Genomic DNA, 72,089 nt, shown 5'->3' with positions numbered 1-72,089 from the left:
ACACCGTGGCCCCTTTCTTTGAGATAACTCTGCACTATTGCGCGCTGCAAATGCCACTTCCAGCTTAGCTGTGCAGAAGAAGAACAACAAGAAGAAGAAATATCTCGAAATATGTCCGTCAGGCCCCTTCCCTTGAGATAAATCTGCAAATATCTCGGAAACGAATCGAGCTATGGCAAAATGTTAACAGACCTTTTTTGTAGAGAATAATGTTTCCTACAATTTACGTTCTATGATATTTTTTGATCAGAAGCGTAGTTTTCGAGATATATCGAAATATTTAAAAGTTCCGAAGCCGCACCAACATAATAGAGATACAGAAACACCGTGGCTCCTTTCGTTGAGATAACTCTGCACTAGTGCGAGCCGCAAATGCCACTTCCAGCTTAGCTGTGCAGAAGAAGAACAACAAGAAGAAGAAATATCTCGAAATATGTCCGTCAGGCCCCTTCCCTTGAGATAAATCTGCAAATATCTCGGAAACGAAGCGAGCTATGGGAAAATGTTAAGAGACCTTTTTTGTAGAGAATTAAGTTTCCTACTTTTCATGTTCTATGATATTTTTTGATCAGATGCGTAGTTCTCGAGATATATCAAGATATTTAAAAGTTCCGAAGCAGCAGCAACATAATAGAGATACAGAAACACCGTGGCCCCTTTCTTTGAGATAACTCTGCACTATTGCGAGCTGTAAATGCCACTTCCAGCTTAGCTGTGCAGAAGAAGAACAACAAGAAGAAGAAATATCTCGAAATATGTCCGTCAGGCCCCTTCCCTTGAGATATATCTGCAAATATCTCGGAAACGAAGCGAGCTATGGCAAAATGTTAAGAGACCTTTTTTGTAGAGAATTATGTTTCCTACAATTTAGGTTCTATGATATTTTTTGGTCAGAAGCGTAGTTTTCGAGATATATCGAGATATTTAAAAGTTCCGAAGCCGCACCAACATAATAGAGATACAGAAACACCGTGGCCCCTTTCTTTGAGATAACTCTGCACTAGTGCGAGCCGCAAATGCCACTTCCAGCTTAGCTGTGCAGAAGAAGAACAACAAGAAGAAGAAATATCTCGAAATATGTCGGTCAGGCCCCTTCCCTTGAGATAAATCTGCAAATATCTCGGGAACGAAGCGAGCTATGGCAAAATGTTAAGAGACCTTTTTTGGAGAGAATTAAGTTTCCTACTTTTCATGTTCTATGATATTTTTTGATCAGATGCGTAGTTCTCGAGATATATCAAGATATTTAAAAGTTCCGAAGCAGCACCAACATAATAGAGATACAGAAACACCGTGGCCCCTTTCTTTGAGATAACTCTGCACTATTGCGAGCTGTAAATGCCACTTCCAGCTTAGCTGTGCAGAAGAAGAACAACAAGAAGAAGAAATATCTCGAAATATGTCCGGCAGGCCCCTTCCCTTGAGATATATCTGCAAATATCTCGGAAACGAAGCGAGCTATGGCAAATTGTTAAGAGACCTTTTTTGTAGAGAATTAAGTTTCCTACTTTTTATGTTCTATGATATTTTTTGATCAGATGCGTAGTTCTCGAGATATATCAAGATATTTAAAAGTTCCGAAGCCGCACCAACATAATAGAGATACAGAAACACCGTGGCCCCTTTCTTTGAGATAACTCTGCACTATTGCGAGCTGCAAATGCCACTTCCAGCTTAGCTGTGCAGAGGAAGAACAACAAGAAGAAGAAATATCTCGAAATATGTCCGTCAGGCCAGTTCCTTTGTGCTGAATCTGCAAATATCTCGGAAACGAAGCGAGCTATGGCAAAATGTTAAGAGACGTTTTTTGTAGAGAATTATGTTTCCTACAATTTATGTTCTATGATATTTTTTGATCAGAAGCGTAGTTTTCGAGATATATCGAGATATTTAAAAGTTCCGAAGCCGCACCAACATAATAGAGATACAGAAACACCGTGGCCCCTTTCTTTGAGATAACTCTGCACTATTGCGACCTGCAAATGCCACTTCCAGGTTAGCTGTGCAGAAGAAGAACAACAAGAAGAAGAAATATCTCGAAATATGTCCGTCAGGCCCCTTCCCTTGAGATAAATCTGCAAATATCTCGGAAACGAAGCTAGCTATGGCAAAATGTTAAGAGAACTTTTTTGTAGAGAATTAAGTTTCCTACTTTTTATGTTCTATGATATTTTTTGATCAGATGCGTAGTTTTCGAGATATATCAAGATATTTAAAAGTTCCGAAGCCGCACCAACATAATAGAGATACAGAAACACCGTGGCCCCTTTCTTTGAGATAACTCTGCACTATTGCGAGCTGCAAATGCCACTTCCAGCTTAGCTGTGCAGAGGAAGAACAACAAGAAGAAGAAGTATCTCGAAATATGTCCGTCAGGCCCGTTCCTTTGAGCTGAATCTGCAAATATCTCGGAAACGAAGCGAGCTATGGCAAAATGTTAAGAGACGTTTTTTGTAGAGAATTATGTTTCCTACAACTTATGTTCTATGATATTTTTTGATCAGAAGCGTAGTTTTCGAGATATATCGAGATATTTAAAAGTTCCGAAGCCGCACCAACATAATAGAGATACAGAAACACCGTGGCCCCTTTCTTTGAGATAACTCTGCACTAGTGCGAGCCGCAAATGCCACTTCCAGCTTAGCTGTGCAGAAGAAGAACAACAAGAAGAAGAAATATCTCGAAATATGTCCGACAGGGCCCTTCCCTTGAGATAAATCTGCAAATATCTCGGAAACGAAGCGAGCTATGGCGAAATGTTAAGAGACCTTTTTTGTAGAGAATTAAGTTTCCTACTTTTTATCTTCTATGATATTTTTTGATCAGATGCGTAGTTCTCGAGATATATCAAGATATTTAAAAGTTCCGAAGCCGCACCAACATAATAGAGATACAGAAACACCGTGGCCCCTTTCTTTGAGATAACTCTGCACTATTGCGCGCTGCAAATGCCACTTCCAGCTTAGCTGTGCAGAAGAAGAACAACAAGAAGAAGAAATATCTCGAAATATGTCCGTCAGGCCCCTTCCCTTGAGATAAATCTGCAAATATCTCGGAAACGAATTGAGCTATGGCAAAATGTTAAGAGACCTTTTTTGTAGAGAATAATGTTTCCTACAATTTACGTTCTATGATATTTTTTGATCAGAAGCGTAGTTTTCGAGATATATCGAGATATTTAAAAGTTCCGAAGCCGCACCAACATAATAGAGATACAGAAACACCGTGGCCCCTTTCTTTGAGATAACTCTGCACTAGTGCGAGCCGCAAATGCCACTTCCAGCTTAGCTGTGCAGAAGAAGAACAACAAGAAGAAGAAATATCTCGAAATATGTCGGTCAGGCCCCTTCCCTTGAGATAAATCTGCAAATATCTCGGGAACGAAGCGAGCTATGGCAAAATGTTAAGAGACCTTTTTTGTAGAGAATTAAGTTTCCTACTTTTCATGTTCTATGATATTTTTTGATCAGATGCGTAGTTCTCGAGATATATCAAGATATTTAAAAGTTCCGAAGCAGCACCAACATAATAGAGATACAGAAACACCGTGGCCCCTTTCTTTGAGATAACTCTGCACTATTGCGAGCTGTAAATGCCACTTCCAGCTTAGCTGTGCAGAAGAAGAACAACAAGAAGAAGAAATATCTCGAAATATGTCCGTCAGGCCCGTTCCTTTGAGCTGAATCTGCAAATATCTCGGAAACGAAGCGAGCTATGGCAAAATGTTAAGAGACGTTTTTTGTAGAGAATTATGTTTCCTACAATTTATGTTCTATGATATTTTTTGATCAGAAGCGTAGTTTTCGAGATATATCGAGATATTTAAAAGTTCCGAAGCCGCACCAACATAATAGAGATACAGAAACACCGTGGCCCCTTTCTTTGAGATAACTCTGCACTATTGCGACCTGCAAATGCCACTTCCAGGTTAGCTGTGCAGAAGAAGAACAACAAGAAGAAGAAATATCTCGAAATATGTCCGTCAGGCCCCTTCCCTTGAGATAAATCTGCAAATATCTCGGAAACGAAGCGAGCTATGGCAAAATGTTAAGAGACCTTTTTTGTAGAGAATTAAGTTTCCTACTTTTTATGTTCTATGATATTTTTTGATCAGATGCGTAGTTTTCGAGATATATCAAGATATTTAAAAGTTCCGAAGCCGCACCAACATAATAGAGATACAGAAACACCGTGGCCCCTTTCTTTGAGATAACTCTGCACTATTGCGAGCTGCAAATGCCACTTCCAGCTTAGCTGTGCAGAGGAAGAACAACAAGAAGAAGATGTATCTCGAAATATGTCCGTCAGGCCCGTTCCTTTGAGCTGAATCTGCAAATATCTCGGAAACGAAGCGAGCTATGGCAAAATGTTAAGAGACGTTTTTTGTAGAGAATTATGTTTCCTACAATTTATGTTCTATGATATTTTTTGATCAGAAGCGTAGTTTTCGAGATATATCGAGATATTTAAAAGTTCCGAAGCCGCACCAACATAATAGAGATACAGAAACACCGTGGCCCCTTTCTTTGAGATAACTCTGCACTAGTGCGAGCCGCAAATGCCACTTCCAGCTTAGCTGTGCAGAAGAAGAACAACAAGAAGAAGAAATATCTCGAAATATGTCCGACAGGCCCCTTCCCTTGAGATAAATCTGCAAATATCTCGGAAACGAAGCGAGCTATGGCGAAATTTTAAGAGACCTTTTTTGTAGACAATTAAGTTTCCTACTTTTTATCTTCTATGATATTTTTTGATCAGATGCGTAGTTCTCGAGATGTATCAAGATATTTAAAAGTTCCGAAGCCGCACCAACATAATAGAGATACAGAAACACTGTGGCCCCTTTCTTTGAGATAACTCTGCACTATTGCGCGCTGCAAATGCCACTTCCAGCTTAGCTGTGCAGAAGAAGAACAACAAGAAGAAGAAATATCTCGAAATATGTCCGTCAGGCCCCTTCCCTTGAGATAAATCTGCAAATATCTCGGAAACGAAGCGAGCTATGGCAAAATGTTAAGAGACCTTTTTTGTAGAGAATTAAGTTTCCTACTTTTTACGTTCTATGATATTTTTCGATCAGAGGCGTAGTTCTCGAGATATATCAAGATATTTAAAAGTTCCGAAGCCGCACCAACATAATAGAGATACAGAAACACCGTGGCCCCTTTCTTTGAGATAACTCTGCACTATTGCGAGCTGCAAATGCCACTTCCAGCTTAGCTGTGCAGAGGAAGAACAACAAGAAGAAGAAATATCTCGAAATATGTCCGTCAGGCCAGTTCCTTTGAGCTGAATCTGCAAATATCTCGGAAACAAAGCGAGCTATGGCAAAATGTTAAGAGACGTTTTTTGTAGAGAATTATGTTGCCTACAATTTATGTTCTATGATATTTTTTGATCAGAAGCGTAGTTTTCGAGATATATCGAGATATTTAAAAGTTCCGAAGCCGCACCAACATAATAGAGATACAGAAACACCGTGGCCCCTTTCTTTGAGATAACTCTGCACTATTGCGACCTGCAAATGCCACTTCCAGCTCAGCTGTGCAGAAGAAGAACAACAAGAAGAAGAAATATCTCGAAATATGTCCGTCAGGCCAGTTCCTTTGAGCTGAATCTGCAAATATCTCGGAAACGAAGCGAGCTATGGCAAAATGTTAAGAGACGTTTTTTGTAGAGAATTATGTTTCCTACAATTTATGTTCTACGATATTTTTTGATCAGAAGCGTAGTTTTCGAGATATATCGAGATATTTAAAAGTTCCGAAGCCGCACCAACATAATAGAGATACAGAAACACCGTGGCCCCTTTCTTTGAGATAACTCTGCACTATTGCGCGCTGCAAATGCCACTTCCAGCTTAGCTGTGCAGAAGAAGAACAACAAGAAGAAGAAATATCTCGAAATATGTCCGTCAGGCCCCTTCCCTTGAGATAAATCTGCAAATATCTCGGAAACGAAGCGAGCTATGGCAAAATGTTAAGAGACCTTTTTTGTAGAAAATTAAGTTTCCTACTTTTTATGTTCTATGATATTTTTCGATCAGAGGCGTAGTTCTCGAGATATATCAAGATATTTAAAAGTTCCGAAGCCGCACCAACATAATAGAGATACAGAAACACCGTGGCCCCTTTCTTTGAGATAACTCTGCACGATTGCGACCTGGAAATGCCACTTCCAGTTTAGCTGTGCAGAAGAAGAACAACAAGAAGAAGAAATATCTCGAAATATGTCCGTCAGGCCCCTGCCCTTGAGATATATCTGCAAATATCTCGGAAACGAAGCGAGCTATGGCAAAATGTTAAGAGACCTTTTTTGTAGAGAATTATGTTTCCTACAATTTATGTTCTATGATATTTTTTGATCAGATGCGTAGTTCTCGAGATATATCAAGATATTTAAAAGTTCCGAAACCGCACCAACATAACAGAGATACAGAAACACCGTGGCCCCATTCTTTGAGATAACTCTGCACTAGTGCGAGCCGCAAATGCCGCTTCCAGCTTAGCTGTGCAGAAGAAGAACAACAAGAAGAAGAAATATCTCGAAATATGTCCGTTAGGCCCCTTCCCTTGAGATAAATCTGCAAATATCTCGGAAACGAAGCGAGCTATGGCAAAATGTTAAGAGACCTTTTTTGTAGAGAATTATGTTTCCTACAATTTATGTTCTATGATATTTTTTGATCAGAAGCGTAGTTTTCGAGATATATCGAGATATTTAAAGGTTCCGAAGCCGCACCAACATAATAGAGATACAGAAACACCGTGGCCCCTTTCTTTGAGATAACTCTGCACTAGTGCGAGCCGCAAATGCCACTTACAGCTTAGCTGTGCAGAAGAAGAACAACGAGAAGAAGAAATATCTCGAAATATGTCCGTCAGGCCCCTTCCCTTGAGATAAATCTGCAAATATCTCGGAAACGAAGCGAGCTATGGCAAAATGTTAAGAGACCTTTTTTGTAGAGAATTAAGTTTCCTACATTTCATGTTCTATGATATTTTTTGATCAGATGCGTAGTTCTCGAGATATATCAAGATATTTCAAAGTTCCGAAGCCGCACCAACATAATAGAGATACAGAAACACCGTGGCTCCTTTCTTTGAGATAACTCTGCACTATTGCGAGCTGGAAATGCCACTTCCAGTTTAGCTGTGCAGAAGAAGAACAACAAGAAGAAGAAATATCTCGAAATATGTCCGTCAGGCCCCTGCCCTTGAGATATATCTGCAAATATCTCGGAAACGAAGCGAGCTATGGCAAAATGTTGAGAGACCTTTTTTGTAGAGAATTATGTTTCCTACAATTTATGTTCTATGACATTTTTTGATCAGAAGCGTAGTTTTCGAGATATATCGAGATATTTAAAAGTTCCGAAGCCGCACCAACATAATAGAGATACAGAAACACCGTGGCCCCTTTCTTTGAGATAACTCTGCACTAGTGCGAGCCGCAAATGCCACTTCCAGCTTAGCTGTGCAGAAGAAGAACAACAAGAAGAAGAAATATCTCGAAATATGTCCGTCAGGCCCCTTCCCTTGAGATAAATATGCAAATATCTCGGAAACGAAGCGAGCTATGGCAAAATGTTAAGCGACCTTTTTTGTAGAGAATTAAGTGTCCTACTTTTTATGTTCTATGATATTTTTTGATCAGATGCGTAGTTCTCGAGATATATCAAGATATTTAAAAGTTCCGAAGCCCCACCAACATAATAGAGATACAGAAACACCGTGGCCCCTTTCTTTGAGATAACTCTGCACTATTGCGAGCTGCAAATGCCACTTCCAGCTTAGCTGTGCAGAGGAAGAACAACAAGAAGAAGAAATATCTCGAAATATGTCCGTCAGGCCAGTTCCTTTGAGCTGAATCTGCAAATATCTCGGAAACGAAGCGAGCTATGGCAAAATGTTAAGAGACGTTTTTTGTAGAGAATTATGTTTCCTACAATTTATGTTCTATGATATTTTTTGATCAGAAGCGTAGTTTTCGAGATATATCGAGATATTTAAAAGTTCCGAAGCCGCACCAACATAATAGAGATACAGAAACACCGTGGCCCCTTTCTTTGAGATATCTCTGCACTATTGCGAGCTGCAAATGCCACTTCCAGCTTAGCTGTGCAGAAGAAGAACAACGAGAAGAAGAAATATCTCGAAATATGTCCGTCAGGCCCCTTCCCTTGAGATAAATCTGCAAATATCTCGGAAACGAAGCGAGCTATGGCAAAATGTTAAGAGATCTTTTTTGTAGCGAATTAAGTTTCCTACTTTTTATGTTCTATGATATTTTTTGATCAGAAGCGTAGTTTTCGAGATATATCGAGATACTTAAAAGTTCCGAAGCCGCACCAACATAATAGAGATACAGAAACACCGTGGCCCCTTTTTTTGAGATAACTGTGCACTAGTGCGAGCCGCAAATGCCACTTCCAGCTTAGCTGTGCAGAAGAAGAACAACAAGAAGAAGAAATATCTCGAAATATGTCCGTCAGGCCCCTTCCCTTGAGATAAATCTGCAAATATCTCGGAAACGAAGCGAGCTATGGCAAAATGTTAGGAGACCTTTTTTGTACAGAATTATGTTTCCTACTTTTTATGTTCTATGATATTTTTTGATCAGACGCGTAGTTCTCGAGATATATCAAGATATTTAAAAGTTCCGAAGCCGCACCAACATAATAGAGATACAGAAACACCGTGGCCCCTTTCTTTGAGATATCTCTGCACTATTGCGAGCTACAAATGCCACTTCCAGCTTAGCTGTGCAGAAGAAGAAATATCTCGAAATATGTCCGTGAGGCCCCTTCCCTTGAGATAAATCTGCAAATATCTCGGAAACGAAGCGAGCTATGGCAAAATGTTAAGAGACCTTTTTTGTAGAGAATTAAGTTTCCTACTTTTTATGTTCTATGATATTTTTTGATCAGATGCGTAGTTCTCGAGATATATTAAGATATTTAAAAGTTCCGAAGCCGCACCAACATAATAGAGATACAGAAACACCGTGGCCCCTTTCTTTGAGATAACTCTGCACTATTGCGAGCTGCAAATGCCACTTCCAGCTTAGCTGTGCAGAAGAAGAACAACAAGAAGAAGAAGTATCTCGAAATATGTCCGTCAGGCCCCTTCCCTTGAGATAAATCTGCAAATATCTCGGAAACGAAGCGAGCTATGGCAAAATGTTAAGAGATCTTTTTTGTAGAGAATTAAGTTTCCTACTTTTTATGTTCTATGATATTTTTTGATCAGATGCGTAGTTCTCGAGATATATCAAGATATTTAAAAGTTCCGAAGCCGCACCAACATAATAGAGATACAGAAACACCGTGGCCCCTTTCTTTGAGATAACTCTGCACTAGCGCGAGCCGCAAATGCCACTTACAGCTTAGCTGTGCAGAAGAAGAACAACGAGAAGAAGAAATATCTCGAAATATGTCCGTCAGGCCCCTTCCCTTGAGATAAATCTGCAAATATCTCGGAAACGAAGCGAGCTATGGCAAAATGTTAAGAGATCTTTTTTGTAGAGAATTAAGTTTCCTACTTTTTATGTTCTATGATATTTTTTGATCAGATGCGTAGTTCTCGAGATATATCAAGATATTTAAAAGTTCCGAAGCCGCACCAACATAATAGAGATACAGAAACACCGTGGCCCCTTTCTTTGAGATAACTCTGCACTAGCGCGAGCCGCAAATGCCACTTACAGCTTAGCTGTGCAGAAGAAGAACAACGAGAAGAAGAAATATCTCGAAATATGTCCGTCAGGCCCCTTCCCTTGAGATAAATCTGCAAATATCTCGGAAACGAAGCGAGCTATGGCAAAATGTTAAGAGACCTTTTTTGTAGAGAATTAAGTTTCCTACTTTTTATGTTCTATGATATTTTTTGATCAGATGCGTAGTTCTCGAGATATATCAAGATATTTAAAAGTTCCGAAGCCGCACCAACATAATAGAGATACAGAAACACCGTGGCCCCTTTCTTTGAGGTAACTCTGCACTATTGCGAGCTGCAAATGCCACTTCCAGCTTAGCTGTGCAGAGGAAGAACAACAAGAAGAAGAAGTATCTCGAAATATGTCCGTCAGGCCCGTTCCTTTGAGCTGAATCTGCAAATATCTCGGAAACGAAGCGAGCTATGGCAAAATGTTAAGAGACGTTTTTTGTAGAGAATTATGTTTCCTACAATTTATGTTCTACGATATTTTTTGATCAGAAGCGTAGTTTTCGAGATATATCGAGATATTTAAAAGTTCCGAAGCCGCACCAACATAATAGAGATACAGAAACACCGTGGCCCCTTTCTTTGAGATAACTCTGCACTATTGCGAGCTGTAAATGCCAGTTCCAGCTTAGCTGTGCAGAAGAAGAACAACAAGAAGAAGAAATATCTCGAAATATGTCCGTCAGGCCCCTTCCCTTGAGATAAATCTGCAAATATCTCGGAAACGAAGCGAGCTATGGCAAAATGTTAAGAGACCTTTTTTGTACAGAATTATGTTTCCTACTTTTTATGTTTTATGATATTTTTTGATCAGACGCGTAGTTCTCGAGATATATCAAGATATTTAAAAGTTCCGAAGCCGCACCAACATAATAGAGATACAGAAACACCGTGGCTCCTTTCTTTGAGATAACTCTGCACTATTGCGAGCTGGAAATGCCACTTCCAGTTTAGCTGGTCAGAAGAAGAACAACAAGAAGAAGAAATATCTTGAAATATGTCCGTGAGGCCCCTTCCCTTGAGATAAATCTGGAAATATCTCGGAAACGAAGAGAGCTATGGCAAAATGTTAAGAGACCTTTTTTGTAGAGAATTAAGTTTCCTACTTTTTACGTTCTATGACATTTTTTGATCAGAAGCGTAGTTTTCGAGATATATCGAGATATTTAAAAGTTCCGAAGCCGCACCAACATAATAGAGATACAGAAACACCGTGGCCCCTTTCTTTGAGATAACTCTGCACTATTGCGACCTGCAAATGCCACTTCCAGCTCAGCTGTGCAGAAGAAGAACAACAAGAAGAAGAAATATCTCGAAATATGTCCGTCAGGCCCCTTCCCTTGAGATAAATATGCAAATATCTCGGAAACGAAGCGAGCTATGGCAAAATGTTAAGCGACCTTTTTTGTAGAGAATTAAGTGTCCTACTTTTTATGTTCTATGATATTTTTTGGTCAGATGCGTAGTTCTCGAGATATATCAAGATATTTAAAAGTTCCGAAGCCCCACCAACATAATAGAGATACAGAAACACCGTGGCCCCTTTCTTTGAGATAACTCTGCACTATTGCGAGCTGCAAATGCCACTTCCAGCTTAGCTGTGCAGAGGAAGAACAACAAGAAGAAGAAATATCTCGAAATATGTCCGTCAGGCCAGTTCCTTTGAGCTGAATCTGCAAATATCTCGGAAACGAAGCGAGCTATGGCAAAATGTTAAGAGACGTTTTTTGTAGAGAATTATGTTTCCTACAATTTATGTTCTATGATATTTTTTGATCAGAAGCGTAGTTTTCGAGATATATCGAGATACTTAAAAGTTCCGAAGCCGCACCAACATAATAGAGATACAGAAACACCGTGGCCCCTTTCTTTGAGATAACTGTGCACTAGTGCGAGCCGCAAATGCCACTTCCAGCTTAGCTGTGCAGAAGAAGAACAACAAGAAGAAGAAATATCTCGAAATATGTCCGTCAGGCCCCTTCCCTTGAGATAAATCTGCAAATATCTCGGAAACGAAGCGAGCTATGGCAAAATGTTAGGAGACCTTTTTTGTACAGAATTATGTTTCCTACTTTTTATGTTCTATGATATTTTTTGATCAGACGCGTAGTTCTCGAGATATATCAAGATATTTAAAAGTTCCGAAGCCGCACCAACATAATAGAGATACAGAAACACCGTGGCCCCTTTCTTTGAGATATCTCTGCACTATTGCGAGCTGCAAATGCCACTTCCAGCTTAGCTGTGCAGAAGAAGAACAACGAGAAGAAGAAATATCTCGAAATATGTCCGTCAGGCCCCTTCCCTTGAGATAGATCTGCAAATATCTCGGAAACGAAGCGAGCTATGGCAAAATGTTAAGAGATCTTTTTTGTAGAGAATTAAGTTTCCTACTTTTTATGTTCTATGATATTTTTTGATCAGAAGCGTAGTTTTCGAGATATATCGAGATACTTAAAAGTTCCGAAGCCGCACCAACATAATAGAGATACAGAAACACCGTGGCCCCTTTCTTTGAGATAACTGTGCACTAGTGCGAGCCGCAAATGCCACTTCCAGCTTAGCTGTGCAGAAGAAGAACAACAAGAAGAAGAAATATCTCGAAATATGTCCGTCAGGCCCCTTCCCTTGAGATAAATCTGCAAATATCTCGGAAACGAAGCGAGCTATGGCAAAATGTTAGGAGACCTTTTTTGTACAGAATTATGTTTCCTACTTTTTATGTTCTATGATATTTTTTGATCAGACGCGTAGTTCTCGAGATATATCAAGATATTTAAAAGTTCCGAAGCCGCACCAACATAATAGAGATACAGAAACACCGTGGCCCCTTTCTTTGAGATATCTCTGCACTATTGCGAGCTACAAATGCCACTTCCAGCTTAGCTGTGCAGAAGAAGAACAACAAGAAGAAGAAATATCTCGAAATATGTCCGTGAGGCCCCTTCCCTTGAGATAAATCTGCAAATATCTCGGAAACGAAGCGAGCTATGGCAAAATGTTAAGAGACCTTTTTTGTAGAGAATTAAGTTTCCTACTTTTTATGTTCTATGATATTTTTTGATCAGATGCGTAGTTCTCGAGATATATTAAGATATTTAAAAGTTCCGAAGCCGCACCAACATAATAGAGATACAGAAACACCGTGGCCCCTTTCTTTGAGATAACTCTGCACTATTGCGAGCTGTAAATGCCACTTCCAGCTTAGCTGTGCAGAAGAAGAACAACAAGAAGAAGAAGTATCTCGAAATATGTCCGTCAGGCCCCTTCCCTTGAGATAAATCTGCAAATATCTCGGAAACGAAGCGAGCTATGGCAAAATGTTAAGAGATCTTTTTTGTAGAGAATTAAGTTTCCTACTTTTTATGTTCTATGATATTTTTTGATCAGATGCGTAGTTCTCGAGATATATCAAGATATTTAAAAGTTCCGAAGCCGCACCAACATAATAGAGATACAGAAACACCGTGGCCCCTTTCTTTGAGATAACTCTGCACTAGCGCGAGCCGCAAATGCCACTTACAGCTTAGCTGTGCAGAAGAAGAACAACGAGAAGAAGAAATATCTCGAAATATGTCCGTCAGGCCCCTTCCCTTGAGATAAATCTGCAAATATCTCGGAAACGAAGCGAGCTATGGCAAAATGTTAAGAGATCTTTTTTGTAGAGAATTAAGTTTCCTACTTTTTATGTTCTATGATATTTTTTGATCAGATGCGTAGTTCTCGAGATATATCAAGATATTTAAAAGTTCCGAAGCCGCACCAACATAATAGAGATACAGAAACACCGTGGCCCCTTTCTTTGAGATAACTCTGCACTAGCGCGAGCCGCAAATGCCACTTACAGCTTAGCTGTGCAGAAGAAGAACAACGAGAAGAAGAAATATCTCGAAATATGTCCGTCAGGCCCCTTCCCTTGAGATAAATCTGCAAATATCTCGGAAACGAAGCGAGCTATGGCAAAATGTTAAGAGACCTTTTTTGTAGAGAATTAAGTTTCCTACTTTTTATGTTCTATGATATTTTTTGATCAGATGCGTAGTTCTCGAGATATATCAAGATATTTAAAAGTTCCGAAGCCGCACCAACATAATAGAGATACAGAAACACCGTGGCCCCTTTCTTTGAGATAACTCTGCACTAGCGCGAGCCGCAAATGCCACTTACAGCTTAGCTGTGCAGAAGAAGAACAACGAGAAGAAGAAATATCTCGAAATATGTCCGTCAGGCCCCTTCCCTTGAGATAAATCTGCAAATATCTCGGAAACGAAGCGAGCTATGGCAAAATGTTAAGAGATCTTTTTTGTAGAGAATTAAGTTTCCTACTTTTTATGTTCTATGATATTTTTTGATCAGATGCGTAGTTCTCGAGATATATCAAGATATTTAAAAGTTCCGAAGCCGCACCAACATAATAGAGATACAGAAACACCGTGGCCCCTTTCTTTGAGATAACTCTGCACTAGCGCGAGCCGCAAATGCCACTTACAGCTTAGCTGTGCAGAAGAAGAACAACGAGAAGAAGAAATATCTCGAAATATGTCCGTCAGGCCCCTTCCCTTGAGATAAATCTGCAAATATCTCGGAAACGAAGCGAGCTATGGCAAAATGTTAAGAGACCTTTTTTGTAGAGAATTAAGTTTCCTACTTTTTATGTTCTATGATATTTTTTGATCAGATGCGTAGTTCTCGAGATATATCAAGATATTTAAAAGTTCCGAAGCCGCACCAACATAATAGAGATACAGAAACACCGTGGCCCCTTTCTTTGAGATAACTCTGCACTATTGCGAGCTGTAAATGCCAGTTCCAGCTTAGCTGTGCAGAAGAAGAACAACAAGAAGAAGAAATATCTCGAAATATGTCCGTCAGGCCCCTTCCCTTGAGATATATCTGCAAATATCTCGGAAACGAAGCGAGCTATGGCAAAATGTTAAGAGACCTTTTTTGTAGAGAATTATGTTTCCTACAATTTATGTTCTAGGATATTTTTTGATCAGAAGCGTAGTTTTCGAGATATATCGAGATATTTAAAAGTTCCGAAGCCGCACCAACATAATAGAGATACAGAAACACCGTGGCCCCTTTCTTTGAGATAACTCTGCACTAGTGCGAGCCGCAAATGCCACTTCCAGCTTAGCTGTGCAGAAGAAGAACAACAAGAAGAAGAAATATCTCGAAATATGTCCGTCAGGCCCCTTCCCTTGAGATAAATCTGCAAATATCTCGGAAACGAAGCGAGCTATGGCAAAATGTTAAGAGACCGTTTTTGTAGAGAATTAAGTTTCCTACTTTTTATGTTCTATGATATTTTTTGATCAGATGCGTAGTTCTCGAGATATATCAAGATATTTAAAAGTTCCGAAGCCGCACCAACATAATAGGGATACAGAAACACCGTGGCCCCTTTCTTTGAGATAACTGTGCACTAGTGCGAGCCGCAAATGCCACTTACAGCTTAGCTGTGCAGAAGAAGAACAACAAGAAGAAGAAATATCTCGAAATATGTCCGTCAGGCCCCTTCCCTTGAGATAAATCTGCAAATATCTCGGAAACAAAGCGAGCTATCGCAAAATGTTAAGAGACCTTTTTTGTAGAGAATTATGTTTCCTACAATTTATGTTCTACGATATTTTTTGATCAGAAGTGTAGTTTTCGAGATATATCGAGATATTTAAAAGTTCCGAAGCCGCACCAACATAATAGAGATACAGAAACACCGTGGCCCCTTTCTTTGAGATAACTCTGCACTAGTGCGAGCTGCAAATGCCACTTCCAGCTTAGCTGTGCAGAAGAAGAACAACAAGAAGAAGAAATATCTCGAAATATGTCCGTCAGGCCCCTTCCCTTGAGATAAATCTGCAAATATCTCGGAAACGAAGCGAGCTATGGCAAAATGTTTAGAGACCTTTCTTGTAGAGAATTAAGTTTCCTACTTTTTATGTAGTATGATATTTTTTGATCAGATGCGTAGTTCTCGAGATATATCAAGATATTTAAAAGTTCCGAAGCCGCACCAACATAATAGAGATACAGAAACACCGTGGCCCCTTTCTTTGAGATAACTCTGCACTATTGCGCGCTGCAAATGCCACTTCCAGCTTAGCTGTGCAGAAGAAGAACAACAAGAAGAAGAAATATCTCGAAATATGTCCGTCAGGCCCCTTCCCTTGAGATAAATCTGCAAATATCTCGGAAACGAAGCGAGCTATGGCAAAATGTTAAGAGACCTTTTTTGTAGAGAATTATGTTTCCTACAATTTATGTTCTATGATATTTTTTGATCAGAAGCGTAGTTCTCGAGATATATCGAGATATTTAAAAGTTCCGAAGCTGCACCAACATAATAGAGGTACAGAAACACCGTGGCCTCTTTCTTTGAAATAACTCTGCACTATTGCGAGCTGCAAATGCCACTTCGAGCTTAGCTGTGCAGAAGAAGAACAACAAGAAGAAGAAATATCTCGAAATATGTCCGTCAGGCCACTTCCCTTGAGATAAATCTGCAAATATCTCGGAAACGAAGCGAGCTATGGCAAAATGTTAAGCGACCTTTTTTGTAGAGAATTAAGTTTCCTACTTTTTATGTTCTATGATATTTTTTGATCAGATGCGTAGTTCTCGAGATATATCAAGATATTTAAAAGTTCCGAAGACGCACCAACATAATAGACATACAGAAACACCGTGGCCCCTTTCTTTGAGATAACTCTGCACTATTGCGAGCTGCAAATGCCACTTCCAGCTTAGCTGTGCAGAAGAAGAACAACAAGAAGAAGAAATATCTCGAAATATGTCCGTCAGGCCCCTTCCCTTGAGATAAATCTGCAAATATCTCGGAAACGAAGCGAGCTATGGCAAAATGTTTAGAGACCTTTCTTGTAGAGAATTAAGTTTCCTACTTTTTATGTAGTATGATATTTTTTGATCAGATGCGTAGTTCTCGAGATATATCAAGATATTTAAAAGTTCCGAAGCCGCACCAACATAATAGAGATACAGAAACACCGTGGCCCCTTTCTTTGAGATAACTCTGCACTATTGCGCGCTGCAAATGCCACTTCCAGCTTAGCTGTGCAGAAGAAGAACAACAAGAAGAAGAAATATCTCGAAATATGTCCGTCAGGCCCCTTCCCTTGAGATAAATCTGCAAATATCTCGGAAACGAAGCGAGCTATCGCAAAATGTTAAGAGACCTTTTTTGTAGAGAATTATGTTTCCTACAATTTATGCTCTACGATATTTTTTGATCAGAAGCGTAGTTTTCGAGATATATCGAGATATTTAAAAGTTCCGAAGCCGCACCAACATAATAGAGATACAGAAACACCGTGGCCCCTTTCTTTGAGATAACTCTGCACTATTGCGAGCCGCAAATGCCACTTCCAGCTCAGCTGTGCAGAAGAAGAACAACAAGAAGAAGAAATATCTCGAAATATGTCCGTCAGGCCCCTTCCCTTGAGATAAATATGCAAATATCTCGGAAACGAAGCGAGCTATGGCAAAATGTTAAGAGACCTTTTTTGTAGAGAATTAAGTTTCCTACTTTTTATGTTCTATGATATTTTTTGATCAGATGCGTAGTTCTCGAGATATATCAAGATATTTAAAAGTTCCGAAGACGCACCAACATAATAGACATACAGAAACACCGTGGCCCCTTTCTTTGAGATAACTCTGCACTATTGCGAGCTGCAAATGCCACTTCCAGCTTAGCTGTGCAGAAGAAGAACAACAAGAAGAAGAAATATCTCGAAATATGTCCGTCAGGCCCCTTCCCTTGAGATAAATCCGCAAATATCTCGGAAACGAAGCGAGCTATGGCAAAATGTTTAGAGACCTTTCTTGTAGAGAATTAAGTTTCCTACTTTTTATGTAGTATGATATTTTTTGATCAGATGCGTAGTTCTCGAGATATATCAAGATATTTAAAAGTTCCGAAGCCGCACCAACATAATAGAGATACAGAAACAACGTGGCCCCTTTCTTTGAGATAACTCTGCACTATTGCGCGCTGCAAATGCCACTTCCAGCTTAGCTGTGCAGAAGAAGAACAACAAGAAGAAGAAATATCTCGAAATATGTCCGTCAGGCCCCTTCCCTTGAGATAAATCTGCAAATATCTCGGAAACGAAGCGAGCTATGGCAAAATGTTAAGAGACCTTTTTTGTAGAGAATTATGTTTCCTACAATTTATGTTCTATGATATTTTTTGATCAGAAGCGTAGTTCTCGAGATATATCGAGATATTTAAAAGTTCCGAAGCTGCACCAACATAATAGAGGTACAGAAACACCGTGGCCTCTTTCTTTGAAATAACTCTGCACTATTGCGAGCTGCAAATGCCACTTCGAGCTTAGCTGTGCAGAAGAAGAACAACAAGAAGAAGAAATATCTCGAAATATGTCCGTCAGGCCACTTCCCTTGAGATAAATCTGCAAATATCTCGGAAACGAAGCGAGCTATGGCAAAATGTTAAGAGACCTTTTTTGTAGAGAATTAAGTTTCCTACAATTTACGTTCTATGATATTTTTTGATCAGAAGCGTAGTTTTCGAGATATATCGAGATATTTAAAAGTTCCGAAGCCGCACCAACATAATAGAGATACAGAAACACCGTGGCCCCTTTCTTTAAGATAACTCTGCACTATTGCGAGCCGCAAATGCCACTTCCAGCTCAGCTGTGCAGAAGAAGAACAACAAGAAGAAGAAATATCTCGAAATATGTCCGTCAGGCCCCTTCCCTTGAGATAAATCTGCAAATATCTCGGAAACGAAGCTAGCTATGGCAAAATGTTAAGAGAACTTTTTTGTAGAGAATTAAGTTTCCTACTTTTTATGTTCTATGATATTTTTTGATCAGATGCGTAGTTTTCGAGATATATCAAGATATTTAAAAGTTCCGAAGCCGCACCAACATAATAGAGATACAGAAACACCGTGGCCCCTTTCTTTGAGATAACTCTGCACTATTGCGAGCTGCAAATGCCACTTCCAGCTTAGCTGTGCAGAGGAAGAACAACAAGAAGAAGAAGTATCTCGAAATATGTCCGTCAGGCCCGTTCCTTTGAGCTGAATCTGCAAATATCTCGGAAACGAAGCGAGCTATGGCAAAATGTTAAGAGACGTTTTTTGTAGAGAATTATGTTTCCTACAACTTATGTTCTATGATATTTTTTGATCAGAAGCGTAGTTTTCGAGATATATCGAGATATTTAAAAGTTCCGAAGCCGCACCAACATAATAGAGATACAGAAACACCGTGGCCCCTTTCTTTGAGATAACTCTGCACTAGTGCGAGCCGCAAATGCCACTTCCAGCTTAGCTGTGCAGAAGAAGAACAACAAGAAGAAGAAATATCTCGAAATATGTCGGTCAGGCCCCTTCCCTTGAGATAAATCTGCAAATATCTCGGGAACGAAGCGAGCTATGGCAAAATGTTAAGAGACCTTTTTTGTAGAGAATTAAGTTTCCTACTTTTCATGTTCTATGATATTTTTTGATCAGATGCGTAGTTCTCGAGATATATCAAGATATTTAAAAGTTCCGAAGCAGCACCAACATAATAGAGATACAGAAACACCGTGGCCCCTTTCTTTGAGATAACTCTGCACTATTGCGAGCTGTAAATGCCACTTCCAGCTTAGCTGTGCAGAAGAAGAACAACAAGAAGAAGAAATATCTCGAAATATGTCCGGCAGGCCCCTTCCCTTGAGATATATCTGCAAATATCTCGGAAACGAAGCGAGCTATGGCAAAATGTTAAGAGACCTTTTTTGTAGAGAATTAAGTTTCCTACTTTTTATGTTCTATGATATTTTTTGATCAGATGCGTAGTTCTCGAGATATATCAAGATATTTAAAAGTTCCGAAGCCGCACCAACATAATAGAGATACAGAAACACCGTGGCCCCTTTCTTTGAGATAACTCTGCACTATTGCGAGCTGCAAATGCCACTTCCAGCTTAGCTGTGCAGAGGAAGAACAACAAGAAGAAGAAATATCTCGAAATATGTCCGTCAGGCCAGTTCCTTTGAGCTGAATCTGCAAATATCTCGGAAACGAAGCGAGCTATGGCAAAATGTTAAGAGACGTTTTTTGTAGAGAATTATGTTTCCTACAATTTATGTTCTATGATATTTTTTGATCAGAAGCGTAGTTTTCGAGATATATCGAGATATTTAAAAGTTCCGAAGCCGCACCAACATAATAGAGATACAGAAACACCGTGGCCCCTTTCTTTGAGATAACTCTGCACTATTGCGACCTGCAAATGCCACTTCCAGGTTAGCTGTGCAGAAGAAGAACAACAAGAAGAAGAAATATCTCGAAATATGTCCGTCAGGCCCCTTCCCTTGAGATAAATCTGCAAATATCTCGGAAACGAAGCGAGCTATGGCAAAATGTTAAGAGACCTTTTTTGTAGAGAATTAAGTTTCCTACTTTTTATGTTCTATGATATTTTTTGATCAGATGCGTAGTTTTCGAGATATATCAAGATATTTAAAAGTTCCGAAGCCGCACCAACATAATAGAGATACAGAAACACCGTGGCCCCTTTCTTTGAGATAACTCTGCACTATTGCGAGCTGCAAATGCCACTTCCAGCTTAGCTGTGCAGAGGAAGAACAACAAGAAGAAGATGTATCTCGAAATATGTCCGTCAGGCCCGTTCCTTTGAGCTGAATCTGCAAATATCTCGGAAACGAAGCGAGCTATGGCAAAATGTTAAGAGACGTTTTTTGTAGAGAATTATGTTTCCTACAATTTATGTTCTATGATATTTTTTGATCAGAAGCGTAGTTTTCGAGATATATCGAGATATTTAAAAGTTCCGAAGCCGCACCAACATAATAGAGATACAGAAACACCGTGGCCCCTTTCTTTGAGATAACTCTGCACTAGTGCGAGCCGCAAATGCCACTTCCAGCTTAGCTGTGCAGAAGAAGAACAACAAGAAGAAGAAATATCTCGAAATATGTCCGACAGGCCCCTTCCCTTGAGATAAATCTGCAAATATCTCGGAAACGAAGCGAGCTATGGCGAAATTTTAAGAGACCTTTTTTGTAGACAATTAAGTTTCCTACTTTTTATCTTCTATGATATTTTTTGATCAGATGCGTAGTTCTCGAGATGTATCAAGATATTTAAAAGTTCCGAAGCCGCACCAACATAATAGAGATACAGAAACACCGTGGCCCCTTTCTTTGAGATAACTCTGCACTATTGCGCGCTGCAAATGCCACTTCCAGCTTAGCTGTGCAGAAGAAGAACAACAAGAAGAAGAAATATCTCGAAATATGTCCGTCAGGCCCCTTCCCTTGAGATAAATCTGCAAATATCTCGGAAACGAAGCGAGCTATGGCAAAATGTTAAGAGACCTTTTTTGTAGAGAATTAAGTTTCCTACTTTTTACGTTCTATGATATTTTTCGATCAGAGGCGTAGTTCTCGAGATATATCAAGATATTTAAAAGTTCCGAAGCCGCACCAACATAATAGAGATACAGAAACACCGTGGCCCCGTTCTTTGAGATAACTCTGCACGATTGCGAGCTGGAAATGCCACTTCCAGTTTAGCTGTGCAGAAGAAGAACAACAAGAAGAAGAAATATCTCGAAATATGTCCATCAGGACCCTTCCCTTGAGATAAATCTGCAAATATCTCGGAAACGAAGCGAACTATGGCAAAATGTTAAGAGACCTTTTTTGTAGAGAATAATGTTTCCTACAATTTACGTTCTATGATATTTTTTGATCAGAGGCGTAGTTCTCGAGATATATCAAGATATTTAAAAGTTCCGAAGCCGCACCAACATAATAGAGATACAGAAACACCGTGGCCCCTTTCTTTGAGATAACTCTGCACTATTGCGAGCTGCAAATGCCACTTCCAGCTTAGCTGTGCAGAGGAAGAACAACAAGAAGAAGAAATATCTCGAAATATGTCCGTCAGGCCAGTTCCTTTGAGCTGAATCTGCAAATATCTCGGAAACAAAGCGAGCTATGGCAAAATGTTAAGAGACGTTTTTTGTAGAGAATTATGTTGCCTACAATTTATGTTCTATGATATTTTTTGATCAGAAGCGTAGTTTTCGAGATATATCGAGATATTTAAAAGTTCCGAAGCCGCACCAACATAATAGAGATACAGAAACACCGTGGCCCCTTTCTTTGAGATAACTCTGCACTATTGCGACCTGCAAATGCCACTTCCAGCTCAGCTGTGCAGAAGAAGAACAACAAGAAGAAGAAATATCTCGAAATATGTCCGTCAGGCCCCTTCCCTTGAGATAAATCTGCAAATATCTCGGAAACGAAGCGAGCTATGGCAAAATGTTAAGAGACCTTTTTTATAGAGAATTAAGTTTCCTACTTTTTATGTTCTATGATATTTTTTGATCAGATGCGTAGTTCTCGCGATATATCAAGATATTTAAAAGTTCCGAAGCCGCACCAACATAATAGAGATACAGAAACACCGTGGCCCCTTTCTTTGAGGTAACTCTGCACTATTGCGAGCTGCAAATGCCACTTCCAGCTTAGCTGTGCAGAGGAAGAACAACAAGAAGAAGAAGTATCTCGAAATATGTCCGTCAGGCCCGTTCCTTCGAGCTGAATCTGCAAATATCTCGGAAACGAAGCGAGCTATGGCAAAATGTTAAGAGACGTTTTTTGTAGAGAATTATGTTTCCTACAATTTATGTTCTACGATATTTTTTGATCAGAAGCGTAGTTTTCGAGATATATCGAGATATTTAAAAGTTCCGAAGCCGCACCAACATAATAGAGATACAGAAACACCGTGGCCCCTTTCTTTGAGATAACTCTGCACTATTGCGCGCTGCAAATGCCACTTCCAGCTTAGCTGTGCAGAAGAAGAACAACAAGAAGAAGAAATATCTCGAAATATGTCCGTCAGGCCCCTTCCCTTGAGATAAATCTGCAAATATCTCGGAAACGAAGCGAGCTATGGCAAAATGTTAAGAGACCTTTTTTGTAGAAAATTAAGTTTCCTACTTTTTATGTTCTATGATATTTTTCGATCAGAGGCGTAGTTCTCGAGATATATCAAGATATTTAAAAGTTCCGAAGCCGCACCAACATAATAGAGATACAGAAACACCGTGGCCCCTTTCTTTGAGATAACTCTGCACGATTGCGACCTGGAAATGCCACTTCCAGTTTAGCTGTGCAGAAGAAGAACAACAAGAAGAAGAAATATCTCGAAATATGTCCGTCAGGCCCCTGCCCTTGAGATATATCTGCAAATATCTCGGAAACGAAGCGAGCTATGGCAAAATGTTAAGAGACCTTTTTTGTAGAGAATTATGTTTCCTACAATTTATGTTCTATGATATTTTTTGATCAGATGCGTAGTTCTCGAGATATATCAAGATATTTAAAAGTTCCGAAACCGCACCAACATAACAGAGATACAGAAACACCGTGGCCCCATTCTTTGAGATAACTCTGCACTAGTGCGAGCCGCAAATGCCGCTTCCAGCTTAGCTGTGCAGAAGAAGAACAACAAGAAGAAGAAATATCTCGAAATATGTCCGTTAGGCCCCTCCCTTGAGATAAATCTGCAAATATCTCGGAAACGAAGCGAGCTATGGCAAAATGTTAAGAGACCTTTTTTGTAGAGAATTATGTTTCCTACAATTTATGTTCTATGATATTTTTTGATCAGAAGCGTAGTTTTCGAGATATATCGAGATATTTAAAGGTTCCGAAGCCGCACCAACATAATAGAGATACAGAAACACCGTGGCCCCTTTCTTTGAGATAACTCTGCACTAGTGCGAGCCGCAAATGCCACTTACAGCTTAGCTGTGCAGAAGAAGAACAACGAGAAGAAGAAATATCTCGAAATATGTCCGTCAGGCCCCTTCCCTTGAGATAAATCTGCAAATATCTCGGAAACGAAGCGAGCTATGGCAAAATGTTAAGAGACCTTTTTTGTAGAGAATTAAGTTTCCTACATTTCATGTTCTATGATATTTTTTGATCAGATGCGTAGTTCTCGAGATATGTCAAGATATTTCAAAGTTCCGAAGCCGCACCAACATAATAGAGATACAGAAACACCGTGGCTCCTTTCTTTGAGATAACTCTGCACTATTGCGAGCTGGAAATGCCACTTCCAGTTTAGCTGTGCAGAAGAAGAACAACAAGAAGAAGAAATATCTCGAAATATGTCCGTCAGGCCCCTGCCCTTGAGATATATCTGCAAATATCTCGGAAACGAAGCGAGCTATGGCAAAATGTTGAGAGACCTTTTTTGTAGAGAATTATGTTTCCTACAATTTATGTTCTATGACATTTTTTGATCAGAAGCGTAGTTTTCGAGATATATCGAGATATTTAAAAGTTCCGAAGCCGCACCAACATAATAGAGATACAGAAACACCGTGGCCCCTTTCTTTGAGATAACTCTGCACTAGTGCGAGCCGCAAATGCCACTTCCAGCTTAGCTGTGCAGAAGAAGAACAACAAGAAGAAGAAATATCTCGAAATATGTCCGTCAGGCCCCTTCCCTTGAGATAAATATGCAAATATCTCGGAAACGAAGCGAGCTATGGCAAAATGTTAAGCGACCTTTTTTGTAGAGAATTAAGTGTCCTACTTTTTATGTTCTATGATATTTTTTGATCAGATGCGTAGTTCTCGAGATATATCAAGATATTTAAAAGTTCCGAAGCCCCACCAACATAATAGAGATACAGAAACACCGTGGCCCCTTTCTTTGAGATAACTCTGCACTATTGCGAGCTGCAAATGCCACTTCCAGCTTAGCTGTGCAGAGGAAGAACAACAAGAAGAAGAAATATCTCGAAATATGTCCGTCAGGCCAGTTCCTTCGAGCTGAATCTGCAAATATCTCGGAAACGAAGCGAGCTATGGCAAAATGTTAAGAGATCTTTTTTGTAGCGAATTAAGTTTCCTACTTTTTATGTTCTATGATATTTTTTGATCAGAAGCGTAGTTTTCGAGATATATCGAGATACTTAAAAGTTCCGAAGCCGCACCAACATAATAGAGATACAGAAACACCGTGGCCCCTTTCTTTGAGATAACTGTGCACTAGTGCGAGCCGCAAATGCCACTTCCAGCTTAGCTGTGCAGAAGAAGAACAACAAGAAGAAGAAATATCTCGAAATATGTCCGTCAGGCCCCTTCCCTTGAGATAAATCTGCAAATATCTCGGAAACGAAGCGAGCTATGGCAAAATGTTAGGAGACCTTTTTTGTACAGAATTATGTTTCCTACTTTTTATGTTCTATGATATTTTTTGATCAGACGCGTAGTTCTCGAGATATATCAAGATATTTAAAAGTTCCGAAGCCGCACCAACATAATAGAGATACAGAAACACCGTGGCCCCTTTCTTTGAGATATCTCTGCACTATTGCGAGCTACAAATGCCACTTCCAGCTTAGCTGTGCAGAAGAAGAACAACAAGAAGAAGAAATATCTCGAAATATGTCCGTGAGGCCCCTTCCCTTGAGATAAATCTGCAAATATCTCGGAAACGAAGCGAGCTATGGCAAAATGTTAAGAGACCTTTTTTGTAGAGAATTAAGTTTCCTACTTTTTATGTTCTATGATATTTTTTGATCAGATGCGTAGTTCTCGAGATATATTAAGATATTTAAAAGTTCCGAAGCCGCACCAACATAATAGAGATACAGAAACACCGTGGCCCCTTTCTTTGAGATAACTCTGCACTATTGCGAGCTGTAAATGCCACTTCCAGCTTAGCTGTGCAGAAGAAGAACAACAAGAAGAAGAAGTATCTCGAAATATGTCCGTCAGGCCCCTTCCCTTGAGATAAATCTGCAAATATCTCGGAAACGAAGCGAGCTATGGCAAAATGTTAAGAGATCTTTTTTGTAGAGAATTAAGTTTCCTACTTTTTATGTTCTATGATATTTTTTGATCAGATGCGTAGTTCTCGAGATATATCAAGATATTTAAAAGTTCCGAAGCCGCACCAACATAATAGAGATACAGAAACACCGTGGCCCCTTTCTTTGAGATAACTCTGCACTAGCGCGAGCCGCAAATGCCACTTACAGCTTAGCTGTGCAGAAGAAGAACAACGAGAAGAAGAAATATCTCGAAATATGTCCGTCAGGCCCCTTCCCTTGAGATAAATCTGCAAATATCTCGGAAACGAAGCGAGCTATGGCAAAATGTTAAGAGATCTTTTTTGTAGAGAATTAAGTTTCCTACTTTTTATGTTCTATGATATTTTTTGATCAGATGCGTAGTTCTGGAGATATATCAAGATATTTAAAAGTTCCGAAGCCGCACCAACATAATAGAGATACAGAAACACCGTGGCCCCTTTCTTTGAGATAACTCTGCACTAGCGCGAGCCGCAAATGCCACTTACAGCTTAGCTGTGCAGAAGAAGAACAACGAGAAGAAGAAATATCTCGAAATATGTCCGTCAGGCCCCTTCCCTTGAGATAAATCTGCAAATATCTCGGAAACGAAGCGAGCTATGGCAAAATGTTAAGAGACCTTTTTTGTAGAGAATTAAGTTTCCTACTTTTTATGTTCTATGATATTTTTTGATCAGATGCGTAGTTCTCGAGATATATCAAGATATTTAAAAGTTCCGAAGCCGCACCAACATAATAGAGATACAGAAACACCGTGGCCCCTTTCTTTGAGATAACTCTGCACTAGCGCGAGCCGCAAATGCCACTTACAGCTTAGCTGTGCAGAAGAAGAACAACGAGAAGAAGAAATATCTCGAAATATGTCCGTCAGGCCCCTTCCCTTGAGATAAATCTGCAAATATCTCGGAAACGAAGCGAGCTATGGCAAAATGTTAAGAGATCTTTTTTGTAGAGAATTAAGTTTCCTACTTTTTATGTTCTATGATATTTTTTGATCAGATGCGTAGTTCTCGAGATATATCAAGATATTTAAAAGTTCCGAAGCCGCACCAACATAATAGAGATACAGAAACACCGTGGCCCCTTTCTTTGAGATAACTCTGCACTAGCGCGAGCCGCAAATGCCACTTACAGCTTAGCTGTGCAGAAGAAGAACAACGAGAAGAAGAAATATCTCGAAATATGTCCGTCAGGCCCCTTCCCTTGAGATAAATCTGCAAATATCTCGGAAACGAAGCGAGCTATGGCAAAATGTTAAGAGACCTTTTTTGTAGAGAATTAAGTTTCCTACTTTTTATGTTCTATGATATTTTTTGATCAGATGCGTAGTTCTCGAGATATATCAAGATATTTAAAAGTTCCGAAGCCGCACCAACATAATAGAGATACAGAAACACCGTGGCCCCTTTCTTTGAGATAACTCTGCACTATTGCGAGCTGTAAATGCCACTTCCAGCTTAGCTGTGCAGAAGAAGAACAACAAGAAGAAGAAATATCTCGAAATATGTCCGTCAGGCCCCTTCCCTTGAGATATATCTGCAAATATCTCGGAAACGAAGCGAGCTATGGCAAAATGTTAAGAGACCTTTTTTGTAGAGAATTATGTTTCCTACAATTTATGTTCTAGGATATTTTTTGATCAGAAGCGTAGTTTTCGAGATATATCGAGATATTTAAAAGTTCCGAAGCCGCACCAACATAATAGAGATACAGAAACACCGTGGCCCCTTTCTTTGAGATAACTCTGCACTAGTGCGAGCCGCAAATGCCACTTCCAGCTTAGCTGTGCAGAAGAAGAACAACAAGAAGAAGAAATATCTCGAAATATGTCCGTCAGGCCCCTTCCCTTGAGATAAATCTGCAAATATCTCGGAAACGAAGCGAGCTATGGCAAAATGTTAAGAGACCGTTTTTGTAGAGAATTAAGTTTCCTACTTTTTATGTTCTATGATATTTTTTGATCAGATGCGTAGTTCTCGAGATATATCAAGATATTTAAAAGTTCCGAAGCCGCACCAACATAATAGGGATACAGAAACACCGTGGCCCCTTTCTTTGAGATAACTGTGCACTAGTGCGAGCCGCAAATGCCACTTACAGCTTAGCTGTGCAGAAGAAGAACAACAAGAAGAAGAAATATCTCGAAATATGTCCGTCAGGCCCCTTCCCTTGAGATAAATCTGCAAATATCTCGGAAACAAAGCGAGCTATCGCAAAATGTTAAGAGACCTTTTTTGTAGAGAATTATGTTTCCTACAATTTATGTTCTACGATATTTTTTGATCAGAAGTGTAGTTTTCGAGATATATCGAGATATTTAAAAGTTCCGAAGCCGCACCAACATAATAGAGATACAGAAACACCGTGGCCCCTTTCTTTGAGATAACTCTGCACTAGTGCGAGCTGCAAATGCCACTTCCAGCTTAGCTGTGCAGAAGAAGAACAACAAGAAGAAGAAATATCTCGAAATATGTCCGTCAGGCCCCTTCCCTTGAGATAAATCTGCAAATATCTCGGAAACGAAGCGAGCTATGGCAAAATGTTTAGAGACCTTTCTTGTAGAGAATTAAGTTTCCTACTTTTTATGTAGTATGATATTTTTTGATCAGATGCGTAGTTCTCGAGATATATCAAGATATTTAAAAGTTCCGAAGCCGCACCAACATAATAGAGATACAGAAACACCGTGGCCCCTTTCTTTGAGATAACTCTGCACTATTGCGCGCTGCAAATGCCACTTCCAGCTTAGCTGTGCAGAAGAAGAACAACAAGAAGAAGAAATATCTCGAAATATGTCCGTCAGGCCCCTTCCCTTGAGATAAATCTGCAAATATCTCGGAAACGAAGCGAGCTATGGCAAAATGTTAAGAGACCTTTTTTGTAGAGAATTATGTTTCCTACAATTTATGTTCTATGATATTTTTTGATCAGAAGCGTAGTTCTCGAGATATATCGAGATATTTAAAAGTTCCGAAGCTGCACCAACATAATAGAGGTACAGAAACACCGTGGCCTCTTTCTTTGAAATAACTCTGCACTATTGCGAGCTGCAAATGCCACTTCGAGCTTAGCTGTGCAGAAGAAGAACAACAAGAAGAAGAAATATCTCGAAATATGTCCGTCAGGCCACTTCCCTTGAGATAAATCTGCAAATATCTCGGAAACGAAGCGAGCTATGGCAAAATGTTAAGCGACCTTTTTTGTAGAGAATTAAGTTTCCTACTTTTTATGTTCTATGATATTTTTTGATCAGATGCGTAGTTCTCGAGATATATCAAGATATTTAAAAGTTCCGAAGACGCACCAACATAATAGACATACAGAAACACCGTGGCCCCTTTCTTTGAGATAACTCTGCACTATTGCGAGCTGCAAATGCCACTTCCAGCTTAGCTGTGCAGAAGAAGAACAACAAGAAGAAGAAATATCTCGAAATATGTCCGTCAGGCCCCTTCCCTTGAGATAAATCTGCAAATATCTCGGAAACGAAGCGAGCTATGGCAAAATGTTTAGAGACCTTTCTTGTAGAGAATTAAGTTTCCTACTTTTTATGTAGTATGATATTTTTTGATCAGATGCGTAGTTCTCGAGATATATCAAGATATTTAAAAGTTCCGAAGCCGCACCAACATAATAGAGATACAGAAACACCGTGGCCCCTTTCTTTGAGATAACTCTGCACTATTGCGCGCTGCAAATGCCACTTCCAGCTTAGCTGTGCAGAAGAAGAACAACAAGAAGAAGAAATATCTCGAAATATGTCCGTCAGGCCCCTTCCCTTGAGATAAATCTGCAAATATCTCGGAAACGAAGCGAGCTATCGCAAAATGTTAAGAGACCTTTTTTGTAGAGAATTATGTTTCCTACAATTTATGCTCTACGATATTTTTTGATCAGAAGCGTAGTTTTCGAGATATATCGAGATATTTAAAAGTTCCGAAGCCGCACCAACATAATAGAGATACAGAAACACCGTGGCCCCTTTCTTTGAGATAACTCTGCACTATTGCGAGCCGCAAATGCCACTTCCAGCTCAGCTGTGCAGAAGAAGAACAACAAGAAGAAGAAATATCTCGAAATATGTCCGTCAGGCCCCTTCCCTTGAGATAAATATGCAAATATCTCGGAAACGAAGCGAGCTATGGCAAAATGTTAAGAGACCTTTTTTGTAGAGAATTAAGTTTCCTACTTTTTATGTTCTATGATATTTTTTGATCAGATGCGTAGTTCTCGAGATATATCAAGATATTTAAAAGTTCCGAAGACGCACCAACATAATAGACATACAGAAACACCGTGGCCCCTTTCTTTGAGATAACTCTGCACTATTGCGAGCTGCAAATGCCACTTCCAGCTTAGCTGTGCAGAAGAAGAACAACAAGAAGAAGAAATATCTCGAAATATGTCCGTCAGGCCCCTTCCCTTGAGATAAATCCGCAAATATCTCGGAAACGAAGCGAGCTATGGCAAAATGTTTAGAGACCTTTCTTGTAGAGAATTAAGTTTCCTACTTTTTATGTAGTATGATATTTTTTGATCAGATGCGTAGTTCTCGAGATATATCAAGATATTTAAAAGTTCCGAAGCCGCACCAACATAATAGAGATACAGAAACACCGTGGCCCCTTTCTTTGAGATAACTCTGCACTATTGCGCGCTGCAAATGCCACTTCCAGCTTAGCTGTGCAGAAGAAGAACAACAAGAAGAAGAAATATCTCGAAATATGTCCGTCAGGCCCCTTCCCTTGAGATAAATCTGCAAATATCTCGGAAACGAAGCGAGCTATGGCAAAATGTTAAGAGACCTTTTTTGTAGAGAATTATGTTTCCTACAATTTATGTTCTATGATATTTTTTGATCAGAAGCGTAGTTCTCGAGATATATCGAGATATTTAAAAGTTCCGAAGCTGCACCAACATAATAGAGGTACAGAAACACCGTGGCCTCTTTCTTTGAAATAACTCTGCACTATTGCGAGCTGCAAATGCCACTTCGAGCTTAGCTGTGCAGAAGAAGAACAACAAGAAGAAGAAATATCTCGAAATATGTCCGTCAGGCCACTTCCCTTGAGATAAATCTGCAAATATCTCGGAAACGAAGCGAGCTATGGCAAAATGTTAAGAGACCTTTTTTGTAGAGAATTAAGTTTCCTACAATTTACGTTCTATGATATTTTTTGATCAGAAGCGTAGTTTTCGAGATATATCGAGATATTTAAAAGTTCCGAAGCCGCACCAACATAATAGAGATACAGAAACACCGTGGCCCCTTTCTTTAAGATAACTCTGCACTATTGCGAGCCGCAAATGCCACTTCCAGCTCAGCTGTGCAGAAGAAGAACAACAAGAAGAAGAAATATCTCGAAATATGTCCGTCAGGCCCCTTCCCTTGAGATAAATATGCAAATATCTCGGAAACGAAGCGAGCTATGGCAAAATGTTAAGAGACCTTTTTTGTAGAGAATTAAGTTTCCTACTTTTTATGTTCTATGATATTTTTTGATCAGATGCGTAGTTCTCGAGATATATCAAGATATTTAAAAGTTCCGAAGACGCACCAACATAATAGAGATACAGAAACACCGTGGCCCCTTTCTTTGAGATAACTCTGCACTATTGCGAGCTGCAAATGCCACTTCCAGCTTAGCTGTGCAGAAGAAGAACAACAAGAAGAAGAAATATCTCGAAATATGTCCGTCAGGCCCCTTCCCTTGAGATAAATCTGCAAATATCTCGGAAACGAAGCGAGCTATGGCAAAATGTTTAGAGACCTTTCTTGTAGAGAATTAAGTTTCCTACTTTTTATGTAGTATGATATTTTTTGATCAGATGCGTAGTTCTCGAGATATATCAAGATATTTAAAAGTTCCGAAGCCGCACCAACATAATAGAGATACAGAAACACCGTGGCCCCTTTCTTTGAGATAACTCTGCACTATTGCGCGCTGCAAATGCCACTTCCAGCTTAGCTGTGCAGAAGAAGAACAACAAGAAGAAGAAATATCTCGAAATATGTCCGTCAGGCCCCTTCCCTTGAGATAAATCTGCAAATATCTCGGAAAGGAAGCGAGCTATGGCAAAATGTTAAGAGACCTTTTTTGTAGAGAATTATGTTTCCTACAATTTATGTTCTATGATATTTTTTGATCAGAAGCGTAGTTTTCGAGATATATCGAGATATTTAAAAGTTCCGAAGCCGCACCAACATAATAGAGATACAGAAACACCGTGGCCCATTTCGGTGAGATAACTCTGCACTATTCCGAGCTGCAAATGCCACTTCCAGCTTAGCTGTGCAGAAGAAGAACAACAAGAAGAAGAAATATCTCGAAATATGTCCGTCAGGCCACTTCCCTTGAGATAAATCTGCAAATATCTCGGAAACGAAGCGAGCTATGGCAAAATGTTAAGAGACCTTTTTTGTAGAGAATTAAGTTTCCTACTTTTTATGTTCGATGATATTTTTTGATCACATGCGTAGTTCTCGAGATATATCAAGATATTTAAAAGTTCCGAAGCTGCACCAACATAATAGAGGTACAGAAACACCGTGGCCTCTTTCTTTGAAATAACTCTGCACTATTGCGAGCTGCAAATGCCACTTCGAGCTTAGCTGTGCAGAAGAAGAACAACAAGAAGAAGAAATATCTCGAAATATGTCCGTCAGACCCCTTCCCTTGAGATGAATCTGCAAATATCTCGGAAACGAAGCGAGCTATGGCAAAACGTTAAGAGACCTTTTTTGTAGAGAATAATATTTCCTACAATTTACGTTCTATGATATTTTTTGATCAGAAGCGTAGTTTTCGAGATATATCGAGATATTTAAAAGTTCCGAAGCCGCACCAACATAATAGAGATACAGAAACACCGTGGCCCCTTTCTTTGAGATAACTCTGCACTATTGCGAGCCGCAAATGCCACTTCCAGCTCAGCTGTGCAGAAGAAGAACAACAAGAAGAAGAAATATCTCGAAATATGTCCGTCAGGCCCCTTCCCTTGAGATAAATATGCAAATATCTCGGAAACGAAGCGAGCTATGGCAAAATGTTAAGAGACCTTTTTTGTAGAGAATTAAGTTTCCTACTTTTTATGTTCTATGATATTTTTTGATCAGATGCGTAGTTCTCGAGATATATCAAGATATTTAAAAGTTCCGAAGCCGCACCAACATAATAGGGATACAGAAACACCGTGGCCCCTTTCTTTGAGATAACTCTGCACTAGTGCGAGCCGCAAATGCCACTTCCAGCTTAGCTGTGCAGAAGAAGAACAACAAGAAGAAGAAATATCTCGAAATATGTCCGTCAGGCCCCTTCCCTTGAGATAAATCTGCAAATATCTCGGAAACGAAGCGAGCTATCGCAAAATGTTAAGAGACCTTTTTTGTAGAGAATTATGTTTCCTACAATTTATGTTCTACGATATTTTTTGATCAGAAGCGTACTTTTCGAGATATATCGAGATATTTAAAAGTTCCGAAGCCGCACCAACATAATAGAGATACAGAAACACCGTGGCCCCTTTCTTTGAGATAACTGTGCACCAGTGCGAGCCGCAAATGCCACTTCCAGCTTAGCTGTGCAGAAGAAGAACAACAAGAAGAAGAAATATCTCGAAATATGTCCGTCAGGCCCCTTCCCTTGAGATATATCTGCAAATATCTCGGAAACGAAGCGAGCTATGGCAAAATGTTAAGAGACCGTGTTTGTAGAGAATTATGTTTCCTACTTTTTATGTTCTATGATATTTTTTGATCAGACGCGTAGTTCTCGAGATATATCAAGATATTTAAAAGTTCCGAAGCCGCACCAACATAATAGAGATACAGAAACACCGTGGCCCCTTTCTTTGAGATAACTCTGCACTATTGCGAGCTGCAAATGCCACTTCCAGCTTAGCTGTGCAGAAGAAGAACAACAAGAAGAAGAAATATCTCGAAATATGTCCGTCAGGCCCCTTGCCTTGAGATAAATCTGCAAATATCTCGGAAACGAAGAGAGCTATGGCAAAATGTTAAGAGACCTTTTTTGTAGAGAATTAAGTTTCCTACTTTTCATGTTCTATGATATTTTTTGATCAGACGCGTAGTTCTCGAGATATATCAAGATATTTAAAGGTTCCGAAGCCGCACCAACATAATAGAGATACAGAAACACCGTGGCCCCTTTCTTTGAGATAACTCTGCACTATTGCGAGCTGTAAATGCCACTTCCAGCTTAGCTGTGCAGAAGAAGAACAACAAGAAGAAGAAATATCTCGAAATATGTCCGTCAGGCCCCTTCCCTTGAGATATATCTGCAAATATCTCGGAAACGAAGCGAGCTATGGCAAAATGTTAAGAGACGTTTTTGGAGAGAATTATGTTTCCTACAATTTATGTTCTATGATATTTTTTGATCAGAAGCGTAGTTTTCGAGATATATCGAGATATTTAAAAGTTCCGAAGCCGCACCAACATAATAGAGATACAGAAACACCGTGGCCCCTTTCTTTGAGATAACTCTGCACTAGTGCGAGCTGCAAATGCCACTTCCAGCTTAGCTGTGCAGAAGAAGAACAACAAGAAGAAGAAATATCTCGAAATATGTCCGTCAGGCCCCTTCCCTTGAGATAAATCTGCAAATATCTCGGAAACGAAGCGAGCTATGGCAAAATGTTAAGAGACCTTTTTTGTAGACAATTATGTTTCCTACAATTTATGTTCTATGATATTTTTTGATCAGAAGCGTAGTTTTCGAGATATATCGAGATATTTAAAAGTTCCGAAGCCGCACCAACATAATAGAGATACAGAAACACCGTGGCCCCTTTCTTTGAGATAACTCTGCACTAGTGCGAGCTGCAAATGCCACTTCCAGCTTAGCTGTGCAGAAGAAGAACAACAAGAAGAAGAAATATCTCGAAATATGTCCGTCAGGCCCCTTCCCTTGAGATAAATCTGCAAATATCTCGGAAACGAAGCGAGCTATGGCGAAATGTTAAGAGACCTTTTTTGTAGAGAATTAAGTTTCCCACTTTTTATCTTCTATGATATTTTTTGATCAGATGCGTAGTTCTCGAGATATATCAAGATATTTAAAAGTTCCGAAGCCGCACCAACATAATAGAGATACAGAAACACCGTGGCCCCTCTCTTTGAGATCACTCTGCACTATTGCGAGCTGCAAATGCCACTTCCAGCTTAGCTGTGCAGAAGAAGAACAACAAGAAGAAGAAATATCTCGAAATATGTCCGTCAGGCCCCTTCCCTTGAGATAAATCTGCAAATATCTCGGAAACGAAGCGAGCTATGGCAAAATGTTTAGAGACCTTTCTTGTAGAGAATTGAGTTTCCTACTTTTTATGTTCTATGATATTTTTTGATCAGAAGCGTAGTTTTCGAGATATATCGAGATATTTAAAAGTTCCGAAGCCGCACCAACATAATAGAGATACAGAAACACCGTGGCCCCTTTCTTTGAGATAACTCTGCACTAGTGCGAGCCGCAAATGCCACTTCCAGCTTAGCTGTGCAGAAGAAGAACAACAAGAAGAAGAAATATCTCGAAATATGTCCGTCAGGCCCCTTCCCTTGAGATAAATATGCAAATATCTCGGAAACGAAGCGAGCTATGGCAAAATGTTAAGAGACCTTTTTTGTAGAGAATTAAGTTTCCTACTTTTTATGTTCTATGACATTTTTTGATCAGATGCGTAGTTCTCGAGATATATCAAGATATTTAAAAGTTCCGAAGCCGCACCAACATAATAGAGATACAGAAACACCGTGGCCCCTTTCTTTAAGATAACTCTGCACTATTGCGAGCTGCAAATGCCACTTCCAGCTTAGCTGTGCAGAGGAGGAACAACAAGAAGAAGAAATATCTCGAAATATGTCCGTCAGGCCAGTTCCTTTGAGCTGAATCTGCAAATATCTCGGAAACGAAGCGAGCTATGGCAAAATGTTAAGAGACCTTTTTTGTAGAGAATTATGTTTCCTACAATTTATGTTGTATGATATTTTTTGATCAGAAGCGTAGTTTTCGAGATATATCGAGATATTTAAAAGTTCCGAAGCCGCACCAACATAATAGAGATACAGAAACACCGTGGCCCCTTTCTTTGAGATAACTCTGCACTAGTGCGAGCCGCAAATGCCACTTCCAGCTTAGCTGTGCAGAAGAAGAACAACAAGAAGAAGAAATATCTCGAAATATGTCCGTCAGGCCCCTTCCCTTGAGATAAATCTGCAAATATCTCGGAAACGAAGCGAGCTATGGCAAAATGTTAAGAGACCTTTTTTGTAGAGAATTATGTTTCCTACAATTTATGTTCTATGATATTTTTTGATCAGAAGCGTAGTTTTCGAGATATATCGAGATATTTAAAAGTTCCGAAGCCGCACCAACATAATAGAGATACAGAAACACCGTGGCCCCTTTCTTTGAGATAACTCTGCACTAGTGCGAGCTGCAAATGCCACTTCCAGCTTAGCTGTGCAGAAGAAGAACAACAAGAAGAAGAAATATCTCGAAATATGTCCGTCAGGCCCCTTTCCTTGAGATAAATCTGCAAATATCTCGGAAACGAAGCGAGCTATGGCAAAATGTTAAGAGACCTTTTTTGTAGAGAATTATGTTTCCTACAATTTATGTTCTATGATATTTTTTGATCAGAAGCGTAGTTTTCGAGATATATCGAGATATTTAAAAGTTCCGAAGCCGCACCAACATAATAGAGATACAGAAACACCGTGGCCCATTTCGGTGAGATAACTCTGCACTAGTGCGAGCTGCAAATGCCACTTCCAGCTTAGCTGTGCAGAAGAAGAACAACAAGAAGAAGAAATATCTCGAAATATGTCCGTCAGGCCCCTTCCCTTGAGATAAATCTGCAAATATCTCGGAAACGAAGCGAGCTATGGCAAAATGTTAAGAGACCTTTTTTGTAGAGAATTATGTTTCCTACAATTTATGTTCTATGATATTTTTTGATCAGAAGCGTAGTTTTCGAGATATATCGAGATATTTAAAAGTTCCGAAGCCGCACCAACATAATAGAGATACAGAAACACCGTGGCCCATTTCGGTGAGATAACTCTGCACTAGTGCGAGCTGCAAATGCCACTTCAGCTTAGCTGTGCAGAAGAAGAACAACAAGAAGAAGAAATATCTCGAAATATGTCCGTCAGGCCCCTTCCCTTGAGATAAATCTGCAAATATCTCTGAAACGAAGCGAGCTATGGCAAAATGTTTAGAGACCTTTCTTGTAGAGAATTAAGTTTCCTACTTTTTATGTAGTATGATATTTTTTGATCAGATGCGTAGTTCTCGAGATATATCAAGATATTTAAAAGTTCCGAAGCCGCACCAACATAATAGAGATACAGAAACACCGTGGCCCCTTTCTTTGAGATAACTCTGCACTAGTGCGAGCCGCAAATGCCACTTCCAGCTTAGCTGTGCAGAAGAAGAACAACAAGAAGAAGAAATATCTCGAAATACGTCCGTCAGGCCCCTTCCCTTGAGATAAATCTGCAAATATCTCGGAAACGAAGCGAGCTACGGCAAAATGTTAAGAGACCTTTTTTGTAGAGAATTAAGTTTCCTACTTTTTATGTTCTATGATATTTTTTGATCAGATGCGTAGTTCTCGAGATATATCAAGATATTTAAAAGTTCCGAAACCGCGCCAACATAATAGAGATACAGAAACACCGTGGCCCCTTTCTTTGAGATAACTCTGCACTATTGCGAGCTGGAAATGCCACTTCCAGTTTAGCTGTGCAGAAGAAGAACAACAAGAAGAAGAAATATCTCGAAATATGTCCGTTAGGCCCCTTCCCTTGAGATAAATCTGCAAATATCTCGGAAACGAAGCGAGCTATGGCAAAATGTTAAGAGACCTTTTTTGTAGAGAATTAAGTTTCCTACTTTTTATGTTCTATGATATTTTTTGATCAGAAGCGTAGTTTTCGAGATATATCGAGATATTTAAAAGTTCCGAAGACGCACCAACATAATAGAGATACAGAAACACCGTGGCCCCTTTCTTTGAGATAACTGTGCACTAGTGCGAGCCGCAAATGCCACTTCCAGCTTAGCTGTGCAGAAGAAGAACAAGAAGAAGAAGAAATATCTCGAAATATGTCCGTCAGGCCCCTTCCCTTGAGATATATCTGCAAATATCTCGGAAACGAAGCGAGCTATGGCGATATGTTAAGAGACCTTTTTTGTAGAGAATTAAGTTTCCCACTTTTTATCTTCTATGATATTTTTTGATCAGATGCGTAGTTCTCGAGATATATCAAGATATTTAAAAGTTCCGAAGCCGCACCAACATAATAGAGATACAGAAACACCGTGGCCCCTCTCTTTGAGATCACTCTGCACTATTGCGAGCTGCAAATGCCACTTCCAGCTTAGCTGTGCAGAAGAAGAACAACAAGAAGAAGAAATATCTCGAAATATGTCCGTCAGGCCAGTTCCTTTGAGCTGAATCTGCAAATATCTCGGAAACGAAGCGAGCTATGGCAAAATGTTAAGAGACCTTTTTCGTAGAGAATTATGTTTCCTACAATTTATGTTGTATGATATTTTTTGATCAGAAGCGTAGTTTTCGAGATATATCGAGATATTTAAAAGTTCCGAAGCCGCACCAACATAATAGAGATACAGAAACACCGTGGCCCCTTTCCTTGAGATAACTCTGCACTAGTGCGAGCCGCAAATGCCACTTCCAGCTTAGCTGTGCAGAAGAAGAACAACAAGAAGAAGAAATATCTCGAAATATGTCCGTCAGGCCCCTTCCCTTGAGATAAATCTGCAAATATCTCGGAAACGAAGCGAGCTATCGCAAAATGTTAAGAGACCTTTTTTGTAGAGAATTATGTTTCCTACAATTTATGTTCTATGATATTTTTTGATCAGAAGCGTAGTTTTCGAGATATATCGAGATATTTAAAAGTTCCGAAGCCGCACCAACATAATAGAGATACAGAAACACCGTGGCCCCTTTCTTTGAGATAACTCTGCACTAGTGCGAGCTGCAAATGCCACTTCCAGCTTAGCTGTGCAGAAGAAGAACAACAAGAAGAAGAAATATCTCGAAATATGTCCGTCAGGCCCCTTCCCTTGAGATAAATCTGCAAATATCTCGGAAACGAAGCGAGCTATGGCAAGATGTTAAGAGACCTTTTTTGTAGAGAATTATGTTTCCTACAATTTATGTTCTATGATATTTTTTGATCAGAAGCGTAGTTTTCGAGATATATCGAGATATTTAAAAGTTCCGAAGCCGCACCAACATAATAGAGATACAGAAACACCGTGGCCCATTTCGGTGAGATAACTCTGCACTAGTGCGAGCTGCAAATGCCACTTCCAGCTTAGCTGTGCAGAAGAAGAACAACAAGAAGAAGAAATATCTCGAAATATGTCCGTCAGGCCCCTTCCCTTGAGATAAATCTGCAAATATCTCGGAAACGAAGCGAGCTATAGCAAAATGTTAAGAGACCTTTTTTGTAGAGAATTATGTTTCCTACAATTTATGTTCTATGATATTTTTTGATCAGAAGCGTAGTTTTCGAGATATATCGAGATATTTAAAAGTTCCGAAGCCGCACCAACATAATAGAGATACAGAAACACCGTGGCCCCTTTCTTTGAGATAACTCTGCACTAGTGCGAGCTGCAAATGCCACTTCCAGCTTAGCTGTGCAAAAGAAGAACAACAAGAAGAAGAAATATCTCGAAATATGTCCGTCAGGCCCCTTCCCTTGAGATAAATCTGCAAATATCTCGGAAACGAAGCGAGCTATGGCAAAATGTTAAGAGACCTTTTTTGTAGAGAATTAGGTTTCCTACAATTTATGTTCTATGATATTTTTTGATCAGAAGCGTAGTTTTCGAGATATATCGAGATATTTAAAAGTTCCGAAGCCGCACCAACATAATAGAGATACAGAAACACCGTGGCCCATTTCGGTGAGATAACTCTGCACTAGTGCGAGCTGCAAATGCCACTTCCAGCTTAGCTGTGCAGAAGAAGAACAACAAGAAGAAGAAATATCTCGAAATATGTCCGTCAGGCCCCTTCCCTTGAGATAAATCTGCAAATATCTCGGAAACGAAGCGAGCTATGGCAAAATGTTAAGAGACCTTTTTTGTAGAGAATTAAGTTTCCTACTTTTTATCTTCTATGATATTTTTTGATCAGATGCGTAGTTCTCGAGATATATCAAGATATTTAAAAGTTCCGAAGCTGCACCAACATAATAGAGGTACAGAAACACCGTGGCCTCTTTCTTTGAGATAACTCTGCACTATTGCGAGCTGCAAATGCCGCTTCGAGCTTAGCTGTGCAGAAGAAGAACAACAAGAAGAAGAAATATCTCGAAATATGTCCGTTAGGCCCCTTCCCTTGAGATAAATCTGCAAATATCTCGGAAACGAAGCGAGCTATGGCAAAATGTTAAGAGACCTTTTTTGTAGAGAATTAAGTTTCCTACTTTTTATGTTCTATGATATTTTTTGATCAGAAGCGTAGTTTTCGAGATATATCGAGATATTTAAAAGTTCCGAAGCCGCACCAACATAATAGAGATACAGAAACACCGTGGCCCCTTTCTTTGAGATAACTCTGCACTAGTGCGAGCCGCAAATGCCACTTCCAGCTTAGCTGTGCAGAAGAAGAACAACAAGAAGAAGAAATATCTCGAAATATGTCCGTCAGGCCCCTTCCCTTGAGATAAATATGCAAATATCTCGGAAACGAAGCGAGCTATGGCAAAATGTTAAGAGACCTTTTTTGTAGAGAATTAAGTTTCCTACTTTTTATGTTCTATGACATTTTTTGATCAGATGCGTAGTTCTCGAGATATATCAAGATATTTAAAAGTTCCGAAGCCGCACCAACATAATAGAGATACAGAAACACCGTGGCCCCTTTCTTTGAGATAACTCTGCACTATTGCGAGCTGGAAATGCCACTTTCAGTTTAGCTGTGCAGAAGAAGAACAACAAGAAGAAGAAATATCTCGAAATATGTCCGTTAGGCCCCTTCCCTTGAGATAAATCTGCAAATATCTCGGAAACGAAGCGAGCTATGGCAAAATGTTAAGAGACCTTTTTTGTAGAGAATTAAGTTTCCTACTTTTTATGTTCTATGATATTTTTTGATCAGAAGCGTACTTTTCGAGATATATCGAGATATTTAAAAGTTCCGAAGCCGCTCCAACATAATAGAGATACAGAAACACCGTGGCCCCTTTCTTTGAGATAACTCTGCACTAGTGCGAGCCGCAAATGCCACTTCCAGCTTAGCTGTGCAGAAGAAGAACAACAAGAAGAAGAAATATCTCGAAATATGTCCGTCAGGCCCCTTCCCTTGAGATAAATATGCAAATATCTCGGAAACGAAGCGAGCTATGGCAAAATGTTAAGAGACCTTTTTTGTAGAGAATTAAGTTTCCTACTTTTTATGTTCTATGACATTTTTTGATCAGATGCGTAGTTCTCGAGATATATCAAGATATTTAAAAGTTCCGAAGCCGCACCAACATAATAGAGATACAGAAACACCGTGGCCCCTTTCTTTAAGATAACTCTGCACTATTGCGAGCTGCAAATGCCACTTCCAGCTTAGCTGTGCAGAGGAGGAACAACAAGAAGAAGAAATATCTCGAAATATGTCCGTCAGGCCAGTTCCTTTGAGCTGAATCTGCAAATATCTCGGAAACGAAGCGAGCTATGGCAAAATGTTGAGAGACCTTTTTTGTAGAGAATTATGTTTCCTACAATTTATGTTGTATGATATTTTTTGATCAGAAGCGTAGTTTTCGAGATATATCGAGATATTTAAAAGTTCCGAAGCCGCACCAACATAATAGAGATACAGAAACACCGTGGCCCCTTTCTTTGAGATAACTCTGCACTAGTGCGAGCCGCAAATGCCACTTCCAGCTTAGCTGTGCAGAAGAAGAACAACAAGAAGAAGAAATATCTCGAAATATGTCCGTCAGGCCCCTTCCCTTGAGATAAATATGCAAATATCTCGGAAACGACGCGAGCTATGGCAAAATGTTAAGAGACCTTTTTTGTAGAGAATTAAGTTTCCTACTTTTTATGTTCTATGATATTTTTTGATCAGATGCGTAGTTCTCGAGATATATCAAGATATTTAAAAGTTCCGAAGCCGCACCAACATAATAGAGATACAGAAACACCGTGGCCCCTTTCTTTGAGATAACTCTGCACTATTGCGAGCTGCAAATGCCACTTCCAGCTTAGCTGTGCAGAGGAAGAACAACAAGAAGAAGAAATATCTCGAAATATGTCCGTCAGGCCAGTTCCTTTGAGCTGAATCTGCAAATATCTCGGAAACGAAGCGAGCTATAGCAAAATGTTAAGAGACGTTTTTTGTAGAGAATTATGTTTCCTACAATTTATGTTCTATGATATTTTTTGATCAGAAGCGTAGTTTTCGAGATATATCGAGATATTTAAAAGTTCCGAAGACGCACCAACATAATAGAGATACAGAAACACCGTGGCCCCTTTCTTTGAGATAACTGTGCACTAGTGCGAGCCGCAAATGCCACTTCCAGCTTAGCTGTGCAGAAGAAGAACAAGAAGAAGAAGAAATATCTCGAAATATGTCCGTCAGGCCCCTTCCCTTGAGATATATCTGCAAATATCTCGGAAACGAAGCGAGCTATGGCGAAATGTTAAGAGACCTTTTTTGTAGAGAATTAAGTTTCCCACTTTTTATCTTCTATGATATTTTTTGATCAGATGCGTAGTTCTCGAGATATATCAAGATATTTAAAAGTTCCGAAGCCGCACCAACATAATAGAGATACAGAAACACCGTGGCCCATTTCGGTGAGATAACTCTGCACTATTGCGAGCTGCAAATGCCACTTCCAGCTTAGCTGTGCAGAGGAGGAACAACAAGAAGAAGAAATATCTCGAAATACGTCCGTCAGGCCCCTTCCCTTGAGATAAATCTGCAAATATCTCGGAAACGAAGCGAGCTATGGCAAAATGTTAAGAGACCTTTTTTGTAGAGAATTAAGTTTCCTACTTTTTATGTTCTATGATATTTTTTGATCAGATGCGTAGTTCTCGAGATATATCAAGATATTTAAAAGTTCCGAAACCGCGCCAACATAATAGAGATACAGAAACACCGTGGCCCCTTTCTTTGAGATAACTCTGCACTATTGCGAGCTGGAAATGCCACTTCCAGTTTAGCTGTGCAGAAGAAGAACAACAAGAAGAAGAAATATCTCGAAATATGTCCGTTAGGCCCCTTCCCTTGAGATAAATCTGCAAATATCTCGGAAACGAAGCGAGCTATGGCAAAATGTTAAGAGACCTTTTTTGTAGAGAATTAAGTTTCCTACTTTTTATGTTCTATGATATTTTTTGATCAGAAGCGTAGTTTTCGAGATATATCGAGATATTTAAAAGTTCCGAAGACGCACCAACATAATAGAGATACAGAAACACCGTGGCCCCTTTCTTTGAGATAACTGTGCACTAGTGCGAGCCGCAAATGCCACTTCCAGCTTAGCTGTGCAGAAGAAGAACAAGAAGAAGAAGAAATATCTCGAAATATGTCCGTCAGGCCCCTTCCCTTGAGATATATCTGCAAATATCTCGGAAACGAAGCGAGCTATGGCGAAATGTTAAGAGACCTTTTTTGTAGAGAATTAAGTTTCCCACTTTTTATCTTCTATGATATTTTTTGATCAGATGCGTAGTTCTCGAGATATATCAAGATATTTAAAAGTTCCGAAGCCGCACCAACATAATAGAGATACAGAAACACCGTGGCCCCTCTCTTTGAGATCACTCTGCACTATTGCGAGCTGCAAATGCCACTTCCAGCTTAGCTGTGCAGAAGAAGAACAACAAGAAGAAGAAATATCTCGAAATATGTCCGTCAGGCCAGTTCCTTTGAGCTGAATCTGCAAATATCTCGGAAACGAAGCGAGCTATGGCAAAATGTTAAGAGACCTTTTTTGTAGAGAATTATGTTTCCTACAATTTATGTTGTATGATATTTTTTGATCAGAAGCGTAGTTTTCGAGATATATCGAGATATTTAAAAGTTCCGAAGCCGCACCAACATAATAGAGATACAGAAACACCGTGGCCCCTTTCTTTGAGATAACTCTGCACTAGTGCGAGCCGCAAATGCCACTTCCAGCTTAGCTGTGCAGAAGAAGAACAACAAGAAGAAGAAATATCTCGAAATATGTCCGTCAGGCCCCTTCCCTTGAGATAAATCTGCAAATATCTCGGAAACGAAGCGAGCTATCGCAAAATGTTAAGAGACCTTTTTTGTAGAGAATTATGTTTCCTACAATTTATGTTCTATGATATTTTTTGATCAGAAGCGTAGTTTTCGAGATATATCGAGATATTTAAAAGTTCCGAAGCCGCACCAACATAATAGAGATACAGAAACACCGTGGCCCCTTTCTTTGAGATGACTCTGCACTAGTGCGAGCTGCAAATGCCACTTCCAGCTTAGCTGTGCAGAAGAAGAACAACAAGAAGAAGAAATATCTCGAAATATGTCCGTCAGGCCCCTTCCCTTGAGATAAATCTGCAAATATCTCGGAAACGAAGCGAGCTATGGCAAAATGTTAAGAGACCTTTTTTGTAGAGAATTATGTTTCCTACAATTTATGTTCTATGATATTTTTTGATCAGAAGCGTAGTTTTCGAGATATATCGAGATATTTAAAAGTTCCGAAGCCGCACCAACATAATAGAGATACAGAAACACCGTGGCCCATTTCGGTGAGATAACTCTGCACTAGTGCGAGCTGCAAATGCCACTTCCAGCTTAGCTGTGCAGAAGAAGAACAACAAGAAGAAGAAATATCTCGAAATATGTCCGTCAGGCCCCTTCCCTTGAGATAAATCTGCAAATATCTCGGAAACGAAGCGAGCTATAGCAAAATGTTAAGAGACCTTTTTTGTAGAGAATTATGTTTCCTACAATTTATGTTCTATGATATTTTTTGATCAGAAGCGTAGTTTTCGAGATATATCGAGATATTTAAAAGTTCCGAAGCCGCACCAACATAATAGAGATACAGAAACACCGTGGCCCCTTTCTTTGAGATAACTCTGCACTAGTGCGAGCTGCAAATGCCACTTCCAGCTTAGCTGTGCAGAAGAAGAACAACAAGAAGAAGAAATATCTCGAAATATGTCCGTCAGGCCCCTTCCCTTGAGATAAATCTGCAAATATCTCGGAAACGAAGCGAGCTATGGCAAAATGTTAAGAGACCTTTTTTGTAGAGAATTATGTTTCCTACAATTTCTGTTCTATGATATTTTTTGATCAGAAGCGTAGTTTTCGAGATATATCGAGATATTTAAAAGTTCCGAAGCCGCACCAACATAATAGAGATACAGAAACACCGTGGCCCCTTTCTTTGAGATAACTCTGCACTAGTGCGAGCCGCAAATGCCACTTCCAGCTTAGCTGTGCAGAAGAAGAACAACAAGAAGAAGAAATATCTCGAAATATGTCCGTCAGGCCCCTTCCCTTGAGATAAATATGCAAATATCTCGGAAACGAAGCGAGCTATGGCAAAATGTTAAGAGACCTTTTTTGTAGAGAATTAAGTTTTCTACTTTTTATGTTCTATGACATTTTTTGATCAGATGCGTAGTTCTCGAGATATATCAAGATATTTAAAAGTTCCGAAGCCGCACCAACATAATAGAGATACAGAAACACCGTGGCCCCTTTCTTTAAGATAACTCTGCACTATTGCGAGCTGCAAATGCCACTTCCAGCTTAGCTGTGCAGAGGAGGAACAACAAGAAGAAGAAATATCTCGAAATACGTCCGTCAGGCCCCTTCCCTTGAGATAAATCTGCAAATATCTCGGAAACGAAGCGAGCTATGGTAAAATGTTAAGAGACCTTTTTTGTAGAGAATTAAGTTTCCTACTTTTTATGTTCTATGATATTTTTTGATCAGATGCGTAGTTCTCGAGATATATCAAGATATTTAAAAGTTCCGAAACCGCACCAACATAATAGAGATACAGAAACACCGTGGCCCCTTTCTTTGAGATAACTCTGCACTATTGCGAGCTGGAAATGCCACTTTCAGTTTAGCTGTGCAGAAGAAGAACAACAAGAAGAAGAAATATCTCGAAATATGTCCGTCAGGCCAGTTCCTTTGAGCTGAATCTGCAAATATCTCGGAAACGAAGCGAGCTATGGCAAAATGTTAAGAGACCTTTTTTGTAGAGAATTATGTTTCCTACAATTTATGTTGTATGATATTTTTTGATCAGAAGCGTAGTTTTCGAGATATATCGAGATATTTAAAAGTTCCGAAGCCGCACCAACATAATAGAGATACAGAAACACCGTGGCCCCTTTCTTTGAGATAACTCTGCACTAGTGCGAGCCGCAAATGCCACTTCCAGCTTAGCTGTGCACAAGAAGAACAACAAGAAGAAGAAATATCTCGAAATATGTCCGTCAGGCCCCTTCCCTTGAGATAAATATGCAAATATCTCGGAAACGAAGCGAGCTATGGCAAAATGTTAAGAGACCTTTTTTGTAGAGAATTAAGTTTCCTACTTTTTATGTTCTATGATATTTTTTGATCAGATGCGTAGTTCTCGAGATATATCAAGATATTTAAAAGTTCCGAAGCCGCACCAACATAATAGAGATACAGAAACACCGTGGCCCCTTTCTTTGAGATAACTCTGCACTAGTGCGAGCCGCAAATGCCACTTCCAGCTTAGCTGTGCAGAAGAAGAACAACAAGAAGGAGAAATATCTCGAAATATGACCGTGAGGCCCCTTCCCTTGAGATAAATCTGCAAATATCTCGGAAAGGAAGCGAGCTATGGCAAAATGTTAAGAGACCTTATTTGTAGAGAATTAAGTTTCCTACTTTTTATGTTCTATGATATTTTTTGATCAGATGCGTACTTCTCGAGATATATCAAGATATTTAAAAGTTCCGAAACCGCACCAACATAATAGAGATACAGAAACACCGTGGCCCCTTTCTTTGAGATAACTGTGCACTATAGCGAGCTGTAAATGCCACTTCCAGCTTAGCTGTGCAGAAGAAGAACAACAAGAAGAAGAAATATCTCGAAATATGTCCGTCAGGCCCCTGCCCTTGAGATATATCTGCTAATATCTCGGAAACCAAGCGAGCTATGGCAAAATGTTAAGAGACCTTTTTTGTAGAGAACTTTGTTTCCTACAATTTATGTTCTATGATATTTTTTGATCAGAAGCGTAGTTTTCGAGATATATCGAGATATTTAAAAGTTACGAAGCCGCACCAACATAATAGAGATACAGAAACACCGTGGCCCCTTTCTTTGAGATAACTCTGCAATAGTGCGAGCAGCAAATGCCACTTCCAGCTTAGCTGTGCAGAAGAAGAACAACAAGAAGAAGAAATATCTCGAAATATGTCCGTCAGGCCACTTCCCTTGAGATAAATCTGCAAATATCTCGGAAACGAAGCGAGCTATGGCAAAATGTTAAGAGACCTTTTTTGTAGAGAATTAAGTTTCCTACTTTTTATGTTCGATGATATTTTTCGATCAGATGCGTAGTTCTCGAGATATATCAAGATATTTAAAAGTTCCGAAGCTGCACCAACATAATAGAGGTACAGAAACACCGTGGCCCCTTTCTTTGAGATAACTCTGCACTATTGCGAGCTGCAAATGCCGCTTCGAGCTTAGCTGTGCAGAAGAAGAGCAACAAGAAGAAGAAATATCTCGAAATATGTCCGTCAGGCCCCTTCCCTTGAGATAAATCTGCAAATATCTCGGAAACGAAGCGAGCTATGGCAAAATGTTAAGAGACCTTTTTTGTAGAGAATTAAGTTTCCTACTTTTTATGTTCTATGATATTTTTTGATCAGAAGCGTAGTTGTCGAGATATATCGAGATATTTAAAAGTTCCGAAGCCGCACCAACATAATAGAGATACAGAAACACGGTGGCCCCTTTCTTTGAGATAACTCTGCACTAGTGCGAGCCGCAAATGCCACTTCCAGCTTAGCTGTGCAGAAGAAGAACAACAAGAAGAAGAAATATCTCGAAATATGTCCGTTAGGCCCCTTCCCTTGAGATAAATCTGCAAATATCTCGGAAACGAAGCGAGCTATGGCAAAATGTTAAGAGACCTTTTTTGTAGAGAATTTAGTTTCCTACTTTTTATGTTGTATGATATTTTTTGATCAGAAGCGTAGTTTTCGAGATATATCGAGATATTTAAAAGTCCCGAAGCCGCACCAACATAATAGAGATACAGAAACACCGTGGCCCCTTTCTTTGAGATAACTCTGCACTATTGCGAGCTGCAAATGCCACTTCCAGCTTAGCTGTGCAGAAGAAGAACAACAAGAAGAAGAAATATCTCGAAATATGTCCGTCAGGCCCCTTCCCTTGAGATAAATCTGCAAATATCTCGGAAACGAAGCGAGCTATGGCAAAATGTTTAGAGACCTTTCTTGTAGAGAATTAAGTTTCCTACTTTTTATGTAGTATGATATTTTTTGATCAGATGCGTAGTTCTCGAGATATATCAAGATATTCAAAAGTTCCGAAGCTGCACCAACATAATAGAGGTACAGAAACACCGTGGCCTCTTTCTTTGAGATAACTCTGCACTATTGCGAGCTGCAAATGCCGCTTCGAGCTTAGCTGTGCAGAAGAAGAACAACAAGAAGAAGAAATATCTCGAAATATGTCCGTCAGACCCCTTCCCTTGAGATGAATCTGCAAATATCTCGGAAACGAAGCGAGCTATGGCAAAATGTTAAGAGACCTTTTTTGTAGAGAATTAAGTTTCCTACTTTTTATGTTGTATGATATTTTTTGATCAGAAGCGTAGTTTTCGAGATATATCGAGATATTTAAAAGTCCCGAAGCCGCACCAACATAATAGAGATACAGAAACACCGTGGCCCCTTTCTTTGAGATAACTCTGCACTATTGCGAGCTGCAAATGCCACTTCCAGCTTAGCTGTGCAGAAGAAGAACAACAAGAAGAAGAAATATCTCGAAATATGTCCGTCAGGCCCCTTCCCTTGAGATAAATCTGCAAATATCTCGGAAACGAAGCGAGCTATGGCAAAATGTTTAGAGACCTTTCTTGTAGAGAATTAAGTTTCCTACTTTTTATGTAGTATGATATTTTTTGATCAGATGCGTAGTTCTCGAGATATATCAAGATATTTAAAAGTTCCGAAGCTGCACCAACATAATAGAGGTACAGAAACACCGTGGCCTCTTTCTTTGAGATAACTCTGCACTATTGCGAGCTGCAAATGCCGCTTCGAGCTTAGCTGTGCAGAAGAAGAACAACAAGAAGAAGAAATATCTCGAAATATGTCCGTCAGACCCCTTCCCTTGAGATGAATCTGCAAATATCTCGGAAACGAAGCGAGCTATGGCAAAATGTTAAGAGACCTTTTTTGTAGAGAATAATGTTTCCTACAATTTACGCTCTATGATATTTTTTGATCAGAAGCGTAGTTTTCGAGATATATCGAGATATTTAAAAGTTCCGAAGCCGCACCAACATAATAGAGATACAGAAACACCGTGGCCCCTTTCTTTGAGATAACTCTGCACTATTGCGACCTGCAAATGCCACTTCCAGCTCAGCTGTGCAGAAGAAGAACAACAAGAAGAAGAAATATCTCGAAATATGTCCGTCAGGCCCCTTCCCTTGAGATAAATCTGCAAATATCTCGGAAACGAAGCGAGCTATGGCAAAATGTTAAGAGACCTTTTTTGTAGAGAATTAAGTTTCCTACTTTTTGTGTTCTATGATATTTTTTGATCAGATGCGTAGTTCTCGAGATATATCAAGATATTTAAAAGTTCCGAAGCCGCACCAACATAATAGAGATACAGAAACACCGTGGCCCCTTTCTTTGAGATAACTCTGCACTATTGCGAGCTGGAAATGCCACTTCCAGTTTAGCGGTGCAGAAGAAGAACAACAAGAAGAAGAAATATCTCGAAATATGTCCGTTAGGCCCCTTCCCTTGAGATAAATCTGCAAATATCTCGGAAACGAAGCGAGCTATGGCAAAATGTTAAGAGACCTTTTTTGTAGCGAATTATGTTTCCTACAATTTATGTGCTATGATATTTTTCGATCAGAAGCGTAGTTTTCGAGATATATCGAGATATTTAAAAGTTCCGAAGCTGCACCAACATAGTAGAGGTACAGAAACACCGTGGCCTCTTTCTTTGAGATAACTCTGCACTATTGCGAGCTGCAAATGCCGCTTCGAGCTTAGCTGTGCAGAAGAAGAACAACAAGAAGAAGAAATATCTCGAAATATGTCCGTCAGACCCCTTCCCTTGAGATGAATCTGCAAATATCTCGGAAACGAAGCAAGCTATGGCAAAATGTTAAGAGACCTTTTTTGTAGAGAATAATGTTTCCTACAATTTACCCTTTATGATATTTTTTGATCAGAAGCGTAGTTTTCGAGATATATCGAGATATTTAAAAGTTCCGAAGCCGCACCAACATAATAGAGATACAGAAACACCGTGGCCCCTTTCTTTAAGATAACTCTGCACTATTGCGAGCTGCAAATGCCACTTCCAGCTTAGCTGTGCAGAGGAAGAACAACAAGAAGAAGAAATATCTCGAAATATGTCCGTCAGGCCCCTTCCCTTGAGATAAATATGCAAATATCTCGGAAACGAAGCGAGCTATGGCAAAATGTTAAGAGACGTTTTTTGTAGAGAATTATGTTTCCTACAATTTATGTTCTATGATATTTTTTGATCAGAAGCGTAGTTTTCGAGATATATCGAGATACTTAAAAGTTCCGAAGCCGCACCAACATATTAGAGATACAGAAACACCGTGGCCCCTTTCTTTGAGATAACTGTGCACTAGTGCGAGCCGCAAATGCCACTTCCAGCTTAGCTGTGCAGAAGAAGAACAACAAGAAGAAGAAACTTCTCGAAATATGTCCGTCAGGCCCCTTCCCTTGAGATAAATCTGCAAATATCTCGGAAACGAAGCGAGCTATGGCAAAATGTTAAGAGAGCTTTTTTGTAGAGAATTATGTTTCCTACTTTTTATGTTCTATGATATTTTTTGAACAGACGCGTAGTTCTCGAGATATATCAAGATATTTAAAAGTTCCGAAGCCGCACCAACATAATAGAGATACAGAAACACCGTGGCCCCTTTCTTTGAGATATTTCTGCACTATTGCGAGCTGCAAATGCCACTTCCAGCTCAGCTGTGCAGAAGAAGAACAACAAGAAGAAGAAATATCTCGAAATATGTCCGTCAGGCCCCTTCCCTTGAGATAAATCTGCAAATATCTCGGAAACGAAGCGAGCTATGGCAAAATGTTAAGAGACCTTTTTTGTAGAGAATTAAGTTTCCTACTTTTTATGTTCTATGATATTTTTCGATCAGAGGCGTAGTTCTCGAGATATATCAAGATATTTAAAAGTTCCGAAGCCGCACCAACATAATAGAGATACAGAAACACCGTGGCCCCTTTCTTTGAGATAACTCTGCACTATTGCGAGCTGTAAATGCCACTTCCAGCTTAGCTGTGCAGAAGAAGAACAACAAGAAGAAGAAGTATCTCGAAATATGTCCGACAGGCCCCTTCCCGTGAGATAAATCTGCAAATATCTCGGAAACGAAGCGAGCTATGGCGAAATGTTAAGAGACCTTTTTTGTAGAGAATTAAGTTTCCTACTTTTTATCTTCTATGATATTTTTTGATCAGATGCGTAGTTCTCGAGATATATCAAGATACTTAAAAGTTCCGAAGCCGCACGAACATAATAGAGATACAGAAACACCGTGGCCCCTTTCTTTGAGATAACTCTGCACTATTGCGAGCTGTAAATGCCACTTCCAGCTTAGCTGTGCAGAAGAAGAACAACAAGAAGAAGAAATATCTCGAAATATGTCCGTCAGGCCCCTTCCCTTGAGATATATCTGCAAATATCTCGGAAACGAAGCGAGCTATGGCAAAATGTTAAGAGACCTTTTTTGTAGAGAATTATGTTTCCTACAATTTATGTTCTATGATATTTTTTGATCAGATGCGTAGTTCTCGAGATATATCAAGATATTTTAAAGTTCCGAAGCCGCACCAACATAATAGAGATACAGAAACACCGTGGCCCCTTTCTTTGAGATAACTCTGCACTATTGCGAGCTGCAAATGCCACTTCCAGCTTAGCTGTGCAGAGGAAGAACAACAAGAAGAAGAAATATCTCGAAATATGTCCGTCAGGCCAGTTTCTTTGAGTTGAATCTGCAAATATCTCGGAAACGAAGCAAGCTATGGCAAAATGTTAAGAGACGTTTTTTGTAGAGAATTATGTTTCCTACAATTTATGTTCTATGATATTTTTTGATCAGAAGCGTAGTTTTCGAGATATATCGAGATATTTAAAAGTTCCGAAGCCGCACCAACATAATAGGGATACAGAAACACCGTGGCCCCTTTCTTTGAGATAACTCTGCACTAGTGCGAGCCGCAAATGCCACTTCCAGCTTAGCTGTGCAGAAGAAGAACAACAAGAAGAAGAAATATCTCGAAATATGTCCGTCAGGCCCCTTCCCTTGAGATAAATCTGCAAATATCTCGGAAACGAAGCGAGCTATGGCAAAATGTTTAGAGACCTTTCTTGTAGAGAATTAAGTTTCCTACTTTTTATGTAGTATGATATTTTTTGATCAGATGCGTAGTTCTCGAGATATATCAAGATATTTAAAAGTTCCGAAGCTGCACCAACATAATAGAGGTACAGAAACACCGTGGCCTCTTTCTTTGAGATAACTCTGCACTATTGCGAGCTGCAAATGCCGCTTCGAGCTTAGCTGTGCAGAAGAAGAACAACAAGAAGAAGAAATATCTCGAAATATGTCCGTCAGACCCCTTCCCTTGAGATGAATCTGCAAATATCTTGGAAACGAAGCGAGCTATGGCAAAATGTTAACAGACCTTTTTTGTAGAGAATAATGTTTCCTACAATTTGCGTTCTATGATATTTTTTGATCAGAAGCGTAGTTTTCGAGATATATCGAGATATTTAAAAGTTCCGAAGCTGCACCAACATAATAGAGGTACAGAAACACCGTGGCCTCTTTCTTTGAGATAACTCTGCACTATTGCGAGCTGCAAATGCCACTTCGAGCTTAGCTGTGCAGAAGAAGAACAACAAGAAGAAGAAATATCTCGAAATATGTCCGTCAGGCCCCTTCCCTTGAGATAAATCTGCAAATATCTCGGAAACGAAGAGAGCTATGGCAAAATGTTAAGAGACCTTTTTTGTAGAGAATTAAGTTTCCTACTTTTCATGTTCTATGATATTTTTTGATCAGATGCGTAGTTCTCGAGATATATCAAGATATTTAAAAGTTCCGAAGCCGCACCAACATAATAGAGATACAGAAACACCGTGGCCCCTTTCTTTGAGATAACTCTGCACTATTACGAGCTGTAAATGCCACTTACAGCTTAGCTGTGCAGAAGAAGAACAACAAGAAGAAGAAATATCTCGAAATATGTCCGTCAGGCCCCTTCCCTTGAGATATATCTGCAAATATCTCGGAAACGAAGCGAGCTATGGCAAAATGTTAAGAGACCTTTTTTGTAGAGAATTATGTTTCCTACAATTTATGTTCTATGATATTTTTTGATCAGAAGCGTAGTTTTCGAGATATATCGAGATATTTAAAAGTTCCGAAGCCGCACCAACATAATAGAGATACAGAAACACCGTGGCCCCTTTCTTTGAGATAACTCTGCACTAGTGAGAGCCGCAAATGCCACTTCCAGCTTAGCTGTGCAGAAGAAGAACAACAAGAAGAAGAAATATCTCGAAATATGTCCGTCAGGCCCCTTCCCTTGAGATATATCTGCAAATATCTCGGAAACGAAGCGAGCTATGGCAAAATGTTAAGAGACCTTTTTTGTAGAGAATTAAGTTTCCTACTTTTTATGTTCTATGATATTTTTTAATCAGATGCGTAGTTCTCGAGATATATCAAGATATTTAAAAGTTCCGAAGCCGCACCAACATAATAGAGATACAGAAACACCGTGGCCCCTTTCTTTGAGATAACGCTGCACTAGTGCGAGCTGGAAATGCCACTTCCAGTTTAGCTGTGCAGAAGAAGAACAACAAGAAGAAGAAATATCTCGAAATATGTCCGTTAGGCCCCTTCCCTTGAGATAAATGTGCAAATATCTCGGAAACGAAGCGAGCTATGGCAAAATGTTAAGAGACGTTTTTTGTAGAGAATTAAGTTTCCTACTTTTTATGTTCTATGATATTTTTTGATCAGATGCGTAGTTCTCGAGATATATCGAGATATTTAAAAGTTCCGAAGCCGCACCAACATAATGGAGATACAGAAACACCGTGGCCCCTTTCTTTGAGATAACGCTGCACTAGTGCGAGCTGGAAATGCCACTTCCAGTTTAGCTGTGCAGAAGAAGAACAACAAGAAGCAGAAATATCTCGAAATATGTCCGTTAGGCCCCTTCCCTTGAGATAAATCTGCAAATATCTCGGAAACGAAGCGAGCTATGGCAAAATGTTAAGAGACATTTTTTGTAGAGAATTAAGTTTCCTACTTTTTATGTTCTATGATATTTTTTGATCAGATGCGTAGTTCTCGAGATATATCAAGATATTTAAAAGTTCCGATGCCGCACCAACATAATAGAGATACAGAAACACCGTGGCCCCTCTCTTTGAGATAACTCTGCACTATTGCGAGCTGGAAATGCCACTTCCAGTTTAGCTGTGCAGAAGAAGAACAACAAGAAGAAGAAATATCTCGAAATATGTCCGTTAGGCCCCTTCCCTTGAGATAAATGTGCAAATATCTCGGAAACGAAGCGAGCTATGGCAAAATGTTAAGAGACCTTTTTTGTAGAGAATTAAGTTTCCTACTTTTTATGTTCTATGATATTTTTTGATCAGATGCGTAGTTCTCGAGATATATCAAGATATTTAAAAGTTCCGATGCCGCACCAACATAATAGAGATACAGAAACACCGTGGCCCCTCTCTTTGAGATAACTCTGCACTATTGCGAGCTGGAAATGCCACTTCCAGTTTAGCTGTGCAGAACAAGAACAACAAGAAGAAGAAATATCTCGAAATATGTCCGTTAGGCCCCTTCCCTTGAGCTGAATCTGCAAATATCTCGGAAACGAAGCGAGCTATGGCAAAATGTTAAGAGACGTTTTTTGTAGAGAATTATGTTTCCTACAATTTATGTTCTATGATATTTTTTGATCAGAAGCGTAGTTTTCGAGATATATCGAGATATTTAAAAGTTCCGAAGCCGCACCAACATAATGGAGATACAGAAACACCGTGGCCCCTTTCTTTGAGATAACGCTGCACTAGTGCGAGCTGGAAATGCCACTTCCAGTTTAGCTGTGCAGAAGAAGAACAACAAGAAGCAGAAATATCTCGAAATATGTCCGTTAGGCCCCTTCCCTTGAGATAAATCTGCAAATATCTCGGAAACGAAGCGAGCTATGGCAAAATGTTAAGAGACCTTTTTTGTAGAGAATTAAGTTTCCTACTTTTTATGTTCTATGATATTTTTTGATCAGATGCGTAGTTCTCGAGATATATCAAGATATTTAAAAGTTCCGAAGCCGCACCAACATAATAGAGATACAGAAACACCGTGGCCCCTTTCTTTGAGATAACTCTGCACTATTGCGAGCTGCAAATGCCACTTCCAGCTTAGCTGTGCAGATGAAGAACAACAAGAAGAAGAAATATCTCGAAATATGTCCGTCAGGCCAGTTCCTTTGAGCTGAATCTGCAAATATCTCGGAAACGAAGCGAGCTATGGCAATATGTTAAGAGACCTTTTTTGTAGAGAATTAAGTTTCCTACTTTTTATGCTCTATGATATTTTTTGATCAGATGCGTAGTTCTCGAGATATATCAAGATATTTAAAAGTTCCGAAGCCGCACCAACATAATAGAGATACAGAAACACCGTGGCCCCTTTCTTTGAGATAACTCTGCACTATTGCGAGCTGCAAATGCCACTTCCAGCTTAGCTGTGCAGAAGAAGAACAACAAGAAGAAGAAATATCTCGAAATATGTCCGTCAGGCCCCTTCCCTTGAGATAAATCTGCAAATATCTCGGAAACGAAGAGAGCTATGGCAAAATGTTGAGAGACCTTTTTTGTAGAGAATTATGTTTCCTACAATTTATGTTCTATGATATTTTTTGATCAGAAGCGTAGTTTTCGAGATATATCGAGCTATTTAAAAGTTCCGAAGCCGCACCAACATAATAGAGATACAGAAACACCGTGGCCCCTTTCTTTGAGATAACTCTGCACTAGTGCGAGCCGCAAATGCCACCTCCAGCTTAGCTGTGCAGAAGAAGAACAACAAGAAGCAGAAATATCTCGAAATATGTCCGTTAGGCCCCTTCCCTTGAGATAAATCTGCAAATATCTCGGAAACGAAGCGAGCTATGGCAAAATGTTAAGAGACCTTTTTTGTAGAGAATTAAGTTTCCTACTTTTTATGTTCTATGATATTTTTTGATCAGATGCGTAGTTCTCGAGATATATCAAGATATTTAAAAGTTCCGAAGCCGCACCAACATAATAGGGATACAGAAACACCGTGGCCCCTCTCTTTGAGATAACTCTGCACTATTGCGAGCTGGAAATGCCACTTCCAGTTTAGCTGTGCAGAAGAAGAACAACAAGAAGAAGGAATATCTCGAAATATGTCCGTCAGGCCCCTTCCCTTGAGATAAATGTGCAAATATCTCGGAAACGAAGCGAGCTATGGCAAAATGTTAAGAGACCTTTTTTGTAGAGAATTAAGTTTCCTACTTTTTATGTTCTATGATATTTTTTGATCAGATGCGTAGTTCTCGAGATATATCAAGATATTTAAAAGTTCCGAAGCCGCACCAATATAATAGGGATACAGAAACACCGTGGCCCCTCTCTTTGAGATAACTCTGCACTATTGCGAGCTGGAAATGCCACTTCCAGTTTAGCTGTGCAGAAGAAGAACAACAAGAAGAAGAAATATCTCGAAATATGTCCGTTAGGCCCCTTCCCTTGAGATAAATGTGCAAATATCTCGGAAACGAAGCGAGCTATGGCAAAATGTTAAGAGACGTTTTTTGTAGAGAATTAAGTTTCCTACTTTTTATGTTCTATGATATTTTTTGATCAGATGCGTAGTTCTCGAGATATATCAAGATATTTAAAAGTTCCGAAGCCGCACCAACATAATAGAGATACAGAAACACCGTGGCCCCTTTCTTTGAGATAACTCTGCACTATTGCGAGCTGCAAATGCCACTTCCAGCTTAGCTGTGCAGAAGAAGAACAACAAGAAGAAGAAATATCTCGAAGTATGTCCGTTAGGCCCCTTCCCTTGAGCTGAATCTGCAAACATCTCGGAAACGAAGCGAGCTATGGCAAAATGTTAAGAGACGTTTTTTGTAGAGAATTATGTTTCCTACAATTTATGTTCTATGATATTTTTTGATCAGAAGCGTAGTTTTCGAGATATATCGAGATATTTAAAAGTTCCGAAGCCGCACCAACATAATGGAGATACAGAAACACCGTGGCCCCTTTCTTTGAGATAACGCTGCACTAGTGCGAGCTGGAAATGCCACTTCCAGTTTAGCTGTGCAGAAGAAGAACAACAAGAAGCAGAAATATCTCGAAATATGTCCGTTAGGCCCCTTCCCTTGAGCTGAATCTGCAAATATCTCGGAAACGAAGCGAGCTATGGCAAAATGTTGAGAGACCTTTTTTGTAGAGAATTAAGTTTCCTACTTTTTATGTTCTATGATATTTTTTGATCAGATGCGCAGTTCTCGAGATATATCAAGATATTTAAAAGTTCCGAAGCCGCACCAACATAATAGAGATACAGAAATACCGTGGCCCCTCTCTTTGAGATAACTCTGCACTATTGCGAGCTGGAAATGCCACTTCCAGTTTAGCTGTGCAGAAGAAGAACAACAAGAAGCAGAAATATCTCGAAATATGTCCGTTAGGCCCCTTCCCTTGAGATAAATCTGCAAATATCTCGGAAACGAAGCGAGCTATGGCAAAATGTTAAGAGACCTTTTTTGTAGAGAATTAAGTTTCCTACTTTTTCTGTTCTATGATATTTTTTGATCAGAAGCGTAGTTTTCGAGATATATCGAGATATTTAAAAGTTCCGAAGCCGCACCAACATAATAGAGATACAGAAACACCGTGGCCCCTTTCTTTGAGATAACTCTGCACTATTGCGAGCTGCAAATGCCACTTCCAGCTTAGCTGTGCAGAGCAAGAACAACAAGAAGAAGAAATATCTCGAAATATGTCCGTCAGGCCAGTTCCTTAGAGCTGAATCTGCAAATATCTCGGAAACGAAGCGAGCTATGGCAAAATGTTAAGAGACGTTTTTTGTAGAGAATTATGATTCCTACAATTTATGTTCTATGATATTTTTTGATCAGAAGCGTAGTTTTCGAGATATATCGAGATATTTAAAAGTTCCGTAGCCGCACCAACATAATGGAGATACAGAAACACCGTGGCCCCTTCCTTTGAGATAACTCTGCACTAGTGCGAGCCGCAAATGCCACTTCCAGCTTAGCTGTGCAGAAGAAGAACAACAAGAAGAAGAAATATCTCGAAATATGTCCGTCAGGCCCCTTCCCTTGAGATAAATCTGCAAATATCTCGGAAACGAAGCGAGCTATGGCAAAATGTTAAGAGACCTTTTTTGTAGAGAATTAAGTTTCCTACTTTTTATCTTCTATGATATTTTTTGATCAGATGCGTAGTTCTCGAGATATATCAAGATATTTAAAAGTTCCGAAGCCGCACCAACATAATAGAGATACAGAAACACCGTGGCCCCTCTCTTTGAGATAACTCTGCACTATTGCGAGCTGGAAATGCCACTTCCAGTTTAGCTGTGCAGAAGAAGAACAACAAGAAGAAGAAATATCTCGAAATATGTCCGTTAGGCCCCTTCCCTTGAGATAAATGTGCAAATATCTCGGAAACGAAGCGAGCTATGGCAAAATGTTAAGAGACGTTTTTTGTAGAGAATTATGTTTCCTACAATTTATGTTCTATGATATTTTTTGATCAGAAGCGTAGTTTTCGAGATATATCGAGATATTTAAAAGTTCCGAAGCCGCACCAACATAATGGAGATACAGAAACACCGTGGCCCCTTTCTTTGAGATAACTCTGCACTAGTGCGAGCCGCAAATGCCACTTCCAGCTTAGCTGTGCAGAAGAAGAACAACAAGAAGAAGAAATATCTCGAAATATGTCCGTCAGGCCCCTTCCCTTGAGATAAATCTGCAAATATCTCGGAAACGAAGCGAGCTATGGCAAAATGTTAAGAGACCTTTTTTGTAGAGAATTAAGTTTCCTACTTTTTATCTTCTATGATATTTTTTGATCAGATGCGTAGTTCTCGAGATATATCAAGATAATTAAAAGTTCCGAAGCCGCACCAACATAATAGAGATACAGAAACACCGTGGCCCCTCTCTTTGAGATAACTCTGCACTATTGCGAGCTGGAAATGCCACTTCCAGTTTAGCTGTGCAGAAGAAGAACAACAAGAAGAAGAAATATCTCGAAATATGTCCGTTAGGCCCCTTCCCTTGAGATAAATGTGCAAATATCTCGGAAACGAAGCGAGCTATGGCAAAATGTTAAGAGACCTTTTTTGTAGAGAATTATGTTTCCTACAATTTATGTTCTGTGATATTTTTTGATCAGAAGCGTAGTTTTCGAGATATATCGAGATATTTAAAAGTTCCGAAGCCGCACCAACATAATAGAGATACAGAAACACCGTGGCCCCTTTCTTTGAGATAACTCTGCACTATTGCGAGCTGCAAATGCCACTTCCAGCTTAGCTGTGCAGAGCAAGAACAACAAGAAGAAGAAATATCTCGAAATATGTCCGTCAGGCCAGTTCCTTAGAGCTGAATCTGCAAATATCTCGGAAACGAAGCGAGCTATGGCAAAATGTTAAGAGACGTTTTTTGTAGAGAATTATGTTTCCTACAATTTATGTTCTATGATATTTTTTGATCAGAAGCGTAGTTTTCGAGATATATCGAGATATTTAAAAGTTCCGAAGCCGCACCAACATAATGGAGATACAGAAACACCGTGGCCCCTTTCTTTGAGATAACTCTGCACTAGTGCGAGCCGCAAATGCCACTTCCAGGTTAGCTGTGCAGAAGAAGAACAACAAGAAGAAGAAATATCTCGAAATATGTCCGTCAGGCCCCTTCCCTTGAGATAAATCTGCAAATATCTCGGAAACGAAGCGAGCTATGGCAAAATGTTAAGAGACCTTTTTTGTAGAGAATTAAGTTTCCTACTTTTTATCTTCTATGATATTTTTTGATCAGATGCGTAGTTCTCGAGATATATCAAGATAATTAAAAGTTCCGAAGCCGCACCAACATAATAGAGATACAGAAACACCGTGGCCCCTCTCTTTGAGATAACTCTGCACTATTGCGAGCTGGAAATGCCACTTCCAGTTTAGCTGTGCAGAAGAAGAACAACAAGAAGCAGAAATATTTCGAAATATGTCCGTTAGGCCCCTTCCCTTGAGATAAATGTGCAAATATCTCGGAAACGAAGCGAGCTATGGCAAAATCTTAAGAGACCTTTTTTGTAGAGAATTAAGTTTCCTGCTTTTTATGTTCTATGATATTTTTTGATCAGATGCGTAGTTCTCGAGATATATCCAGTTATTTAAAAGTTCCGAAGCCGCACCAACATAATAGAGATACAGAAACACCGTGGCCCCTTTCTTTGAGATAACTCTGCGCTATTGCGAGCTGTAAATGCCACTTCCAGCTTAGCTGTGCAGAAGAAGAACAACAAGAAGAAGAAATATCTCGAAATATGTCCGTTAGGCCCCTTCCCTTGAGATAAATCTGCAAATATCTCGGAAACGAAGCGAGCTATGGCAAAATGTTAAGAGACCTTTTTTGTAGAGAATTAAGTTTCCTACTTTTCATCTTCTATGATATTTTTTGATCAGATGCGTAGTTCTCGAGATATATCAAGATATTTAAAAGTTCCGAAGCCGCACCAACATAATAGAGATACAGAAACACCGTGGCCCCTCTCTTTGAGATAACTCTGCACTATTGCGAGCTGAAATGCCACTTCCAGCTTAGCTGTGCAGAAGAAGAACAACAAGAAGAAGAAATATCTCGAAATATGTCCGTCAGGCCCGTTCCTTTGAGCTGAATCTGCAAATATCTCGGAAACGAACCGAGCTATGGCAAAATGTTAAGAGACGTTTTTTGTAGAGAATTATGTTTCCTACAATTTATGTTCTATGATATTTTTTGATCAGAAGCGTAGTTTTCGAGATATATCGAGATATTTAAAAGTTCCGAAGCCGCACCAACATAATAGAGATACAGAAACACCGTGGCCCCTTTCTTTGAGATAACTCTGCACTAGTGCGAGCCGCAAATGCCACTTCCAGCTTAGCTGTGCAGAAGAAGAACAACAAGAAGAAGAAATATCTCGAAATATGTCCGTCAGGCCGCTTCCCTTGAGATAAATCTGCAAATATCTCGGAAACGACGCGAGCTATGGCAAAATGTTAAGAGACCTTTTTTGTAGAGAATTAGGTTTCCTACTTTTTATCTTCTATGATATTTTTTGATCAGATGCGTAGTTCTCGAGATATATCAAGATATTTAAAAGTTCCGAAGCCGCACCAACATAATAGAGATACAGAAACACCGTGGCCCCTCTCTTTGAGATAACTCTGCACTATTGCGAGCTGGAAATGCCACTTCCAGTTTAGCTGTGCAGAAGAAGAACAACAAGAAGAAGAAATATCTCGAAATATGTCCGTTAGGCCCCTTCCCTTGAGATAAATGTGCAAATATCTCGGAAACGAAGCGAGCTATGGCAAAATGTTAAGAGACCTTTTTTGTAGAGAATTAAGTTTCCTACTTTTTATGTTCTATGATATTTTTTGATCAGATGCGTAGTTCTCGAGATATATCAAGATATTTAAAAGTTCCGAAGCCGCACCAACATAATAGAGATACAGAAACACCGTGGCCCCTTTCTTTGAGATAACTCTGCACTATTGCGAGCTGCAAATGCCACTTCCAGCTTAGCTGTGCAGAAGAAGAACAACAAGAAGAAGAAATATCGCGAAATATGTCCGTCAGGCCCCTTCCCTTGAGATAAATCTGCAAATATCTCGGAAACAAAGCGAGCTATGGCAAAATCTTAAGAGACCTTTTTTGTAGAGAATTAAGTTTCCTACTTTTTATCTTCTATGATATTTTTTGATCAGATGCGTAGTTCTCGAGATATATCAAGATATTTAAAAGTTCCGAAGCCGCACCAACATAATAGAGATACAGAAACACCGTGGCCCCTCTCTTTGAGATAACTCTGCACTATTGCGAGCTGAAATGCCACTTCCAGTTTAGCTGTGTAGAAGAAGAACAACAAGAAGAAGAAATATCTCGAAATATGTCCGTTAGGCCCCTTCCCTTGAGATAAATCTGCAAATATCTCGGAAACGAAGCGAGCAATGGCAAAATGTTGAGAGACCTTTTTGGTAGAGAATTAAGTTTCCTACTTTTTATGTTCTATGATATTTTTTGATCAGATGCGTAGTTCTCGAGATATATCAAGATAATTAAAAGTTCCGAAGCCGCACCAACATAATAGAGATACAGAAACACCGTGGCCCCTCTCTTTGAGATAACTCTGCACTATTGCGAGCTGGAAATGCCACTTCCAGTTTAGCTGTGCAGAAGAAGAACAACAAGAAGAAGAAATATCTCGAAATATGTCCGTTAGGCCCCTTCCCTTGAGATAAATGTGCAAATATCTCGGAAACGAAGCGAGCTATGGCAAAATGTTAAGAGACCTTTTTTGTAGAGAATTAAGTTTCCTACTTTTTATGTTCTATGATATTTTTGGATCAGATGCGTAGTTCTCGAGATATATCAAGATATTTAAAAGTTCCGAAGCCGCACCAACATAATAGAGATACAGAAACACCGCGGCCCCTTTCTTTGAGATAACTCTGCACTATTGCGAGCTGCAAATGCCACTTCCAGCTTAGCTGTGCAGAAGAAGAACAACAAGAAGAAGAAATATCTCGAAATATGTCCGTCAGGCCCCTTCCCTTGAGATAAATCTGCAAATATCTCGGAAACGAAGAGAGCTATGGCAAAATGTTAAGAGACCTTTTTTGTAGAGAATTAAGTTTCCTACTTTTCATGCTCTATGATATTTTTTGATCAGATGCGTGGTTCTCGAGATATATCCAGATATTTAAAAGTTCCGAAGCCGCACCAACATAATAGAGATACAGAAACACCGTGGCCCCTTTCTTTGAGATAACTCTGCACTATTGCGAGCTGTAAATGCCACTTCCAGCTTAGCTGTGCAGAAGAAGAACAACAAGAAGAAGAAATATCTCGAAATATGTCCGTCAGGCCCCTTCCCTTGAGATGTATCTGCAAATATCTCGGAAACGAAGTGAGCTATGGCAAAATGTTAAGAGACCTTTTTTGTAGAGAATTATGTTTCCTACAATTTATGTTCTATGATATTTTTTGATCAGAAGCGTAGTTTTCGAGATATATCGAGATATTTAAAAGTTCCGAAGCCGCACCAACATAATAGAGATACAGAAACACCGTGGCCCCTTTCTTTGAGATAACCCTGCACTAGTGCGAGCCGCAAATGCCACTTCCAGCTTAGCTGTGCAGAAGACGAACAACAAGAAGAAGAAATATCTCGAAATATGTCCGTCAGGCCCCTTCCCTTGAGATATATCTGCAAATATCTCGGAAACGAAGTGAGCTATGGCAAAATGTTAAGAGACCTTTTTTGTAGAGAATTATGTTTCCTACAATTTATGTTCTATGATATTTTTTGATCAGAAGCGTAGTTTTCGAGATATATCGAGATATTTAAAAGTTCCGAAGCCGCACCAACATAATAGAGATACAGAAACACCGTGGCCCCTTTCTTTGAGATAACTCTGCACTAGTGCGAGCCGCAAATGCCACTTCCAGCTTAGCTGTGCAGAAGAAGAACAACAAGAAGAAGAAATATCTCGAAATATGTCCGTCAGGCCCCTTCCCTTGAGATAAATCTGCAAATATCTCGGAAACGAAGCGAGCTATGGCAAAATGTTAAGAGACGTTTTTTGTAGAGAATTATGTTTCCTACAATTTATGTTCTATGATATTTTTTGATCAGAAGCGTAGTTTTCGAGATATATCGAGATATTTAAAAGTTCCGATGCCGCACCAACATAATAGAGATACAGAAACACCGTGGCCCCTTTCTTTGAGATAACTCTGCACTAGTGCGAGCCGCAAATGCCACTTCCAGCTTAGCTGTGCAGAAGAAGAACAACAAGAAGAAGAAATATCTCGAAATATGTCCGTCAGGCCCCTTCCCTTGAGATAAATCTGCAAATATCTCGGAAACGAAGCGAGCTATGGCAAAATGTTAAGAGACCTTTTTTGTAGAGAATTAAATTTCCTACTTTTTACCTTCTATGATATTTTTTGATCAGATGCGTGGTTCTCGAGATATATCAAGATATTTAAAAGTTCCGAAGCCGCACCAACATAATAGAGATACAGAAACACCGTGGCCCCTCTCTTTGAGATAACTCTGCACTATTGCGAGCTGGAAATGCCACTTCCAGCTTAGCTGTGCAGAAGAAGAACAACAAGAAGAAGAAATATCTCGAAATATGTCCGTCAGGCCCCTTCCCTTGAGATATATCTGCAAATATCTCGGAAACGAAGTGAGCTATGGCAAAATGTTGAGAGACCTTTTTTGTAGAGAATTATGTTTCCTACAATTTATGTTCTATGATATTTTTTGATCAGAAGCGTAGTTTTCGAGATATATCGAGATATTTAAAAGTTCCGAAGCCGCACCAACATAATAGAGATACAGAAACACCGTGGCCCCTTTCTTTGAGATAACTCTGCACTAGTGCGAGCCGCAAATGCCACTTCCAGCTTAGCTGGGCAGAAGAAGAACAACAAGAAGAAGAAATATCTCGAAATATGTCCGTCAGGCCCCTTCCCTTGAGATAAATCTGCAAATATCTCGGAAACGAAGCGAGCTATGGCAAAATGTTAAGAGACCTTTTTTGTAGAGAATTAAGTTTCCTACTTTTTATCTTCTATGATATTTTTTGATCAGATGCGTAGTTCTCGAGATATATCAAGATATTTAAAAGTTCCGAAGCCGCACCAACATAATAGAGATACAGAAACACCGTGGCCCCTCTCTTTGAGATAACTCTGCACTATTGCGAGCTGTAAATGCCACTTCCAGCTTAGCTGTGCAGAAGAAGAACAACAAGAAGAAGAAATATCTCGAAATATGTCCGTCAGGCCAGTTCCTTTGAGCTGAATCTGCAAATATCTCGGAACCGAAGCGAGCTATGGCAAAATGTTAAGAGACGTTTTTTGTAGAGAATTATGTTTCCTACAATTTATGTTCTATGATATTTTTTGATCAGAAGCGTAGTTTTCGAGATATATCGAGATATTTAAAAGTTCCGAAGCCGCACCAACATAATAGAGATACAGAAACACCGTGGCCCATCTCTTTGAGATAACTCTGCACTATTGCGAGCTGAAATGCCACTTCCAGCTTAGCTGTGCAGAAGAAGAACAACAAGAAGAAGAAATATCTCGAAATATGTCCGTTAGGCCCCTTCCCTTGAGATAAATCTGCAAATATCTCGGAAACGAAGCGAGCAATGGCAAAATGTTGAGAGACCTTTTTTGTAGAGAATTAAGTTTCCTACTTTTTATGTTCTATGATATTTTTTGATCAGAAGCGTAGTTTTCGAGATATATCGAGATATTTAAAAGTTCCGAAGCCGCACCAACATAATAGAGATACAGAAACACCGTGGCCCCTTTCTTTGAGATAACTCTGCACTAGTGCGAGCCGCAAATGCCACTTCCAGCTTAGCTGTGCAGAAGAAGAACAACAAGAAGAAGAAATATCTCGAAATATGTCCGTCAGGCCCCTTCCCTTGAGATAAATCTGCAAATATCTCGGAAACGAAGCGAGCTATGGCAAAATGTTAAGAGACCTTTTTTGTAGAGAATTAAGTTTCCCACTTTTTATGTTCTATGATATTTTTTGATCAGATGCGCAGTTCTCGAGATATATCAAGATATTTAAAAGTTCCGAAGCCGCACCAACATAATAGAGATACAGAAACACCGTGGCCCCTTTCTTTGAGATAACTCTACACTATTGCGAGCTGCAAATGCCACTTCCAGCTTAGCTGTGCAGAAGAAGAACAACAAGAAGAAGAAATATCTCGAAATATGTCCGTCAGGCCCCTTCCCTTGAGATGTATCTGCAAATATCTCGGAAACGAAGTGAGCTATGGCAAAATGTTAAGAGACCTTTTTTGTAGAGAATTATGTTTCCTACAATTTATGTTCTATGATATTTTCTGATCAGAAGCGTAGTTTTCGAGATATATCGAGATATTTAAAAGTTCCGAAGCCGCACCAACATAATAGAGATACAGAAACACCGTGGCCCCTTTCTTTGAGATAACCCTGCACTAGTGCGAGCCGCAAATGCCACTTCCAGCTTAGCTGTGCAGAAGACGAACAACAAGAAGAAGAAATATCTCGAAATATGTCCGTCAGGCCCCTTCCCTTGAGATATATCTGCAAATATCTCGGAAACGAAGTGAGCTATGGCAAAATGTTAAGAGACCTTTTTTGTAGAGAATTATGTTTCCTACAATTTATGTTCTATGATATTTTTTGATCAGAAGCGTAGTTTTCGAGATATATAGAGATATTTAAAAGTTCCGAAGCCGCACCAACATAATAGAGATACAGAAACACCGTGGCCCCTTTCTTTGAGATAACTCTGCACTAGTGCGAGCCGCAAATGCCACTTCCAGCTTAGCTGTGCAGAAGAAGAACAACAAGAAGAAGAAATATCTCGAAATATGTCCGTCAGGCCCCTTCCCTTGAGATGTATCTGGAAATATCTCGGAAACGAAGAGAGCTATGACAAAATGTTAAGAGACCTTTTTTGTAGAGAATTAAGTTTCCTACTTTTTATGTTCTATGATATTTTTTGATCAGATGCGTAGTTCTCGAGATATATCAAGATATTTAAAAGTTCCGAAGCCGCACCAACATAATAGAGATACAGAAACACCGTGGCCCCTCTCTTTGAGATAACTCTGCACTATTGCGAGCTGTAAATGCCACTTCCAGCTTAGCTGTGCAGAAGAAGAACAACAAGAAGAAGAAATATCTCGAAATATGTCCGTCAGGCCAGTTCCTTTGAGCTGAATCTGCAAATATCTCGGAAACGAAGCGAGCTATGGCAAAATGTTAAGAGACGTTTTTTGTAGAGAATTATGTTTCCTACAATTTATGTTCTATGATATTTTTTGATCAGAAGCGTAGTTTTCGAGATATATCGAGATATTTAAAAGTTCCGAAGCCGCACCAACATAATAGAGATACAGAAACACCGTGGCCCCTTTCTTTGAGATAACTCTGCACTAGTGCGAGCCGCAAATGCCACTTCCAGCTTAGCTGGGCAGAAGAAGAACAACAAGAAGAAGAAATATCTCGAAATATGTCCGTTAGGCCCCTTCCCTTGAGATAAATCTGCAAATATCTCGGAAACGAAGCGAGCAATGGCAAAATGTTGAGAGACCTTTTTTGTAGAGAATTAAGTTTCCTACTTTTTATGTTCTATGATATTTTTTGATCAGAAGCGTAGTTTTCGAGATATATCGAGATATTTAAAAGTTCCGAAGCCGCACCAACATAATAGAGATACAGAAACACCGTGGCCCCTTTCTTTGAGATAACTCTGCACTAGTGCGAGCCGCAAATGCCACTTCCAGCTTAGCTGGGCAGAAGAAGAACAACAAGAAGAAGAAATATCTCGAAATATGTCCGTCAGGCCCCTTCCCTTGAGATAAATCTGCAAATATCTCGGAAACGAAGCGAGCTATGGCAAAATGTTAAGAGACCTTTTTTGTAGAGAATTAAGTTTCCTACTTTTCATGTTCTATGATATTTTTTGATCAGATGCGTAGTTCTCGAGATATATCAAGATATTTAAAAGTTCCGAAGCCGCATCAACATAATAGAGATACAGAAACACCGTGGCCCCTTTCTTTGAGATATCTCTGCACTATTGCGAGCTGTAAATGCCACTTCCAGCTTAGCTGTGCAGAAGAAGAACAACAAGAAGAAGAAATATCTCGAAATATGTCCGTCAGGCTCCTTCCCTTGAGATAAATCTGCAAATATCTCGGAAACGAAGCGAGCTATGGCAAAATGTTAAGAGACCTTTTTTGTAGAGAATTAAGCTTCCTACTTTTTATCTTCTATGATATTTTTTGATCAGATGCGTAGTTCTCGAGATATATCAAGATATTTAAAAGTTCCGAAGCCGCACCAACATAATAGAGATACAGAAACACCGTGGCCCCTTTCTTTGAGATAACTCTGCACTATTGCGAGCTGTAAATGCCACTTCCAGCTTAGCTGTGCAGAAGAAGAACAACAAGAAGAAGAAATATCTCGAAATATGTCCGTCAGGCCCCTTCCCTTGAGATATATCTGCAAATATCTCGGAAACGAAGTGAGCTATGGCAAAATGTTAAGAGACCTTTTTTGTAGAGAATTATGTTTCCTACAATTTATGTTCTATGATATTTTTTGGTCAGAAGCGTAGTTTTCGAGATATATAGAGATATTTAAAAGTTCCGAAGCCGCACCAACATAATAGAGATACAGAAACACCGTGGCCCCTTTCTTTGAGATAACTCTGCACTAGTGCGAGCCGCAAATGCCACTTCCAGCTTAGCTGGGCAGAAGAAGAACAACAAGAAGAAGAAATATCTCGAAATATGTCCGTCAGGCCCCTTCCCTTGAGATAAATCTGCAAATATCTCGGAAACGAAGCGAGCTATGGCAAAATGTTAAGAGACCTTTTTTGTAGAGAATTAAGTTTCCTACTTTTCATGTTCTATGATATTTTTTGATCAGATGCGTAGTTCTCGAGATATATCAAGATATTTAAAAGTTCCGAAGCCGCACCAACATAATAGAGATACAGAAACACCGTGGCCCCTTTCTTTGAGATATCTCTGCACTATTGCGAGCTGTAAATGCCACTTCCAGCTTAGCTGTGCAGAAGAAGAACAACAAGAAGAAGAAATATCTCGAAATATGTCCGTCAGGCTCCTTCCCTTGAGATAAATCTGCAAATATCTCGGAAACGAAGCGAGCTATGGCAAAATGTTAAGAGACCTTTTTTGTAGAGAATTAAGCTTCCTACTTTTTATCTTCTATGATATTTTTTGATCAGATGCGTAGTTCTCGAGATATATCAAGATATTTAAAAGTTCCGAAGCCGCACCAACATAATAGAGATACAGAAACACCGTGGCCCCTTTCTTTGAGATAACTCTGCACTATTGCGAGCTGTAAATGCCACTTCCAGCTTAGCTGTGCAGAAGAAGAACAACAAGAAGAAGAAATATCTCGAAATATGTCCGTCAGGCCCCTTCCCTTGAGATATATCTGCAAATATCTCGGAAACGAAGTGAGCTATGGCAAAATGTTAAGAGACCTTTTTTGTAGAGAATTATGTTTCCTACAATTTAGGTTCTATGATATTTTTTGGTCAGAAGCGTAGTTTTCGAGATATATAGAGATATTTAAAAGTTCCGAAGCCGCACCAACATAATAGAGATACAGAAACACCGTGGCCCCTTTCTTTGAGATAACTCTGCACTAGTGCGAGCCGCAAATGCCACTTCCAGCTTAGCTGTGCAGAAGAAGAACAACAAGAAGAAGAAATATCTCGAAATATGTCCGTCAGGCCCCTTCCCTTGAGATGAATCTGGAAATATCTCGGAAACGAAGAGAGCTATGACAAAATGTTAAGAGACCTTTTTTGTAGAGAATTAAGTTTCCTACTTTTTATGTTCTATGATATTTTTTGATCAGATACGTAGTTCTCGAGATATATCAAGATATTTAAAAGTTCCGAAGCCGCACCAACATAATAGAGATACAGAAACACCGTGGCCCCTCTCTTTGAGATAACTCTGCACTATTGCGAGCTGTAAATGCCACTTCCAGCTTAGCTGTGCAGAAGAAGAACAACAAGAAGAAGAAATATCTCGAAATATGTCCGTCAGGCCAGTTCCTTTGAGCTGAATCTGCAAATATCTCGGAAACGAAGCGAGCTATGGCAAAATGTTAAGAGACGTTTTTTGTAGAGAATTATGTTTCCTACAATTTATGTTCTATGATATTTTTTGATCAGAAGCGTAGTTTTCGAGATATATCGAGATATTTAAAAGTTCCGAAGCCGCACCAACATAATAGAGATACAGAAACACCGTGGCCCCTTTCTTTGAGATAACTCTGCACTAGTGCGAGCCGCAAATGCCACTTCCAGCTTAGCTGGGCAGAAGAAGAACAACAAGAAGAAGAAATATCTCGAAATATGTCCGTCAGGCCCCTTCCCTTGAAATAAATCTGCAAATATCTCGGAAACGAAGCGAGCTATGGCAAAATGTTAAGAGACCTTTTTTGTAGAGAATTAAGTTTCCCACTTTTTATGTTCTATGATATTTTTTGATCAGATGCGCAGTTCTCGAGATATATCAAGATATTTAAAAGTTCCGAAGCCGCACCAACATAATAGAGATACAGAAACACCGTGGCCCCTCTCTTTGAGATAACTCTGCACTATTGCGAGCTGTAAATGCCACTTCCAGCTTAGCTGTGCAGAAGAAGAACAACAAGAAGAAGAAATATCTCGAAATATGTCCGTCAGGCCCCTTCCCTTGAGATAAATCTGCAAATATCTCGGAAACGAAGCGAGCTATGGCAAAATGTTAAGAGACCTTTTTTGTAGAGAATTAAGTTTCCTACTTTTTATCTTCTATGATATTTTTTGATCAGATGCGTAGTTCTCGAGATATATCAAGATATTTAAAAGTTCCGAAGCCGCACCAACATAATAGAGATACAGAAACACCGTGGCCCCTCTCTTTGAGATAACTCTGCACTATTGCGAGCTGTAAATGCCACTTCCAGCTTAGCTGTGCAGAAGAAGAACAACAAGAAGAAGAAATATCTCGAAATATGTCCGTCAGGCCAGTTCCTTTGAGCTGAATCTGCAAATATCTCGGAACCGAAGCGAGCTATGGCAAAATGTTAAGAGACGTTTTTTGTAGAGAATTATGTTTCCTACAATTTATGTTCTATGATATTTTTTGATCAGAAGCGTAGTTTTCGAGATATATCGAGATATTTAAAAGTTCCGAAGCCGCACCAACATAATAGAGATACAGAAACACCGTGGCCCATCTCTTTGAGATAACTCTGCACTATTGCGAGCTGAAATGCCACTTCCAGCTTAGCTGTGCAGAAGAAGAACAACAAGAAGAAGAAATATCTCGAAATATGTCCGTTAGGCCCCTTCCCTTGAGATAAATCTGCAAATATCTCGGAAACGAAGCGAGCAATGGCAAAATGTTGAGAGACCTTTTTTGTAGAGAATTAAGTTTCCTACTTTTTATGTTCTATGATATTTTTTGATCAGAAGCGTAGTTTTCGAGATATATCGAGATATTTAAAAGTTCCGAAGCCGCACCAACATAATAGAGATACAGAAACACCGTGGCCCCTTTCTTTGAGATAACTCTGCACTAGTGCGAGCCGCAAATGCCACTTCCAGCTTAGCTGTGCAGAAGAAGAACAACAAGAAGAAGAAATATCTCGAAATATGTCCGTCAGGCCCCTTCCCTTGAGATAAATCTGCAAATATCTCGGAAACGAAGCGAGCTATGGCAAAATGTTAAGAGACCTTTTTTGTAGAGAATTAAGTTTCCCACTTTTTATGTTCTATGATATTTTTTGATCAGATGCGCAGTTCTCGAGATATATCAAGATATTTAAAAGTTCCGAAGCCGCACCAACATAATAGAGATACAGAAACACCGTGGCCCCTTTCTTTGAGATAACTCTACACTATTGCGAGCTGCAAATGCCACTTCCAGCTTAGCTGTGCAGAAGAAGAACAACAAGAAGAAGAAATATCTCGAAATATGTCCGTCAGGCCCCTTCCCTTGAGATGTATCTGCAAATATCTCGGAAACGAAGTGAGCTATGGCAAAATGTTAAGAGACCTTTTTTGTAGAGAATTATGTTTCCTACAATTTATGTTCTATGATATTTTCTGATCAGAAGCGTAGTTTTCGAGATATATCGAGATATTTAAAAGTTCCGAAGCCGCACCAAC

The sequence above is a fragment of the Osmia lignaria genome, unplaced genomic scaffold (genome assembly GCF_051020975.1).
Source record: "Osmia lignaria lignaria isolate PbOS001 unplaced genomic scaffold, iyOsmLign1 scaffold0006, whole genome shotgun sequence".
Lineage (NCBI taxonomy): Eukaryota > Metazoa > Arthropoda > Insecta > Hymenoptera > Megachilidae > Osmia > Osmia lignaria.
Note: the sequence above shows the minus strand (reverse complement) of the source record.